Source organism: Cricetulus griseus, chromosome 3 (assembly GCF_003668045.3).
Source record: "Cricetulus griseus strain 17A/GY chromosome 3, alternate assembly CriGri-PICRH-1.0, whole genome shotgun sequence".
NCBI lineage: Eukaryota > Metazoa > Chordata > Mammalia > Rodentia > Cricetidae > Cricetulus > Cricetulus griseus.
The window spans coordinates 227,781,775-227,853,863 of NC_048596.1; the positions used below are offsets into that span (position 1 = coordinate 227,781,775).

Here is a 72,089-nt window from a genome sequence, read left to right on the forward strand (position 1 = left end):
AGCACGAGGCAGCCATCATCTTGTACCCATTCCTAAGAAGCAAAGAGAGATGAATAATGGTCTTTAGCTTACATTCTTCTTCTAATTCCATCTGAAACCCAGCCCTCAGAATGCTACTGTTTACATTTAAGGTGGGTCTTGCTATACCAGATAACCTACCTTAGATAATTCCTTATAGTCATGTTCAAAGATTTGTTTCTGTGATGAGTCTAAGCCCTGTCAGGTTGATGGTCAAGAATAACAATCACAGGAGGCTGGAGAGATGGCTCGGAGGTTAAGAGCACTGGCTGTTCTTCCCGAGGTCCTGAGTTCAATTCTCAGCAACTACTTGGTGACTCACAACTATCTATAATGAGATCTGGTGCCCTCTTCTGGCATGCAGGAATACACAGAGGCAGAATGTTGTATACATAATAAATAAACCTTTTTTTAAAAAAATAACAATCACATATACACTAGGCATTCATTCATTCAATCACTCATTTACATGATTATGGCCCATTGTTCTGAGGGATGGCCATACTGGACTTGAGGTCTAGCTCAATCCAGAAGGGCCATCTTTAATAAATTTACCTGTGATGCCTGTATTTCCAATGCTCACATTTCCAAAGCAATCTTAAAGCAGGGTTTCAACTTAAGGATTTTGAGGGTCACATAGTCTACAACAATAGGGGAAATACCTTAGATATGGCTATTTTGTGGAGGATTCTGAACTTGCCTCCCATTGAGTAATTTTGGTGAGATTTCCATTTTAATCCACAGAATCACAGTTTTCATGTTTATAAGAAAGACAGAGCACTAATGTTTGCCACTGATGGAGTCTTTTAGATATATGTGAAATATTTGATAGTTTATTTTTCTAATCTTAATTGTATCTTTGCATTTTCTTTAGAAAATGGGAGAGGATTCAACATGGATGATTTTTTCTTCCTCTGGATCAAGATAAACTGATATATATATATATATATATATATATATATATATATATATTCACTAATTCTGCCACCATGATAAGGAAATATGTAGCCACACAACCATACTCATTTCCCCATAAAATAAAATGCAGTGTCCATGTTGAGCTTTGGTACAACAGATGCCATGCAGCAAGGTGTCCTATTCTGCTCATGAAGTTTTATTGTGGTGATATTTTGTTTGTGGTCTAACAAATAAAGCTTGCCTGAAGATCAGAGTGCAGAGCTAGCTAGCCATAGATGCCAGACAATGGGGGTACACACCTCTAATCCCAGCATGAGGGAGGCAAAGGCCGGAAGATCTCTGTGAGTTCAAGGTCACCCTGGGCTACATGAGATTGATCTAGGCTAAAAGAGAAGCAGAGCCAAGTAGTGGTGGCTCACACCTTTAATCCCAGCACTAGCGAGGTAGAGACAAGAGTGATATGGCTGAGTGGAAAGAGGAATGTAAAATGGAAAGAGACAGGAGCTCATTGAATTCAGCCTGAGGTTTCATAGAGACAGCATTCAGTCTGAGAATTCATAGAGACAGGATTGCTCCCTTTGGTCTGAGGATTCAGTAGAGATAAGAGGTCTCTCTTGTGGCTCACTCCATTACTTCTCTGACCTTTCAACATTTATCCAGGTATCTGACTCCAGGTTTTTATTATTTTTGTTTGGTTGGGTTTTGTTTATTTATTTGTTTGTTTGTTTGTTTTTTCAAGACAGGGTTTCTCTGTATTGCTTTGGAGCCTGTCCTGGAACTTGCTTTGTAGACCAGGCTGACCTTGAACTCACAGAGATCCACCTGCCTCTGCCTCCCAAGTACTGGGATTAAAGGTGTGTGCCACCAACTCCTGGCCCAGGTTTTTATTATTAAGACCTATTAGAACATGCTACATTTTATCTTCTTTTAAATAAAATGAGATGTGATAAGACAAAACAAAAATGAAATCATTGGAATAAGATAAAACAGAAAGGAGCCCAAGAAAAGGCAAACAAAACAGACACTAACACAGAGACCCACTTGTTTGCACACTCGGGAATCCGTAAAAACACTAAACTGACTGCATGATACATACACAAAGGGCTTAGTTTCTGCCTCCTCTTCCACAGAACTCGCTGAGCCCTAAGGGGAGCGATGTGATGGAGAGTCCCATTCTGGGCTGAATGTTACAATGTCTCTCATTCTCTGCATAGCGTCTGTCTGTGAGTCTCTGTGTTTGTTCCCGTCTGCTGCAGGAGGAGGCTTCTCTGATGATTACTGAGTAGAATGTCATTAAGAGTCATTTTATTTCTACTTTTTTAGTGAACAGTAATATTTAGTTTTACCCTAGGTCTCTCGACTATCCAGGCTTAGGTTCTTGCCACCCAGGCAGTGTAGGACATGGATTCAATCTGCAGTGGGTCTTAAGTCAAATCAGATATTGATTGGCTACTGTTACAAGCTTTGTGCCACCATTGCACTAACGTATCTTCCAGTACTGTAGATCAAAAAGATTGTGACAGGGTTGGTGTTTGTGTTTCTCTTTTCATTGTGTGCAGAGTACCTTCTTGTACCAAAGACATTAGAACATAGGGATAAAGGCTCTATGTAGACACCAGCTCAACTTCCCCATGTTCACAAGGATGTATAGGTAACTTTAGCCATAGGGTTTTTACTATCTGTTGAGTGCAACCTGTTATTGTAATTTAAGAAAAGCAGCGTGGAAGAGAAAGATGCCATGAGACAGGGTTCAAGCAGAGGCAATTTTTATTAGGGAAAGGGACCATGAAAGGGGGAAGGGGAGGGAAGAGACCATCCTCTGGGGATAGGAGCAGCAGGAGAGAGGAAAAGGGGGGAGAGAGATGAAAGAGGTGGAAACAGACAGAGAGAGGAAGAGAAAGAAAAAGAGAGGAGGAGGAGGAGGAGGGGAGGTGGGCAGAGCCCTTTTAAAAGGGAACATAGCGAGTATGCACAGGTGGTGCTCTTAGTGGCTGCAGCTGAGGGCGTATCCTGTCAGAACCCCAAGGACGGGCCAATACAGATGCCTGAATACTAACACCTAGAGCCTTGGCAATAGCCTGAGTTGTCTGGGGTTCCTATATGACACCTTTGATTCTATGTTTATAAAGGGAAGAGAAATGTCTTATAATTTCTGAATAAGAAAAGAATAAAATAGCCAAACAATGCACTCAAGTGTTCTTATGAACAGAATGGCATTCTCCTCCCAGACATAATTAGGTAAAAAAACACATACTCATCTGATTTCTTTGAATCGTTACTGCAATAAAAATGAATCATCCAAGTTGAAGCTCTTTAAACCTAAACTTGTTTATCATATTAATTTTCTATTTTTTTCAGTGTTAAAAATTATGCCCATTTCATCCAAAGATGGAATCCCAAGCTTTGCAGGAAATATAATCCATAAAACTTTGAGTGACTGAGTGCTCTCTATAGCCTGAAAGAGACCCTGGCAAAAATGAAAGCTAGTAAGACTGTGTGAGTGGTCTGCCTGGGAATTAGCATGTATCTCCGCATTAGAGTCAGAACATGATATGGCATTTATTAGTGAATCAAAATAGAAATCCCAAAGACTGAGACTACACTACGGTGGAAAGCATTATCTAATCTTCCTTAGGAGAATGCAAAAGCAATTCTTCTGTTCAGTTACAAGTATTTAAAGACCTGAAATGAAAACACCACATGATTGTGTTATACTGAAAGCTAAAGCAGAGGGGATTTTTATTAGGGAAAGGGATCATAAGAAGGGGAAAGGGGACGGAAGAGACCAGCCTCTGGGGACAGGAGCATCAGGAGAGAGGATAACTTTCTACTTTCTACTTCATCAGAACCCCAAAGAACATGTAACCCGATTTCCTTTATTTCAGAAGTGAAGTTTCAGAGTAGTACATTGACATCACATTAATCTCAACTTAAGCCTAAATCACACAGTATAGCAGGCATCCATTGCTACATAAAAATAACAACAAATACAAAACAACAACAAAAACAACAACATAACAAATAAACAACAACAAAACTAGCTGATAAGAAACAACAGGATTTTGTTACTGAATAAAAATATTTTTAAATGGCACAAGAGGAACGGATTTTTCTGCTAATGTTTTTCATTGTAAGTTGTTTATGGTAAGATAATTTACAAACATCTTGCTGTCTTTTTAACTCAGTGGACCAGATTTCTCCCAACAAGGACAGCAGTCATTTGAAATCAGCCTGATTTTTTCCTTCTTATATGAGGCTAGAACTTGATTTTCATTCATCCAAAGCCATGACCCCAGATACTGTTTTAATCACCTGCTTCATGGTGATAGCCTGATGGATATGATTGAACATCAGCGTCAATTTGTCAATAATCTCAGAAGCCATAATCCTGGCCCTCTGCTCACTGGTGGCAGACTCCTTCATGGAGTAGTAGATAATGTTGGCCAGACTTTACTCCAGGTAATTCTGTAGCGAATCAGCATCAGTGTCATCATAAATGCTCATGCTCTTAGCAGTTGTAACGGTATTGAGAGAGCAGATGGGCTTCTCTTGCGTCTTATGGGAGATGATGGACTTAAACTGATTAAAAATGATAGAGCCTTCATCAAACTCATATCCAGAATTTAACAGTTCAAGAGCAATAATTGGCATATCTCCAAAAAGTGAGGGGCTTTCTTCCCATGTCGTTGAATGACACCAAAACCTTGTCAGAGTGAGTCCTACAAAATATGCTCCTAATTTTTCACCAATTCTACTTTAACTAGTTTAACTTCTTTTCCAGTTACTTTAAGGGTTGCCACCCAGTTTTTCATCTGTTTAACTACTGAGGAATGAATAACACCACAAAGTCCTCCATCTGAGGACAACCAATAAGGGGATGTTTCTTTTCCTCAAATTCATACCAGCCTTCTCACATAAAGTCAAGAAGCCTGTTCCCACTCAGACAGAGCATACTTTACAGCTATCACTATCTTCTAGACTTGGCAATTTCTGGGTGTTTTCGGTTGACTTCAGTCCCCTGAAAATGTCTCAAAATTAGAACATTTTGAACTTGGATTCATTGTGTCTGCACAGTTTAGATCCACAGCCAGGCAACTCTCCCCACAAGAAAGTGGTGGAATCTTTAAGGACAGGCATGATTCAGCTGGGACAATGCAAATGTTGGAGTTACTCAGTCTTCTAGCACCCGAATCATCTGGGAGGCAAAGATTTCTTCACTACTGTGTCTGTCCCCTGATCTGGGAAGGTCCCAGGCTGGTGTGAGCTGGGTCAACGGATGAAACTACTTAACTATGGTTTTTGTATGTAACTTGGACTTCCTCAAGCCGTAATGACCTTGGACTATTGAACAGGTGGATTTCTTGCATGTTGTCCCATAGCCCTTTGTCATTAATTTTTATTCTTATTTTTCCTTTTGCTTGATTGGGTTTAGAATGCCTAAGGGATTTGAAAATCATACTTCTGGATGTGTCTATGAGGACATTTATTTTCTAAGATGATTAAATGATGAGAATCCTGTCTTAGCCAACACTTCCATCCATGATGGATTCAAAGTTTTATGAAAGCATGGATTGGGTTGCTAGTGTGTGCCTATGAGGGTCCGTCTGGCCCTGGCTCCTTCCTGTTGTTCTTTGCCTTGTGTCTGCCAAGAGGTCCTTCATGCCCCTCTTCCACAATGCTTCTGCTTTACATAATAGAATAGACAATGGAGCCAGTGAGCACAGATTGATGCCTCAGAAACTATGAGCCCAAATAAGTCTTTTCTCTTTTAAATTGTTTTTGGGAGAAAATCATGGCTAATAGTTTGGAGAAACAATGTTCTACAAGCTACATAATTCCCCCTAGTCTATCCTGGATACCAGACAAAGTCACTTCTGCACCATGTGTAGGTTACAAATTTATCACTGAGGCTGAGACTGGACTCTGTCCTCAAAAGGAAGAGTAGCAACAGCATCAAAAACCCGACTTGTTTATCTAAATGGTTACCTTTTCTCACTCATTCAGGCCTCAGTGGATGACTGAGGAGAATATTAAAATGGTTTCACTTTTCTAGGATGATATCATCCAGTTATTCTTCACTATGAATTAATGTTCCCACGGCACTTAAATAGGATTTTTTTAAATATGGTACCTGAGCCAGTAAGCAGGGTCAGGAGTTGTTAGAAGAATCAATTAATAAAATCATATTTTTCTCTTCAAATTAATAAGAAAGTATTTTCCAGAAAGTCCCGTTTCAGTCTTAAAGTACATACCAAACAGACAAGTTTTATGCTGTACCCATATGTGCTTCAGCAAAAGCCAAATAAGCTCTCCTCTCAAGAGATTCTCCAAGAACTATTGAGCATCCTGGAACTTCCTGACATTTCAGGTTTCTTTCTCTAGTCCTGTTTTACTACTTCCAGTTTTTCCCTTCTGTAGTAGACATTGTTTTCCTCTTTTGTTGAAAAAAAATAACTTTTCAGTTTTCTATGATAAATTTCAGTAAGAATTTGGTATCAAAGCAAAATAACATACAAAACACATTTATACCATACAATGAGCCCCTATCATTCCAGGCTGAGTGAGAGCAAAGTAAGTTATAAACCATAGAAAACAATCCTTTGAAATAGTTCTTTAAAACTCCCTTAAAAGGAGTAGCTTTTTCCAGAATTCACTTTCAGAATAAAAACTTTGACTTTGTTCAAAAATGTTTGAATTCATTTTAAAATAAAGGGTACATTTTCCAAGATGGTGCCATAGTTTGAAGTAGAGAAGCTGTATATATGTTGTCTGTTCAGTTGCAATTCTCATTACTGTCAGTTGAATTAAATTAACATTTTATAAGGAAGAGAGAGAGAGAGATTTGGAGGAAATATCAAAATGATGGACCTTCTTTTGACTTGTAAATTAGATAGCCTTCATTTTAAAATTATTTAAAGCTTGAAGACTGTATTAAATCCAACATATATGTAATTGTTTTCCATTTCTTATTTCATTTAAAATGAGTCTTTGCTGTATTTGAATGATGGAAGTAATAATGCCACAGAGATGCAGAGAGATAGAAATATATACATATTAGAGGGGAATATATTTTCCTGAAGCAAGGAGACTTGTTGTTACTTCTGTGTTTTCAATGGCTCTAAATATCTTTGTAGACTTAACTCTGAAAAATGTTCTATGCCATGAGGAAATATCCATAGATGGTCAGTGCTCCTCTTAGCAAATACAGTATCTTCCCACAGCTCCTAAGTGCCAAGACAAGGTGGTCCAAGGAGTAAGAGAAACTTGTCCCAGTATTTGCAGTCCCCATTGTCACCTTCTCCAATATCACTTCACCCTCTCCCTGCTGAAGGGCACAAGTTTTTGCTATATTTAGCACACAACCTCCCTCTTCTCTCTTGTATATACCAAAGCAAACCTGATTTCAGTAATAGATTGAATTTTTGAAATCATACTTGTTTGTATTTACAAAAAAAAAAAATTGCTGTCAGTTGCAGACCGCTATACCAGCACTGCCATCAATCTTGGACAGAGGCTTCTTTCCATAGTGAAGATTGGTTAATACAGAGAGATACTCATGGCTGTTCAAAATTCTGAGAATAAATGGCTGTTGAGTGCTGATCACTAAATAAGACATCTATGTTACCCATTCTAAGACCCTGGGAAGGAGCATCACAAAAACAAGACATGAAGACATAGTAAGAGACGGAGGATATGGTGGAGTCTTACAAAATGCTGTGTTCCAGATATAACATGGCCAACACAATCATGAACACATGGCAGCTGTGGCTACCTGTATACAACGCACGCGCGCATGCGCGCGCGCACACACACACACACACACACACACACACACACACACACACACACACACCACATGAAAGGAGAAAGAGGGATACTTGGCAAAAAGAAGGAGATTGGCAGGAGTAGAAGAGAGATAAGAGAGTAACAAGGGTGAATACTTTCACAATTCAGTATACACACATGGAATTGTCAGAAATTAAATAAATGGGAAGTTGTTGTAAAAATGAATTAAATTATTCATGAGCAATCTGCACAACTGAATGCTATAGTCGAAGTAACAGTTAAGCCTTTGCATTGATCACTACAAAGATACAGCAAACTGTGATTTGTATCAGTTCTTTTGTAGGAAATTAGAATCCACACATACATATTGAAAAAAAAGAGATTCATATACATACATAAATGAGAGAATAAAAAGACTGTCATTAAAATTATTTGCAGATCCATCACCTAGCTAGGTGACTCCTATCTGCCTAGTGGTATGTGTCCCATTTGGTTTGTTTTGGCAATAGTAACTGGAATAACATCCTATTTTACATTGTTTCATAACTTGCATTTTCTTCTTATATAAAAAAAATCCGTACTCATTTTCCAATGGCTATTCAGCATGTCCTTGTATTGAAGTAGTCTGATTTATTTAACTGATGTCCTCTTTCCAAATATTTAGATGCGCCTTAGTCATCTTTGTTGTTTTTTGTGACCTAAAAATCTCTAATAAACATTCCTGAAGCCATATTCTTTCATACAATAATGGTTTGATCACTGTGCTTGTTCGGTTATTCTAAGTTTAAAAAGTCAGAGCGGACATTGAAGAAACACAGTTTGAGGGTTATTTCCATATGACAAGAACAGAAGACATTATTAAAGGCTATGAGGATTGAATACTGAGTGTTTGTTTGTTTTACTGGCATGAAGGTTATCCTAGCATCCTTGAGAAACACATTGAGTACTGAAACCAATCTATTCCAACGACTCATATGGCCAGGCTTGGCAGGAAGAATACATCTTTGGAAGAAGCTACAACTGGGGAATACAGTGATCTCAGGAGGCTATGCAGAAGCTGAGTTCCCGTCTGCCTTCTTTGGCAATAAAATCAAATTCTAGCTGCCGCCATCATTAACTCACACCTGATATGTCTTCTACGTCCAGTCCTCTGTGCACATCTGTCAGACTTTTCCTTTTTACACACTTGCGGATGTTATGTAATTTGTGAGTATATACCCATATGTTTCATATTTTAAATGTAAATTTCATAATTGGGTCAAAAATTCTTCAATCTTTCTGAACCAAACAAAACACATTTATCTGATTAACATAATCACAAAATTATGTTCCGTTTGCAGAAACATCCATGGATACACTCAAATGAATTTGGTTTCTTTTTCTTCTGTTGATGGTATCTTTCTAATGAAGAATGTTCAAGGAAGCAAACAGCAGAATTGGCAAATGCACATTAATTATATTATTCCACCAGAAACTGAGTATATTCTAGAGATGCTCTGAGGTTCTCAGGCTTCAGACACCAGCACCTGCAGATCATCATTCTCTGGACCATGTCTACTTCCTGTTTCTCTTGATGCAATAGTGGTTTCATCTAATGGTTGGCTGTATTTCACAGTTGGCAAAACACTGCGACACATAAAGGTCTCTCAACCGTCATTAAATTGAAAACCTGAAAACTTGAACTTTACTAACTCACTGAGGTCCACCCCCACCTTCCCACCCCACACCGTGAGTGTGACTGTCAGTAAAACTATGAACACTTGGGAGAACAGAACAATTTTGAACATCAGCTTTTGAAAGTATATCATGCTTCCTTGTTTCTTCTCGTTTTCTTTTTAAATTCAGAGGGGTGGGGGAAGCCCACAAAATACAAGGATAATATTCTCTTTGGATAAAGAAAACACAACTGATTAGAAGTTGGCATGCACTGTAGTAATGCTTTGAAACTGTGCTGTGACTGCAGCTTCTTAAGAGAAAACTGTAGTTCCAAATCAAGTATTCATTATAGTTAAAATACATAAATGTATATATCTCTGCCAGTACCAAAATCAAGATTAATTGTAAAACAAGTTGATTTAGGCCTGTAACAAGCTGGGAAGAGAGCTCAGCTGGTGAAGTACCTGCCATACAAGTATGGGGAACTGGATTTGATCCCCAGAGTCCATGTTAAAAAGCCAGGCATGGTGACACCAGCTCTGAGAATGCCAGCTCTGAGAAGACAGACACAGGCAGAACCTGGGTGTCATTGACCAGCCAGCTTAGTTGGTGAGTTCCAGGGCAGTAAGAGAATTTGTCTCAAAAACAAACACGGACAGCATCTTGAGGAACTACATATGAAGCTGATCTCTGGTCCCCACATACACTCACACATGCATACACATTCACACTCATGCACACGCATATGAACCTGCACACATATGTATTAACATGTGTATTAATACACATACACACACAAAGTAGTTTTTCAACTTGTGGATTGCTGCTTTCCTTCCAACCCATTTACCACTGTTTTCTGTAGCCTTCCTTATTATTAAATAAAGTTTCCTGTTTTAGGAAAGGGGAATAATAGAGTACCCTCAAGCAATAGCCAGAAAAACAGCCAAGTTAAGAGCACTGGGTTGGTATCTTTAAGAAACAGCTTGTGGAGCTGGAGAGACAACTCAGTGGTTAAAAGCCCTGACTGTTGTTCCAGAGGTCCTGGGTTCATTTCCCAGAGTCCACATGGCAGCTCACAAAGGGATGCAATTATAGTCCCATGGGATCTGATGACCTCCTCTGATATGCAGGCATACATGCATGTTGCTGGATTTTCTTGTCCTGCCAGCTCTTGACCCTTCGGCCCCAAATAAATACACAGAGATGCTATATTAATTATAAAACTATTGGCCGATGGCTAGGGCTTCTTACTGGCTAGCTCTGTCTTAATTATTAATCCATAACTAATAATCCATGTATTTCTACATGGCCTTATCTTACCAGAGAATGCCTGGTGCATTCTATCCTCCTGGTCCCTCCATGGTGTCTCTCTCTGGTGCTTCTCTGCCTACCTTTCCCAGAAATCTCCTCGTCTCCTAGCCCCGCCTATCTTCCTTCCTCTATCAGGCAAACACTGTTTTATTCATCAACCAATAAGAAAAACATATATACGGAAGGACATCCCCCCATTACATGCAGATGAAATACCCATATACATAAAATACATAAACAGACTTAGGAAGGAAGGAAGGAAGGAAGGAAGGAAGGAAGGAAGGAAGGAAGGAAGGAAGGAAGGAAAATCGAGCAAAGCAGCCAAGAATGCCTAAAACAGATTGGGCTCCTGTGTGTCTTAAAAGACTAGACTTGGAGACACTTCTAACCCTAATCTGGATGAGATGAGGAAACTATGGAGCATGCAGAGCAGGTGGATGCAGAGCACGATAGACGTGAACCTTCCCATTCACAGGCACCTGTCTAAGGAGAATGTGATGATTACTATTGATTTTTCAACTTGATGTGATCTTGAATCACCACCAACAGAAGCCTATGAGCCAGTCTGTGGGGGATTTTCTAGACAAGATCCGTTGAAGTGGGAAGACTCACTTTAAAAGTGGATGCCACTTTTCCATTGGCTGGAGTCATAGGCTGAATAAAAAGGACAATGTAATCTGATCGTGATAATTCCTCTCTTTGCTTCCCAACTGAAGATGTAACATACCAGCTGTATATGGGCTTTATTTTCCAGAGCCAGCCCCAAAATAATAACATGGAGAGTTTTTATTAATGATGAAAGCTTGGCCTTTAGCGTAGGCTTGTCTCAACTAGCTTTTTTAACTTAAAATAACCCATTTATATTAATCTACATTCTGTAACTTGGTGTTACCTATCTTTCATCTTACACTACCTGTTTCCTCTCCTTCCGGTTAGTGACTCTGGCCTTTTTCTTCCCAGAGACCTCTGTCCCCGGAAGTCCCACCTAACCTCTTTCTAGCTATTGGCTATTCAACTTTTATTACACCAATCACAACAATACATTTTCCCACAGTGTACAAATCTCCTACAATAAGCAGCCTTCTCATGGCTTTGCTACCATGCCACTCACCAGCAAGATGAACTGTACATTCAAACTGCTCCAAAGTAATCCTTACCTTAGTTAACTTGCTTTTGTAGGGTATTTTGTCATAACAAAGAGAAAAATAGCTAATAAAGGGATAATGAGGCACTTTTCCAGTTGGAGTTGTTTGTTTTATAGATTAGCTCATTAATCTTTGGGACTAAAACTAAAATCATTTAACTGGAAAACCATTCTCATTTTCTGCTTGATTTCTATTTTACAAAAGAGTTGGATTTATTCTGTTTATAATCTCTCTCTCTCTCTCTCTCTCTCTCTCTCTCTCTCTCTCTCTCTCTGTGTGTGTGTGTGTGTGTGTGTGTGTGTGTGTGTGTGTGTGTGTGTGTGGTTTATGAGCACATATGTAGATGAGTACATGTGCTAGTGTCTGCACATTTGTAGAGTCCAGTGGAGGAGGATGTCTCCTGCTCAATTATGCTGCCTTTTAGTTTAACTCTGATGATTTTATACAGTGTGTTTTGATTATGTTCAGGCACCCCAGATCCTCCGACTCTCTGACCTAGACTTTTCAGAAAGGGTCTCTCACCCAGTCCGAAGCTACACTGGCACTCAAAAGCTAAGTTGTCCTCCTATCTGCATCTACTGGGGTTACAGGTAGCCTGCTTACCTGGCCACACTTGGTGTTTGAAGTGGGTACTGAGATCTGACCCCTCAGGTCCTCATGACGGCACAGCAAGAGTTCTTACCCACTGAGCCAACTAGCCACTAGATTCAGAATCTGAGAAATTGACACAAATGCTAAACTGGCCCTAGATTCAGAAATTTTATGGTTATTTCAAGAACTGACAGACCTTGCAGATGGCCTTGTGAACAGCTTTATAGTGGACTAGTTTCATAGTCTGATCTTCTAAACAGCTGGGTCATCTATGGCAGTGCTGACCCTGGATGTGCAGCATGGTAGCAGAACAGGTTTTAGACCGAAAAATAAATCCTGCTTGGACTTTTTAACATGCAGCCAGCAGCACTTAGGAAGCACTTGCCCAGGATTCTGGCTCCACCCCAGCTCCGTGCCCCTTCTTTCCTTTTTTCACCGTGAAGAAGGAAGCCTAATCATCTTTTACCAAATGTTTTCCATAGCCAGAGGATTCATTGATGGGAAATGATAAATCCCTAGCAATGTAGGCTTCGAACAGATGGCAGTGAAAGGGTCTGAAAATATTTCAGAACCTGTCTCATTTCCATTCCCCAAATGTTCTCCTGCAAAGGCCCTCCACTCTCCCTACAGCAGCTTCTTTCATTGTTTCCAATGGTCCCATTTAGCTATAATTTATACTTCCTTCTGCTCCAAGACCAGATCCAAATTAGCCATGGAACAGGAGCAAGTCCGGAAAGGGAACTTGATTTCAAATGTGTTCCTTTATCCTATTGGCTGGAGAAGAGAAAGAGAAATGACAAGCTTTCTCTGGGCTCTGTTCTCCTTGAGACTAGAGCTGCTTGCTTATGTTGGAAGGGACAGGCTCACCTCACTCAGATGAAAGAGGACTTGGTTTTTTCAGGCAATTAAAAAAACCCAAACCACTACAGGAATCCTTACCATATAATGAATGGTTTGCAGAATATGTTTGGTCCATTAAGTACTATTTAAGTGATCTTCAATCTCATAATAGAAGTATAATTTTAAACATATATAACATATAAAGTGTATATGATATGTTTTATGTATTATAAAATTTATATCTGTTTTACCTCTACTTTCTCCTTAAAGCCAACAATAGCATTTTATTGGCAACCCATTTTTACAGGTGTGGCAACTTAGAAGGAGAGACATCTTAGGAGAGAGGCATCTGGTCCTCCCATTCAATATCACATACCTGGAGCTGATGCTTAGGGAAGAAACCTTTGAGTCTAACAAACATTCATCTTCCTTGTGATAACATCTGTTTTGGATTAAAAATAAGTACCCATTTGTAGTTTAAAATACTTAGGAAATACAAAATAATGCAGAGAAGAAATGAGAAGGCTTAGTTAACTCTTCCACTCAGAGGAAAACTCTGGCACTTTGCTTTAAGCATGTGTCAATTATTTCTTACCACAGTCCTGGCATCACACAATTATGTGACGAACCTTTTCCTCTTTGTGTTTACATAACAATCTACCAAAGCCAGTTCAACCATAAGTAATTTAACCAGTCCCCCTTGGTGTACTGGTTTTCTCCTGTCATGAACATGGTTGTCGTAAGTTAGAGCATGGATACTGAAGAAGTATAAACTCTGATCCTTTCTATATGATTCATTCCTAGACGTGAACTTCCAAGGCTGAAAGACACCAACAATTCTGAGACTTCAAACACGCATCAGCAAGACAGGTGTCTCACAAAGGTTCTTCCTCCAGCTGCTGCAGTGGCAGCATTCCCTGCTCCAGCCCAAGTGCTTTTTGCCGTGGAGTTGGCACTCTTTATTAACTTGTTTTACCTTGAAGTGGAAGACACAATGAGAAGATAAATATAGAGTCCATCTGGTCACACTGCTCTGTAATGCCCAAGGCTAGAGAGAATCCATTAGGGCCACTGGAATGACTAAGGTTGGATGTTATCCACAATTTGTCCTTGGCAAAACAACACAGGCAAATTTTCAATTCTCTGAGCATCATGGAGGCCAAGAAGCTGACATCCAAGTCCAGGGTATGTACTGTGAGCATTCAAATCTTTAACTATTTGGGTTCCAAGATTTCTGTCACAGGTTTTGGCCTTAGAAAACTGGTGAAGAGGTATGGGAGATAGCTCAGTTGGAAAAGTGTTTACCATATAAACACAAGGATCTGAGTCCAAATCTCAGAGCCTATGTAAAAAGTGAAGCATGGTGGTTCACATTTATAATCCCAGAGATGGGGAGGCTGAGACAGGAGGATTCCTGGGACTCAAGGGCTATTGAGTCTGGACTAATTGAACCAGCCTCTTTGCCATTGAGAGTCGTGTCTCCAAAAACAAGGAGAACAGCACCTAAGGAATAATATCCCAAATTTCCATTTGACCTCTATGCAATGCCTATATAGGTGTACACACACACACACACACACACACACACACACACACACACACACACGACTGGTAAGTGTCACTTTGATGATTTTCCTTGGCAAAAAGTGAGGCTAACTCCCATGTACTCTGCCAGGAGGATAACCACTGACCAGGTCATTGTGACATTCTTCCCTGCCAACCAAGCAGGCAGCTGGCACACAATGGCTATCCCTGCCCCAGAGATCACAAGGCAAATATGGAGAACCCTATTCCATGTCAACCAAAAGAGTAAATACTCTCCCATGAAGGCTAATACTCCTGAAAGTAATTTGACAAGATAACATCTCCAAATAATTCTCTGATAAAACCTGCAATTTTGCAATGTAGAGTGTGTTGGCTTGAAAGGGAATGGTCCTCACAGGCTCATATGTTTGAATGCTTAGTCACCATGGAGTAGAACTGTTCAAAAAGGATTAGAAGGATTGGAGTTATGGCCTTGTTGGGGGAAGTGTGTCATTGGGGATATAGACTTTGAAGTTTCAAAAGCCCATGTCAGATTCAATCTCGCTCTCCCCCTTCTGTCTCTGTCTCTGTGTCTCTGTCTCTGTCTCTCTCTGTCTCTCTGTCTCTCTCTCTCTCTCTCTCTCTCTCTCTCTCTCTCTCTCTCTCTCTCTCTCCTCCCTCCTTTTCTCTCTCCCTCCCTCTTCCTCTCAGGATGTAGCTCTTAGCTACTGCACAGTGCCAAAAGTGCCTGTATGCTACCTCCTTGCCCTGCCATGAAGATAATAGACTAGCCCTCTGAAACCCAATTAAATGCTTTCTTTTATGAGTTGCCTTGCTCATGGTGTCTCTTCGCAGCAACAGGACAGTGACTAAGACAATAAATTAATGAGTGGACTGACTCAAAATGGAATAAATGAGTGTTGTGCTCAGGGCAAGAACCTACCTAGCTAAGCTTCGATTTGTGAAGAGGAATTAAAGGAAAGCAGAAGCAGCAAAGTAACCCTGCAATGACTGAAAGCTTAGGAAATGCAATTCAAAGAGGGGCACTGTTTTCATCCCAACCAGGTAGCAGAATTTGGTAGTTTGGCCTAATAGTTCTGGCTTTAAAGTCAAGAAGGGAAAGGGTTACTGAATCTTTCTCCGTGGTTAAGGAAAGACCAAGTACTTGGCAGGGCAGTCCCTACATGGAAGCTCAGAAAGGCCATTGCAGGAAGCTGTGAAAGTGAAGCTTGGGTTGCATAGGAGACTCCAAGATATTGGAAATGTCAGAGTCATGAAGTATCTATCTGTTAATGGGGTAGGAACCAGTCCAAGAGAGAAAAGTGTGCTGTAGTTAACAAAGCTGAAAGGAGTTGTGTTGTTTAACTTTGGCTATCTACTGCTGTCTCATCCAGCAATTGCAACTCTGCAGTTACTGCTTCTCTAGGAGCATCCTGGCCACTCAGGCTGCAGCCTGGCAAGAATTCTGCTCCCACAAGCACCAGCCCCATCAATATCACTAAAGGTATCTTTAACAAAATCTCTGTCATTCTAATTGTGAGTAAGACTTTCAATTCAAAGGCTGGGGTGGAAACCTGTAAGCTCAGAGAGGCTGGATAGCAACTAGCTAACCCTCTCTCCTTGCTGGAGTCCACAGTAGCTCCATACTCCTGCTTTGCCACTGTACCACTCCAAAGTCCACCTTACTACTTCCTGATCTCTCTATCTCCCCCAGGTGCCCTCCGAAGCTCTATGATTACTTTCTGTCAATTAATTGCTACCGTCGTCTCCTGACCCAAGGTTAATTTTATTTAATTAATGCAAATGCAAACTCGGGCATTCACAGTATGATTGAATATCCCCCAACAGATTTGATGGAGATCAGATGAATCCTTTGACATCAATCACAGAGATGTAGAGTTTGGAGTTTGCCCTCCTGGATCTCAGGTTTGCTTTGGTCCAGTATTTCCTCACTATGCTCCTTTTCCTCCCTTTTGAAATGATAATGTATATTCTGTGCCAATGTAGGTTGGAAGTATGTGATCTACGTTTTTGATTTTGACTTTACAGGGGTTCACAGTTAAGAAATTGCCTTGAGTCTAAGAAGAGACTTTGAACTTTGGACATCTAATGGTGTTGAGACTGTGAAAGACTACGGAGGCTTTTGAAGTTGGATTAAATGCATTTTGCATTATTATTTGGCTACAAACCTTTGGGGACCAGGGAGTGCAGTAGTTTGAATAAGAGTGGCCCCTCATAGGTTAATATTTTTGAATACTTAGTCACCAGGAAGTGGTGAGTAAGCATTTGAGAAAAATTAAAAGATTAGGATCTTTGGGCTTTTTTGGAGTAGATGTGGCTTGTTAGTGGAAGCTTTGGGGTTTCAAAAGCCCATGCTAGGCCCAGTCTTTCTCTCTTTCATATATATATATATATATATGGGTGTGTGTGTGTGTGTGTGTGTGTGTGTGTGTTTATGCCTGCTTCCTACAGAACAAGATGTCTCCATTACTTCTCTTGCCTGCTCCCTACCATGATGGTTATAGACAATAAACTGACCCCCTGAAAACATAAGCAAGACCCTAATCAAATGTTGACTTTCATAAGAGTTGCCTTGGTCATCATGGTGTCTCTTCACAGCAGTAGAACAGTGGTTAAGATATGGAGATTCTATCTAGCTGTTCTCTCTCATATGCAGATTGCAGCTTTTTTGTTTGTTTGTTTGTTCAAATCCTGCAAGTGTGTGTGTGTGTGTGTGTGTGTGTGTGTGTGTGTGTGTGTAAGTCAGAAGTCAATGTCATTGTCATACTCAACTTCTCTGTCACTGAACCTGAAGAAAGCAATTTTGCTGTGCTGGCTGGAATGAGCCTTGGGGATCTACCTGTCTCTACCTCCCCAGTGCTAGGATTACAGGAACACACTGCCTCATTTGGTATTTTATGTCACTGATGGTGATCTGAACTTAGGTCCTTAAGCTCATGAGGCAAGCTCTTTACCAACTATTTTTATCTGCTTAGTTTTGATGAATGTCTGGAGAGTGTGTGTGTGTGTGTGTGTGTGTGTGTGTGTGTGTGTGTGTGTGTGTGTGTTTGGGTATACATGTATGTGGATGTAGAGGCCAGAGGACAACCTTGGGACAACTCCTCAAGTGCCCACCTTTCTCTTTTTCGACAAGATCTCTCACTCACCTAAGGGCTCACCATCAATGAGATTCTCTTATCAGGTGATTTTAGATTATGTGAAGTTGACAAAACTATCACACATGGATGTCAGCTCCTTAGGGACCACTGTGCTCATTTCACAAGTCATATGATAGGGAAGGAAGTGTAACACCCCGTGACAGTGGAGAACATGTACTTCCATGTTTAAAAGATGAGGATATGCATTCCAGCTCTCTGCCACTTTCTATCTACGTGACTTTGGGCAAGCTTCCTAAATTCACCAAACCTCCACCTCCTGCCTGTGGAATGCAGAGCACCACGGCCACTTTGAAATCTTTATGAGGATTAAATGAATGTAAAGTAAGGCAAAGTACTCAATAAATGTGATCTCTTATTACAATCTAATGACAATTATATTACTATTAATTAAATCATAATTTAATTCATGGCAGACAGTGCTTCTGTGACATATTCAAGGTCAGATAATCAGACAATGGCAAGAACCATACTTAAAAATATCTCCTTCAATCCTGGAACAATGCCTACTTGTGTGGAGGATGTGAATTCTTTTCCACTACAACTCTAGCCAAATTCAGATTTCCTTATCAAATATAATTTTCTTCCTAATTCAGACTGGACCAGTCTTCTGGACCTAAACCAAATCACTCCTCTAAATTCAGTTGCTCTTGGTAGTATATTCATTGCCCATTTTCCTTTTTGATGGACGAGCTTGGAGAATTTCCCTAAATCATAATCCTACCAGAAAACATGTTCAGTGTTCCAGTTTCTCTACATAAACCCTGTATTCTTTAGTGTATTGGGATTCCCTAGAGAAACAGAGCCTAAAGAATGACCCCCCATATATATTTTTCTGGGATCCTTTGGTTTGATTGCTTCTATAATTATGTCCTCCTGTCCCACTACACCCCTGCCCTTCCAGAAATGTTCCTTGTATGGGGTTATTGGGACTCCCCCTGTTTGTGTTTGTGTTTGTGCCTCTTTCCCCAGACACTTCAGATGAGCAGCCATCCACCATGTACTTCTATCTCTATGCACAGTGATAGGCTCAAAACAATGTGTCTGAGGGAACACAGTCTAAAACCTTTGAAACCCATGAGCCAAAAATTAACCTTTACTCCTTGTCAGTTGTCCTCTCAAGTAATCTGCTGACTTGACACATATCAAGTGTTATGTCCTTTGGACATGTTAAGGCTCACTTGAAAAATGTGTCCCTGGTGTTTCTGTGACATACACCTGTGGTTCATCTGCCTGCAGATTCTACTAGTACAGATTTCAGGAACCTCGGAGGAGCTATGACCTCTTTGAAGTGTGCACATACATGGTGATCACCCACAGTACTCACAGATGAAAGATTTAGTTTGGGCTTCTGAAGGGATGGAAATCCCAGAGGGTTTGTGAGCCAGTGACAAAACCAAACAATTCTGTCTGGGACCCTTTGGTTTAATTGCTTCTATAAATTATGTTCCCTCCTGTCCCACCACACCCCTGCCCCTCCAGAAATGTCCTTTCCCACTGAATCTCTAATTCCACGCTGAAAATTCGTCCCATGTGTTTCTCATGAATTTATACTTAACTCCTAAGAAACTGATGTAAGTTCCACTGAAGCCTAAGCAGTCTTCCGGACCTCCCCTTCTCTCATAGTCTCCCTGGCCACTTAAGAGAGAAAGTTCATTGATTGCCAAGACTGTATTAAAGACCAGCCCTACAGTTTCCAAGTGACCCTCTAGTCCAAATGTACTATCTCCATCCCATACGAGTTTTGCTTCCTCTCTGAGAAATGAAAGACTTGGTATAAGGCAGCTCCTGCATCTGTTCATTCCCAGCAGCCCCAGGAAGGGTGCCATTAATCCACAGGCTCTTGGGAGGAAGTGGATGCATTTGTTGTCCGCTGTTTCTCCCTCCAACTTCTCTGCCGGTGCCATACAGCTGTGTTTCTGTGAAAACAAGGGTGCCAGAAAAGGAGAAAAACACTGTTTATGAGACTGCATAGATTGGTGAGTCATAGCATCTCAATAGCCCTGAGATGTGTGCAGCTGACTACTTATGCAAATTTCAGAATTGTGTGTGAGCAAAAGGTTACACAGTAACATAACCTGGAGCTTTTCTGACTAATGAGGCAGTCATTTCCATTTGAGCAAGAAGGGTTTGGGTTTTTTTTTTTTTACTTCTTCTTTTTATGGCTCTCATAATTGTCCCTAATAATACAAAAATAATTCAGACTCTTTATCACCAGGAGGTGTAGGCATCAGGTAAATTTTCTGTCATCTCCATGGCTGGAAGTATGTAACATCTTTCTGGCTTTTTCTTGATAGTATAGTTTGAAGACATGAAGCCCTGGGTGCCTTTTTGGAAAAGAAATTCTATTAAATTTGCACACCTCTGAGTGTTTACTATTCTACTGGCATGTTTTTAAACCTAATAGACATAACAAAAAAATAAAGGAATATGATTTTTAAAAGCCATTTTTGGTTTTTGTATCAATTAGGTAAGGCAAACATGGCATAAATTAACACTGCTTTCTGTCTGCGGGAGATGTTTTGCTTTGCTCCAATACAGAAATTCAGAATGAGGGGAGGAAGAATTTCTCAACATGGTCTGTATTCCTATAGGCTGTCTGTTGTGTGGTAGGAAATTTTGTTTTAAGGAAGAAAAGAAAATTTGTATGTAAATATAAATATAGATAACTTAAGAGGCCAATGAAAACTTGAGTTAATAGCAGCGCACATGCGCGCGCGCGCGCGCGCACACACACACACACACACACACACACACACACACACACACACACACGATTGTACTTATTTGAATTAGCCATCATCAAAGATTCTGATGTGACAGATCTTATTTGAAGTGGAATTTAGTACCAAATCTTGCCTTTTCTCTTTAAAATTTCAATTTAGGAAGTATTTAGGAAGTATTTTTAAATCATGTGTTTATTACTCTGAAAGATGTCTGGGGAGACACAGCAATTTGTAAACAACTTGTGTTGCAAGCATGAAGACCTAAGTTCAGTACTCAGTAGATCTATAATCTCGGTGCTCGGCAGGCAGATACAGGAGGAACCTTGGAGTTCATTGGAAAACCAGTCTAGCCAAATTGGTGAGTCCCAGGTTCAATGAGAAACTTTATCTCAAAGAAGATGGGAAGCATTTGAAGGAGATACCTGACCTGGAACTGCACCTGCATGCATACTGTACATACATGTAAATAAGCACTCACATACACCATACATAACACAGACCAACAGACAGACAGAGGTGGAAAGAAAGAAAGAGAGAGAGAGAGAGAGAGAGAGAGAGAGAGAGAGAGAGAGAAAGAAAGAAAGAAAGAAAGAAAGAAAGAAAGAAAGAAAGAAAGAAAGAAGGGTGGGTGAGGAAGGAAGAAAGGAAAAGAAAGAGAGAAAAAAAAAAGTTAACCTGTTGCCATTGCCATTAACTAGCCATTGAGTGTGTGAGTTGCTATGGGGACATGCAGGAGATTTTGTCTCCCACTAAGGACAAGGATGCAGTAGATATAAGCATAGTAGCAAAAAGACTTTTTTTCAGTAATATACCTCAAATGCATAGGCTTCTTCCTCTCCAGCCAGGTAACCCCAAGTCATCTACTTTTCTTCTCAGCAGCCCCTATCAACACTGATGAAGATTCTGACTTAAAATTTTATAATACTCCAGCATCTTCCACTTAGATTTTATACCAAAACATGTTCCAGTAGCCTGGGAACAAATAAGAAGAGGCCCGGGCCTCTGATTTGTCACTTAGACATGGTTCTGTGGTTGTTCATTTTTCAGGTCTATTTGGACAAATAAGATGTCCTATCTTCTTATCAATATTGTTGTGCCAACTTGGACCAGCGTTATTTTGGATTTGTCTGTGAGAATATTTGGAGTGAAATTAAGTTTCACATTAGTAGACAGAGCAAAGTGGATTCCCTCCCTACTGTGGGACAGCCTCATCCAACCTACAGAAGAGCCCAATAGACTAAAATACTAAGAAAGAACTGTCCCTCAATGGACAGTGGTGGCACATGCCTTTAATCCCAACCAGTCAAGAGGCAGAGGCAGTAGGATCTCTGTGAGTTTGAGGCCAGCCTGATCTACACAGTGAGTTCTAGGACAGCCAAGGCTACACTGAGAAACCCTGTCTTGAAAAAGAAAAAAAAAAAAAGACCCCCCCCTCTAACTACTTGTGATCTGGAACAGTGGCTTTTTCAAGGTCTTCTCATGTCTTCATTTTTCTGGACTGTAGAAAGGAGAACAGACTACCCACCAAGGACACACTGGGTCTCCAGATTATCCGCTGCAGACCTTGGAACTCATTGATTTCCATGATCATGAGAGTCAATTCCTCCTAATAGGCACTTTTCATTATTATTCTCTCACATTTTATTATATGTATTACCTACACAAAACAATGGAGTTCACTGTGACACTTTTACAGGTGTGTGTGTGTGTGTGTGTGTATTTTACCTTTTTCTCATATTCACCCCGTCACCTTTTCTTGTCCCCTGTCTCCTCCCACTGGTGCTCCTCTAGCCCCAAATTGCCCCCATTTGGTTTTGTGTCTTAAAAAAGAACCTGAATTCTATATATGACAGAAAACATACATTTGAATCTTTGAGTTTGCCTATGTAGATGACTTTCTTTTATATTTTGTTTATTTTGGGTGACTTTCTACATGTATATAATACATTTTAATCGCATTCTCTTTCATTACCCCTTCTTCTTACCCTCCCTCTCTCACTGACTCCCTTCTTCCTAAAGGCTCCTGCTTTTTTTTTTCCTGTGACCTCCTAGGTTTAATCATTGCTGCAGGAATGAACATGGCTGGGGGCTTATCTACTAGCGCATAGGTGACCTAAAAGCACCTACACTGCTGGTCAGCATAAATTCCCATCCCCAAGAAACCATTACTTTTTTTCTTTAAACACAGACACAGACACAGGTTCCTGAATTTGAATGCAACACATCATATATGTACCTTATTGCTTTCCAGGCCCTGTATTAGCAGAGTTTTCCAGAAAAACAGAATCAATCAATAGTACACATGGGTGGATGTGAGTATATTGGTTTCTTATAGAAAATGAGTTCTTCTCCAGCCTATTGGATTAGACAGTTCCCACATGAAAAGGAAGAACCAGGTCTACAGAAACCTGACACCCTGGAAAGGGTTTGGAGAACAATGCCACATTTCCCTCTCAGAAGATCCTCCAAGGAGGAGTCTCCTCCTCTAAGCCTTTCACACTCTGTCACCTTCATGTCCCTGAGCAAGTGGGATAATGGAAACAGGCAGTCATCTTCCTGAGGACAGCAACTCCTGCAGCAGCCCTGGCCCACTAAAAGCCCCTCCTCTGGATGAACCTGGCTTTGCCGGGTGACAGGCTATCAGGGAGGGCTTGCTTTTCTATTCCTTTTCCTAAAAGAAATCTGTTAAGACAAGTGCCAACGTAACTGTGCAAACTACTAGAAGCTATCAGGGACTGACATGATTTTTAGAAAGGAGTAAGCAAAGAAAGAAAGAGGAAGAATTAAAGGGAAAGAAGGAAGTGTGTGGAGGGAAAGAGGGAAGAATTAAAAGGTAGGAAGAAAATATGAGAAGGGCAGGAGGGAAGAAAGAAAGGAAGGCAGAGAAAGAAGGAGGAAGAAAAGGGATAGGAGGGGTAGAGAAAGAGGAAGGAAATGAAGAAGAGGGAAAGGAAAAGGCAGAAAAGGAGGAGGATGATGGGAAGGAGGAAATAAGGAGATGGAAAGGAAAGAGGAAGGAGGGAGGGAAGGGAAGAGAAGGAATAAGAAGGGAAAAGACAACAAGAAAGATGGAGAGAAGGAAGAAGAGGTGGAGGGAGAACAGATTTGTTTATAAATACAAAGGCCCAGTAGCCTAACCTGGTGGGACTGGCTTGCAACTCCTGCTACTGGAGATACAGGAACATGAGGATCCCAAATTGAAGTTCAGCATGGATTACAAAGTGAGTTTGAATCCAGCCTGGGAAACTTAGTAAGAATCTGACTCCAAATAAAAAGTGAAAAAAGACAGTTCAACGGCAGAGTGTTTTCTCAGTATGTGTGAAATTCTAGGATCAGTTCCTCGGTGTCAATAAATAAACACATGCACCAGCACATACCAATCCATCACATATTCTTAAAATGCATTCATTTCTCAAAGATTAGCTAAAATAGGAAACAGTCTGTTGTCCTTAGCTAAATATGTCACACATTTATTTGCACCAGCATGGGAATGGCAGTTACCAGGGAAGTGATTATTAATTAATTTATTAATTACATACTCTTCAAAATATGAATTTTTTTAATCCAGCATAGCAATATCACTTTAGGAACAAAAGGGAGCAGGCCATGTGGTACGAAGTAGGGTTGGCAGATATGGAGTCATTAACAGTCCTTCCCTGGCTTGCATAACTCTGCTTCTAAGTAGAATTAAGAGCACACACTTTACACTGAGGATGTAGCTCAGTTAGTAGAAAGCTTGCCTAGATGCATGAAGCCTTGTTTCCATCCCCACTGCCACATAAAACAGACACAGTGGCATACATTTATAATTCCTGGCTCTCAGGACATGGAAGCATGAGGAGCAATAGTTCATGGTCATTCTCAGCTACACAGCAAGTTTGAGGCTGACTGCACTACATGAGGGCATGGCATACCTAGAAAGAAGAAAGAAAGAAAGAAAGAAAGAAAGAAAGAAAGAAAGAAAGAAAGAAAGAAAGAAAGAAAGAAAGAAAGAGGGAGGGAGGGAAAGAAGGAGGGAGGGAAGGAGGGAGGGGGGAGGGAGGGAGGGATCCCTTTCTCCCAGTGTAGCCCCTCTACAGTCCCTCACTCCATTCTATGCCTTTAGCCCAAAGAAAGACATCCCCATATCGATAGCATAAAGCTACCTCCCACTGTCTTATGCTAAGCTTATCAATAGGATATCCAGTAGCTACCAGCTTGAGATCTCAGCTGTGAGAAAGCCAACTATTTCTAGCATTGTTCAGTCACTCATCTTTCCCATAATACTGCAAACACATGTCTGTGCTACCTATGACTGAAAAACATGCTGCAGGGAGAAAAATGACATAAAACATAACATCTTTGGCCATTCTATGTAAACCCCCTATTTTATAGTGAGAGAAACTATAAGCAGAAAGATGGTGAGATTATTTTCTGGGAACTTTCTGTTGGCAAGTGTCAAAGTGAAGACTCGAACCAGTGTTTTGGCTTACCACACTCTGATTTCTCTACAATATCGTGTGTGTGTGTGTGTGTGTGTGTGTGTGTGTGTGTGTGTGTGTGTGTGTGTAACCAGGATTCTCCCAAGGAAGTAGGCTGTGGCTGTGGGTCAAATGCACAGAGTATTATTGCTGAGGCTAGTGTTTTTAAAACTTGGGAGATTTAATTTTCAGGATGAGAGTGAAGTTCTGCGAATGAAGAACTGAAATATTAGGACACGGGCATGTCTCTTTGTAAGGAGTTTGGGTAAGGCAAGGTCTAGCCTCAGGAAACAATCTACCCCTAGACAACAGGTCAAATGACCCTTGGACTCCAGCATTTAGCTCACTGCAAGGTTTCCAATATATGAAGCCAGCTTACAAGAAATGAGTTTGTGACTGTCAAGAAAATTTAATAACAGCCTTCCCTCCCCACTGCTCTTTTATTGGGGTTTCATAAGGATTTGTGCTGGTGAAGAGAGGATGATATTCTGCCCTCCTACTGAGAACCAGACCAGGAAGACAATGTAGAGATGAGGAGAAGGGGGCCAATTAGTGAAATGGTCTTGAACATCGACATTGCAATAATCCCTTTGTTTTGCTTCCTTAGGCCTTGGCGATTGATTCTCAGTGAATATTTCCTTAAATTGACAGAGACAATTCCACTAATCAGACAAAATACACATCCAACCTACTTCTTCCTCCACACACACACACACACACACACACACACACACACACACACACGGCTTGAAACTGAAAATGGCTTCCCTAAGGCTGGTGGGCAAGTGGACACAAGAGTTTCTCTAAATGACAGATAGGGACTTATCTACTTCACCTTGTTTGTCCAGGCTTCTCCACATTTATTTAAGGATACATTTCATCAAGAGTTTAAGTTTAACTTTATAAAGAACTTTTTCCCTGGAACTTTTCTTTCTGTGTTCTTTTGTTGAACATTGTTTGGCTTTTTCTTTAAGACAGACAAACTACAAGGTGATTGTTAGGGCATAGGGTGAAGTCGTATACCAAGGATAGTTTTAGTGTGAGTGAAGAGCCAACACTGGCCCAGATGCCCCACTACCGGGACATCTTTAAGTTCAGTTGTTTGATGGAACCTTCATGCAACCTTCATCCTCCATTTCTCTAATAGAAACAGATTCCACGAGGCTCCTGCCTAGGTTCCCAAATAGAGGAGAGAGATGCCTAGGATTCTTATACTCCATCTTTTCATCCCCCAAACAAGCAGCCAGGTGGCTGGGGCATGGGGAGTGTGGCTCTGTTGCTGAGACTGCTCTGTGCAATGGGAGTGCACCCTTTAGCACACTCACTTAAGCAGGTTCAAAGGTTGAGGGAGTGCTGTGGGTATACTTACTGCAAGCAGGAAGCTTAGCTCTAATCCACAGCTCATTTTACTCCCATTTATTCACAGAAGCAGACAACTCCTCCTATTGCCTGCTTCCTGCCCAGATCCCAGTCAGGACCTTACTCATTCTGTTTTTGTGCCATTTTTGGTTTAGCAAGATGTGTTCTTACTGACAGGCCAGGCAATCTGTTCAGGCTTTATTTTTTTTCATCTTTAAATTGTATTTGTTTTTGCAATCAGAAAGAGCACACCCAAGTCTATACCACTTTCCCATAACTCTGAAATTTGTTTCTGTCTCTCACTATAGACTATAACTTGAAGCAATGAGTGTTTCTTTTATTACCTTACTCCCTAACACAAGGCATAGAGGAACAGTGTTTACAGATGAGTGTCTGGAAGGGTGGGGAGCCACTGATGGGGAAAAAATTTGGCCAGATCCAAAGTAAGGAGAGCAAGTTCAATCTGGTCTATGTCTCTGAGGTGATCAAGCTTCATCTCAATGGACAAGAAGGATTTGTATAGGCTATTGTGGGTATGAGCCCAGAAATGGAGTAAGGAGCTAGAAGAGGACAACATAGGAACTAATAGAATACCAGACATCTTAGGGTTTTGGTTGCTGTGAAGAGACACCATGACCATGGCAATGCTTATAAAACAGAACATTTAATTGTGATGGCTTGAGTACAGGTCAGTGGGTTAATCCATTTTTATCATGGCAGGAAGCAAGGCAACATGCAGGCAGGCATGGTGCTAAGAAGGAGCTGAGAGTTTTCACATCTTGACTCACAGGCAACAGGAAGTGGTCTGAGACACTGGGTGAGACTTGATCATATGTGAGACCACAAAGCCCACCTCCACAGTGATACACTTCCTCTCACAAGTACACCCACTCCAAAAAAGCCACACCTCATAATAGTGCCACTCCCTTTGGGAGGCATCTTCTTTCAAACCTCCACATTATCCAGTTTTTAAAAATAAGGAAACCCCAACACCCACTGCAACATCCATGCAGCTTTAGGATGTTAGGCTATAATAAATAAGTTAATCACCAAAAGGCAGATACCACATGATTTCTCTTATATCAAGTAGGTGGAATAATCAAATTCATGGAGACCATAAGTAAAACGGTGCTTGTTCTGAGTTGGGAGAAGAGAAATGAGGAGCTACTGTTTGGTATATTTGGAATTTCTGTTTGGGAGGATGCAAGAGTTATGGAAGTGGATGATGGTGATGGGCCCACAGCAATATGGATATTCTAAATGTCTCTGAAATGCAGTTTTCAAGATAGTTAAAAATCACATAAGTGTGTATTTTATCATAATAAAAAAGATAAAAGGAGAGGGAAGGGGAGGGGTGGGGAAAGGCTCGACATGGGGTAAAAGCTTATACTTCTTTCCGTTTCCCCGGGAATAACTTGCTTCTAACACACCTAGTCTTATTTATTTATTTATTTATTTATTTATTTATTTATTCTTTCACAATTTTGCACACACACACACACACACACACACACACACACTGGTTTAAATAAGAGATGTCCCTCTGAGGTTCAGGCTCATGTCCTGAAACGCTTGGTCCTCTGTGGGTGGTGCTGCTTGAGGAGGTCATGGGACATCTTGGACATGGGGTTGTGTTGAAGGCAGTATATCACTGGGTAAAGGCTTTGAGGGTTTGTAGCCTAGCCTCACTTAAAGTTTCCTCTCTCTGCTTCATGCATACAAAAGGAGATGTGATATTTCAGCTTCTGACTCCAGCTGCCTGATGCCTCCCAGCCACTATGGACTCTCTGTCTGCAACCATAAACCAAAAGAAACTCTCTTTTCTATAAGTTGCTTTGGGTCAGGATATTTTGTCACAACAATGAAAAGGTTACTAATACACTGTGTTATATATTTCATATATGAAAGGTATTTTGATCATATTCACCCTCTATTATCCTCTCTTGTTTATCTCCTCTCCCTCCTACCAAACCTCTTCTTCTTTCCAACAAGTTCAGTCCCCCTCTTACTTTCATTGTCTGTCTCTGTCTCTCTGTCTCTCTGTCTCTCTGTCTCTCTCTCTCCCCCGTGTGTGTGTGTGTGTGTGTGTGTGTGTGTGTGTGTGTGTGTGTACGTGCATTTATCTAAGGCTGCCTACATGAGCATGGTGTTGGGTTAATTTACTTGAGTAAGAGCAAATTAGCAGTGGCTATACCACTCAAGAATTTAGTTCTCCTTCCCTCAGTAACCAACAACTACTTACAACTCCTTAGAGAGGAGCAGGGTCTCATCAGCCCTGCCTCCACTTCTAATCTCTCTTAAGGAGGGGAGCAATGGAGAATACAGAAGTAGAATGGACGTGGACACAGATTTGATCCTGAAGAAACACTGGTTTATTCTTCCTTTCGAACTTTTATCCTAGTGCCTACACTCCTTTCAAGATATCTTCCAGAAGTTGGAAGTCCATAGCATTTTATTCCAAGATGAGCTCCACTACAGAACAAATAGCACAAGACTAGAAGTAAATGTACTGCCATCTGAAAATTGTTCTTTATTGATCTGTGCTCCCTACATTTTATCCAGAGAGAAGCTTAATCAGCCGAGTTGCTTCTCTCTTGGGCACTAGTGATAGATTACACTGGGCAAAAGGCAAATGACTAAAAGCAAGAGGCAGAGAAGCAAATGCTTATTGATCAAGGCATTAAAACTCACAGATGATTCCCTGCTAACAGGAGTGAGCATTCCTTATGGTTTAGTGTGTGCCTCCTGATACTCTCTATAGAGTTTCATATTTAATAACCAGGACAGCTCCGCCTAGAGGAATAATTCTCATACCCTTTGCAAAGGCAAAGAAAGACTGGAAAATAAGAAACATGCAGAAGTCAGTAGCTAATGAACAAAGATCTGGCTAGAGTGTGAACCTTGGAACCTGCAGGGTGTACTGACTGCTTCTGAAAAATTTAGTTTATGCTTTGAACCATGTTCACCATGTAAATGCTTTTAAAATGTGCTAGGTGGTAATGCACAGATTAGTAGATTTTTCAAAAGGGTTTTCGAGTATGAGCATCATATTTTGCTTGAGTTTGAGACTTGAGTGTGCAGAAGCATATAAAGAATTGAGCTTCATGATGCAACCTGAACCAGGGATCTTTATCCCTTGGAGTCATATCTAACTATAACAGTGCCATGAAACTTAACCCACATCTCTAGAGCATGACAATTTCTACCTGTCTCTTTCTCAGCACTTCCCAAGAAGGTCCCACTACAGTCTGTTAGGACATATGTGAAAGATGGTAGCCATCCTTTAGCTCATGGTTAAGAACTTTTCCTACCAGCATCATGCCCAAGCCTTAGAATTGCGTAAGAGTTCTTCCTTTTCTTCTTCTCTACATCCTTACACATTTTGAGTTAAAACACAAAGGGTGTGGCCTGGAGAGATGACTCAGCTCTTCCAGAGGTTCAATTTCCAGCAAGTACTGGTGGTTCACAACCATCTATAATTCAAATCTCAAGGGATCCAAATCCCCATTTTGGCCTCTGAGGGCAACAGGCAACAGACACAACTTGGTACACAGACATACATGTAGGTGAACATCCATACACACCAAACTTTAAAAGGTGGGAGTGTGGGTAGTAAGTCAGATAACAAGAACTAATTCTTATATACAGAGGGGATTCTTGTCTCTCCAGTATCTCATTTCCCACTCTGAGAACTAGAATTTTAGCATAAATTGTATTAATTCAGCATCTAACCAAGTGGAAAATTCATTAACAAAAAGTTTTTTTGTTGTTGTTTTTTTACAACAGGAATGAGGAAGAGCAATCAGCCATAAGAAGACCAATGTTTGGGTGTTGAAAACAAAATCATGCTTTCCTGTTTTTATACTGTTTAACACTAAACAAAGAGAACACTGCTTTCTTCAACAGGACCAGTATAGAGCCTTGAGCTTTATGTGACATTGAAGAAAAAAAAGAAGGAAGGGAGAAAAATGAAGAGAGGAAGTCTCAAGAAAAATGCAAGTACTAACAGAAAGAAGAAAGTCAAAAGTACTGGTCTACAGAAGAATATGAAAGGAGATGAGATAGGAATGAAGAAACTAAAGACATAAGAATCAATAATGATAATAATACAAATGTTGGATAGGCAGACACAGGCTTGATAATATATTATAAACATCACATGCGATGAGCAATGACAAGTAGAGACAACTTAAATGGGAATCATTAATTCTAAATGAACATAAATAGCAGTGTACATCTCCTAAGGAGGACCTGGGACAACTCTGATGAAAGGAGTGCTGATGTTTCATCCCTGATTCAAGGATCAAGATCTCTACCAGAAGGTTCCTTGCTGGGCTGTCATTTCAATGTGGTCATTGATGATAAAAATGTGTTTGATATTGCAGACCAGGACTTGAGCCCAACTCCATCTCTTCTCAGCTGTGTGATCTTGAACAAGCCACTTAACTTCAGGTCAGTGACTTTGCTTTTAAATAGCCATAACAATGCCTACTTTGTTGGAATTGAGAACACCAAATTAAACAAAATATATGGAAAAATATTACACCAAGGGCACTCAGAGAATGTCAGCTCCATCAGGCTAATGGCTTCCATGTGCCTAAATTAGGTGCTGCCCAACAGTGTTCAATACACATGGCCTTTAGTTAGTGTCTCTGGTCTTTGACGTAGCAAAAGATTTACACTAGTGAGGCCACTGCCTGCTTTTCCATGTGTGCTTTATGAAGCACCATATTTTAAAACTGGAACAAGTGTATTGCATGCAAGATCCATCCCGTGACGAAAATATTTAGACTAGGAACTGTAGAGAAAGCTTGTGAAGTTTTTAGCAATGTAATTGAAAAACATGGCCCAATTCCAAAGCAATTTGAAATGCAGATTTAAAGCAGTATGTTTTGACGATACTGAAATCCAGGCAAAGAATTCTTCATGAATGTGATGCTTTCTCTTCATGCTGCAGACTTCATAAAATAAAACTGTCAGGGTGTGAAAGGGTAAGTGCCCTGGGACTCTGCAGTAACCGTGAACCTGGTACTTGCAAAAGTCAAGTGAACTGTAAATAGCTATGTGAAAATTTGCATGAAGTAGAGTGAAAATTTGCTGGAATGATCAGTATTAAATGTTTTTTCCACCTCACTACGTGGTATCAATTTGTATCACTGACTCTATCTCTGTACTTAAATATTACTAAAATTATGAGATTTTAGGATTATACAAAATACAGCAGGGAAGTTGTTTGCCAAGATGTTTGTTTTTCCTGGTTTAGCACAGAACAGGTGATTTTAAATATTTTTAAATCTGGAAAGGAAACCAGAAATAATTTAGTATTATTTTGCTCAAAATGCATTCCAGTAAAGAAGCAGAACACAGCTATGTCTTTAAGAAATGATTTCTTTCGTGTGGTGGGGGTGGGGGTGTGGTGGGTGGGTGGGGGGTGGGTGTGGGTGTGGGTGGGTGTGGGTGTGGTGTGGGTGTGTGGATGTGTGTGCACTCCAGTGTGTGCGTAAGCATATGCTTGCTTAAGGGTGTTCACTAGGAGCCACTGCAGTGAGCTTTTTACATGCTTGCTAGGAATCTAAGTCAGCCCCTTAGGCATGTATGGCACTTTACAAATTCAGCTCTCTCTCCAGCCCCAAGGGATAGGACTTTTAATTGAACAAATTCTGGGAATCATGGTTTTCTTTTCTCTGAGCAATCAACACAATTACAAGGTAATTTCCTATAGTAACATGCTATCTTGAAAATACATTGCATTCACTCTACACTAAGCAAGGCTAAGGTAGGTGACGCTATGAGCTTTATCCAAGACATGTTTCCTTGGGATGCTCACTTGCCAGCTGATGATGAAACTAACTCCCACAGCCTTCACTAGAATTCTGATGCCTAATTCACATGTAGGAAATCTCCCATGTGGAAAATGTATTGCTTTGAAAATATAGTATGATATGGACTTCATTAAATGGTGCCAGGTGGCCCTTGAAGTAGACTAAGAAATGTGTTTTTCTAATTGAACTTGATGATTCAGAGATATGCTTATCCTCCTGACCTGAAAATACATTCTCATTAGACATGGGAATTTATAATGAAAACATGGAAAATGAAATTCCTTTCATTATTTATCATTTACATTTATTAAACAATGGGGAAATAGACACTGAACTTAACAAATCTTTGGGATAATTATAATTCCTAATTATGAGATCTTTGAGTTTTGAACTTGTTGCATGAGAATGTTTAAGAACTACTCCTGTTTAGAACCAGGATTATTGTATTGGTTGTATTCTTTTCATATTGAATTGATTGTTTTGGATTGGGTTAGATTGTTTTGGTTTTGTTTTGTTTTGAGACAGTGTATTAGGTAATCCAGGATAGCTTCAAACTCACTATGTCATCCAGGCTGGTCTCCCAAGTGTGGGGATGACAGGCATAGGCCAAAAGATAATGGGATTTGTATTTGATAATAAGCTACACTGAGGGATTCCTGGAAAGTTTTCATTTGCATATCTTTTTTTTTCCTTGTCCGTCCTCCAAGGTGTCTTGTTTGACCCCATCCCCACTTTGTCTCCCCTTGTCTGGATTACTGGTTCAAAAAGACACGGGTGCTCTCCTTATATGCAGATTGTCTGGGTAGCGTGGAAGAAAATACTAGCAATCATATCTCATGCAGGCAAAAGTCATGATCATCTTAAGACAGAAAGCCAAGTGAGCAATGGAAGCCAATGGAAGAAAACTCTGTGGCTAAACCAAGCTGAACCAAATTAGTTGCAGAGCCTTAGTGTGAATTAATTCTAGGAACAAAATGTCAATATTCCTACAGAAACTTCTTACACATTCCATGCTGCATTCATCAGACTGTGCTGTGCTTTTTAAGGAGCCAGGTTAGTACACTGTTAGTTTTATCAGGATTCAGGATCTTCCATGCAGCCAGGGTAATGTGTTCCATCAACAATGAGGAAACAGATTGAGCCTTTGACATTGACCTAGCCTTTTATGCTATAGTTTTTATAGTTTCCTCTATGAGAGTTTTGGATTGCTAATCTTACTTCTGGAGATTGCTGAGCCTTTGACATTGACCTGGGCTTTTATGCTGTCTTATATGAAGTTTCATTTCTGGGAGCTTTGGATTGATAATCATAGTTCTGGAAGACAGTATAGCAGAGTGGAGCCAGAACAGGTTCTGGTTTGTATGTCTCTCATACTGCTCAGTATTCAAGCTCTATTTTCTTCATCTAAGAGGACAATGACCTCCCTTGGTCCTGCCCAGACCTCACCCCTCTGGTATGAAAGGGAACTTTCCCTTACTGCATCCAGCCTGGGTCTGGAGACCAGCCCAATACAAAGGCAGAGAGGCAGAGGGACACACAGGCCCTGCTGTTTGGCTTCACTTCAGCAAATTCTTCCTGGAACAGCTTAGCTTCAAACAAAAGAAGGGGGAAGTGGAAACGTTTTAAGACATAACTAAAGATATGAAAGGATTGTTAGAATTGAAAGCTAGATGTCTGATTCGGTGAGAGGGATTGAGAAAAAAAATATAATTAAAAACAGTGGTGTTGGAGCTAAAAATGAGAGGAGAAAAGATGATCCAATTCAAAATACTTCTGCCTATGGACGAAAAATCACTAAGGACCAATGACGTGCATGACATGGGCAGTAGGATTTAGAAATGATTTGGGAAAATTAGCATTAACCTGATCCTTACTGAGGTAGTTTGGAAGTCAAAGCTGGTGAGTCTCTCCCCTGGGGTTTTCCTTAATCAGTGCCCTTAGAGTACCTTGGCCCCACCCCCTCTCCCACCCAGGCATCTGGGACCACAGAAGGTTATTTATGTAGGCTAAATGAAGGTGCTGACTCCAGACTGTAGACCACAGCTAGGGTAAGGGGCTGCACTGCTGACAGGTTTATGGGCCACAGTAAATGCCAGGGGTCCTCACCTCCTTTCTTTGTGTTGTTTGTATGTTAGGGTCTTAGACGATGAGAAGCAGCTGTTCTGTGGCCCGGTAGATGAGGATCACTGAAGGAACTGCCCAAATGAATTAAAAATAGCCTGGAAAGCAATTGCTACCATGTATTTGATAGCATCAGGGTCACTTTCACATCAGCATAGAAGGATCATGTTCAAATAAAGGAGAATAGAGTAGTGTTTCTGGGGCTGTTTTCTTCCCTTCAAATGTCATTGACCAAAAAAAAAAAAAAAAAAAAAACCAGTGATCCAATTGTGCAGTAATGGGAACATAGATGAAGGTGCTATGTGAAATTTTGGAAAAGAAGAAATAATTCTTGTTTTTGCTCACATTCTAGTTAAAATAAATACAGGAAGTGTGTCTGTATGAATATGCATGCATGTATGGATACATCCATGGCCTGAATAATTCTATCATCACATGAAAATCACTGAACATGTGGAAATCCATTCTGCTGCTTGGGCACGCACAGGTCACTGTGTCATATTGAACTTGTAAAATCTAAAACTGCAGAATCCATCAGTGCATACCTGTCTATCTTGAAGCAGTCAGGACTTGATAGATACGGGGACCTGCGGGGCCCTTTGCTAGGCATGGAGTTGCCAGCACAAGAGGGAAGAGAACCCGATCTGTGCCAGGTGTGGCACTATGCACCGTGTCAGCACTATCCCCCTGCATCAGCGTGCAGAAGCCCATATGCTTCAGTGCGTAGGCACTTTTATTTTCTTTTGCAATGAAGACTGCAAAGACAGTTTTCATCATGGCTAAATGCTAATAAGCTACAGAAGTCAACTTGACCTCATACTGTGGCACTCAGACATTATAGGGATCTGTTAGCTACTGCCGCAAAGATACCACGTGGAGAAGTGCCCAAACACATTGGTTTGAATCAAACATGATTTACTATCACAAATATGTGAGTTGGCTGGGCTCAGATGGTCACAGCTGAGCACAGTTGGAGGTGGCTCTGCTCCGTGTCGTGCTCTGTGACATCCATCTTTTTCCTAGGACCAGCAAACTGGCAGAGTGAGTTCTGCTGATTATAATGGCAGATGTGCAAATCTGTGTGAGGAAACACATATGGCCTTGCTCTTTTAGTATGAGAACAGGCACAACGTGGCTACCTCCTCATTCCATTAAGCCATAAACATAGGACTAGGACATAGCCAAGCTCAGCAGGAAGAAATGGGAAAGTACCCTTTTGCCCCTTGGATAGGTGGAGCAACAAAGTCACTAGAGCCATGGCATGGATAGGTAAGGGTCCTACGTAATGAACGTCTTTCATACCCAATCTAGGCACTGTTGCTTAGAATTATTCCTGGAAGTTTGAGCACTTCTGAGAGCTTTAGGATTTATTCTATCTCGTACAAGTCAATGTGAGGAGAAACATTGGCTAGGAACACTGATGCTGGCTTTAATATCAGACAACCACATTCACAAATCCCACTGCCAGCCACATAAGAACAGGGTCTTGCAATGGGGGAAAGCTGGCAGGATGATCAGTCCAGCTGACACCCAGGCCCATGCCCAGGGCTGTGAGTTTGCCCATCCCAACATTCACCTCATCTATGAATTGTTAGAGCATGAGAAGGGCATGAGCCTACAGGTCCAAAACTGCAGGATATACATGACACAGGACAACAGCAGGAAGTCAAGAGGGATTCATGTGAGAGGCCATTGTCGATGGTGTGACAGAGGACAGAGGCCTCAAATCAGACCAAAATCAGAGTAATCCCTCAAGGCAATGAACACATGCAAATGAAGATGAGAGGCCCAAAGGGTGAAACGTGTGTGTGACTCACCCACCACACCACCGCTTCCACAGCGAGATTCTTTTTTCCTCTCCTTTCTTGTCCTGCTTTGTTTGTTTGTTTGTTTGGTTGGTTGGTTGGTTGGTTGGTTTGATTTTTGGTTTTTATTTTAAATTTTGTTTTGCTTTGGCAGGGAGGTTGCAAGGGTTGAGGTTTGATGGGGGTGGGGAAATGGGGAGATGGGCAGGATCAGAATGCATGATGTGAAGTCCACAGAGAATCAATAAAAGTTGACAATTTTTTTAAAAAGATATATTTAAAAAAAAAATGGGATCTTGGCTATTTAATTCCTGAAACCTTGCATTCTCCTATATGGTGAGTACTATGTGTTTAGCATCACAAAGTCAGTGATTTTTGTTGTTTTAGTTTTGTTTTGTTGCCACCGTAGGCCTTACAACTCATTAGGAGGCCAATTTCGTAGAGTCCTTAATAGCTCTCTAGCTATATCATGGGGGCTTAGTGTCTGAAAGGCCAAGCTAACCATGAGCTGCCAGTTTGGCAGAATGCTTACTTACCCTTATTTCCACTACTATGCAGAGGTAATAACCACTTGGTATTACTGCCTTCTCTGATTGTAAAGCATCACAGTGAAGTGTGCTTCCATCATTGGAGATATGGGCCTGTTTCTGCATGTCAATATACTAGATGGATCTCCGAGATACACTGTGTCCATTGTGGACACCTGAGCTAGACTGGGGCCCCTTTGCTCTGCAGACATACCATTGTAAGCTGGCTAGGAGAGCCAGAAAAAGAAAGAACAGTTGAGCTGATCAATTCTTCGCTAGTCTTTTGCTGTTGTTGTTTTTAAATGTATTTATCTATTGTACGTGTGTGCACATTCGCATCCATGTGTCTACACACTTGCACATGTGATGTTAGAGAACAGCTTCAGGAATCGGTTCGCTCCTTGAATCATGTGGGTTCCAGGGATTAAACTCTTCATTCAGCTTGACAGATAGCACCTTTATCCCCTGGACCACATCATCGACCCATTAGTCTTATTGGTGATAAAACTCAGATCTAGAACCTAGAACTGATGGACAAAATAATCTTGCAGGAAAGTACACAGATTCTGTGTCCAGAAGACCTAGGATCCTTCCAAGCTCTACTGTTAACAATGTAACCAAGAAAAAAAAACTGTTCATGCTTCAATTTGTTCATCAATGAAATGCAGAAAGCACCGGTTAAGTCATTCTCCCTGTGTAGAGCACACCCTAACCATGCCTCCTCGGAGCTGGCTACAGGTGTGCCTGACCATGCATGAGAGGGCATGGTCAGGGTGATGTGGGGGAAGATTTAAGAGTGAGGGGCATGCACATGGTAGCCCTTTCTTCCCTTTCTTCATCAGCTTGCTCTACTTACTTAGTTCCGTGCCGGCTGGCTAGGTTGCTCTGAGTAAGTAAGGCTCTCCCTAATAAATATCCTAGTATCTTTACCTGACTCCATATTGGTAATTCACCCTTTATTTATTGACTTCAATCAACACAAGGACTTCAATCAAGTTAAGGACTTCAACCTAGATCTTCAATCAAGCAAATCCCATCAAACACGGACAGGATACAATCCACTCAAGACTTTCACTGTACTAACATTTTCTGCCTACAAGGCCCCATGAGGCTATCACTGTCTCATTTCAGCAGGAAGTAACTTGTAGAATACTATGCCCTCTTGCCTCCATTGTTGGCACTAAGGACAATGTACACCTAGTTAGGGATAGTTTTCTATTGTTTAGGGGTGGAATTGGAAGGAGGTGTTCAGTCTTGGACACCTCTTTCAGATGACTTTAGGGTTTAGTTAAAATATACATAGTTAGGATGTGACATAAGCAGATTATTGTATCTTCTTGTGTTTCACCCTTATGACTGTTAATTATGGATACTTTACACTGTTAAGTTTTAATCCTCTTTTAGTCTAAAAGGGGGATTGTAGGGCACACCCTACACTATCATCCATCTCTCTCTGCTTTCAAACTCTAGATGGAATGTGACAAGCTGCCTCACACTCCCTCAGCATTTCTTACTTGACATAAAGAATTGTATCCAGTCAGAGTGGGAGCCAAAATACCCCCCCCCCATTTTAGTTGCTTCTTATTGGCTGTTTGACCACAACAAACAAGTAAATAACATAGATAGTAAGGACAGCACATGTTCAGTTCTGGGAGCTAAAGCACAGTGGAAGCTTAGATGAACTGGTAGAATAGGATGCACTGTTGTTTGGAGATCTTCATTCTAAATCCAGGCCTTCATCAACAACTCAGAGTGCTAGTATTCTCAAGTGAGTCCCATGGTAATATTGACTTTTAATAAAGGACAGAATCCTAAATTCTGTCATTTGTAACAACACAGATGGACCTGGAGAACACTATGCTGAGCCAGGCACAAGAAGGAGAAATACTACCCAGTCTTACCTATATGGAAGATCTAAAAGTGTGCAAAATCACAAAAACACATCACAGAATGATAACCAAAGACAAGGGAAAGGGGACTATGATGGAGAGAGACTGATCAGAGGGTACAAAGTTCAACATAAGAAGGGTAATTTCTTAAGGTCTGTGGTACAACAGGGTGATCAGAGTTAATAAAAATAGTAATTTAATATTGCTAAAAGAGTGAATTTTAAATGATAGCACTCCAAAGGGCAGAGGGATATGCTAAATCATGTGGTAGATACAATGTTATAATTGCATCATACCATATTCACAAATATATACACAAGTGTCTGTCAGTGGAAAAGAGCACTTAGGAAGCACAAAACCCTGGGAAGGCCACTGTTTAAGGACAGAGAAGGGATATCTTATCAATGTCCTGCCTCTAATGCCTCTCTGCTCCATGTAGATGGGGCCAGAGATGGCATCAATGAGGTGTCAGCAGTCTTAATGACAGCCCTCCCCCAAACAGATACCCAGGCACTCAAAGGCAAGATGCTGTTGTTCACTGTTGGTCTGAGAAAGAAAGCAAACCTTTACCAACATCTGGGAATGAGTGATTCCGGACACATAAGCTCAGATGTTATCATGAGTTGCCCTTGTATGTTCAACTGAAATGAAATAATCTAAAACCACCCACGCCGGCTGAGTCACACTCAGTACCATGCTTCCCCTTCTTTTGCTCATTGCTACATCTTTCAAAATCTCAGCTTAGTCTTTGTCCTGCCTCACCTGATCTCCCAGATTTATGGAGATACTTGACCCTAGTCACTTAGCAATACTCAGCCTACAACAATGTTCTGATTCCTTAGCTCCTTCTCAAATGAAACAACCAAAGCCCACATCCCACACAAGGTTCTTTTAGCATCTTCTTATCCCCAAACTCCTCACACTCCCCATGATCTATGCACTCTCACTGCTCTAGCAATAAATTCAATATGCCCTGACTCCAGAGGTGTCCTAGTGGCCTTCGGCTGCAGGCTAAGTCCTCACTAAGAGCTGAGTTCATTCTGGAAGTTTGTTGATTATCTGTTTTGCTGCCTGCCTGCCACAAGTTGCTGTCTTTAACAAGAAACCTGACATGTCTCTGTCCATATGTCCATATGTCCATATGCCACTGAAAAGACTATATTCTTTGCACATCCAATTGATTCTATGTCCTGTCATTCACCCATAGTAAAAGCAATCTGTATAACACTGGTCAGGAATCCCAAATTGTGGAGTATATATTTACTGAGTGTGGTGGTTTGAAAGAAAATGGCCCCCAAAGGCCCATAGGGAATGGCACTACTGGGCGGTGTGACCTTGTTGGAATAGGTGTGGAATTGTTGGAGGAAGTATGTCTCTGTGCGGGCAGGCTTTGAGATCTCATATGCTCAAGCTACACACAGTATGGCTCACAGTCTCCTTCTTCTGCCTGTGAATCAAGATGTGGAACTCTCATCTCATTCTCCAGCACCATGTCTGCCTACATGCCACCATGATTCTTGCCATGATGATAATGGACTAAACCTCTGAAACTTTAAGCCAGCCCCAATTAAATGTTTTCCCTTATAAGAGTTGCCATGCTCATAGTGTCTCTTCACAGCAATAGAAATAATAGCTAAGACACTGAGCATCTACAAGAAATGCACTGGTCTCAAGCTCATAGGGAAACATTTTCCCTAAGTATATATTGATCAACCTGCAAGTATTTTCTTTGATGTGGACACAGATTGCTCTTATGAGGCCCCTGAAAGCTCTCATATGTAAAGGAACAGGAAACAAGTACATTCTAATAAATCTAAAGCTAAAAAAAACAACCCTGTCACCTACCATCTCATTCTTATCTGGGCATTGGCAAGAGGCATTAACAAAATGGTAATTATTTATTAATGGTTACTCAAAAACCTGGGCTTTCTCCATGTGATTTTAGAATACACAGGGCCATTGTTTTCAAGTGATGTCCAGACTTCGATAGATTGACTATCCTTTCATGTTGGCAAAGGCATAAATGAAGGGATACTAACTAAAATAACTATAGAAACTATCCCATTCTACTACTCCACCCTGGTACAGCCTTCAAACATCTCAGAATAATCAACCACCAAGGGAAACATCAAGGGGATAGAAAACCATCTGGTCTCTATGGCTAGAACACTTAAACAGCTTGTAAAGGGGAAAAGCTAAACCTCTCAACAAAACCTGGCAGGTGATAAACACAAGATTTATAAGTTGTAGCAACCAATTGCTGTAGACCAACAAGATCAAGATCAAGCCACTAGAAGACACTGATGGAACCCAGAGCCCCAGGCTGGAACAAAAAGACAAGCAGAAAAAAAATCCTGCAAAGTAATAAAACTAATTACAGCTGTACTATCATAAATGCTACTCACAAGAAAATTATTTATTCTCTTTACAAAGGATAGGAAATCCAAATAGGATAAAATTACACAGAATGTTGCCCACATAAAGCATTTGTTGGGCATTCCAACTCAGCTGTGAGCAGATTTTAGAATAGCCCCATGAGAAATGTCTATTCTATAATTATCTAAGTCAGTCATTTTTGGAGATTAGAAGGTACCATCTAATCCAAAGAAGACTTCAACCTAAATCCTGTGAGACAATAAGCAGTTTCCAAACAACCCAGGTCTTCCAGCCTGATATGTCTCTTTGAAAATTTCTGCTTGCTCTGCCTCTTCATTTCCTCTTTGGTAGCCTCAGGCATTTCTTAGCTCATGGATTCATTCAACAAATGCAACTTTCTGAGCCAAACGAGACACAAGTCTCATTTGTGTGTGAGTCGCTCCACACTTGATCACCCAGGTGACCGGAAACGTCTGAGAACTGAGCCTGACTCTTCAGGAAGGACTTGCTCATTGCGCTATCAAAGCACTGCTTCATGCCATTTCCATCTGTCTCTCTAAAGCCACCACCAGGAGGGTAGGAAACTTCAAACTAAGAACTGGATGAAGGCAGTTCCCATTGTTCAAACCCTCTAATGTCCTCTTAATTTGGAGTGTGGTTTCCGCACAAAAATGCCTTTGCTCTATAAACAAAGCCGCTCCCTTCACTAATTTGCCTTTTAATCCCAGCATGCTACAGTGATTACTGCTGTCATTTTGTATGACACATCACACAGAAAAATAATTTTTAAAAGAAAGTTGTATCCTATCAGTCACCATTTTCTGAAACTTTCAGTCTCATTATTAAATTAAATCAAATATTTGTAGCTCGGTTTTTGCAGGTATACTTTCTTCTTATAGCAGGTCTCCTAGAATTCTACTGACGGGCGCACCTGACTTCTAAATGGATGATGTCTATACAAGGTTTCATGTATACAACGAAAATACTTTAATCGATAATTTACTGAGCAATCTCTCCAAGCTGACACTTACTTTTTAATACCCTCTTATTGTGACATACTACAAATTGTCCCCTCTTATCTACCTTTAATCCAATAATGTGGTGATATTCATAATGCCCAATTGACGTGCTGTTATTCCTTTACTATTACTCTTCCCTAAGCCCCATGGGCGATGGGATAAAATAAACACTTCCCAAAATTGGAGTTCTTCTCAACATTGAAACTCTCAAGGTCCCTTGCTTTCTTTTTCAGCCTCCTATTCTGCCTTTTCCCATCTCATGCCCCCATGGTCCAGGCAGTAATGGAAACAACACTTGCTATTACTTTCCATTTTGTCCTTGGGCCTCTGCACCTGCCATGCCCTGAACACTGGCCAGTTTTTGATGTCTTCATATTCTCCACAAAATCCCCTGAGACTCCAGCTTTATGTGGACTCTGTCTTAATATTTCTTCCTCTGAGAAGCCTTTCCTTTTCTCTTCTTCCCTTTCTAGTCCAGGTTAGGCCACTCCTCCACTCTCCTATCATTTGATAAGCCCCTTATCATTTATCATACACACACACACACACACACACACACACACACACACACACACACACATTTGTATGTTGTGCCTTGTGCACTCACCCTGACACAGGCCACTCTTGGAAAACACTTTCAATGTGACACACAATTCTACATGTTTCTCCTTCAGGGGGGAATAACAGACTGTATTATCCTCACAGATATAAGCTAACACCTGTCTTATGGCAGTGCACAATAAGACTGTCTCCTAGGAAACATCTCTGATTACTTGAATAGCATGTTTCATTCTTCTTGGTGTGATTGTTTGTAATGCTGCTGTTCAAGAAATGTCGACAAGTCAGAACTACGTAAAGCAGTGAATGAGTGTCAAGTTACAGTGTCTATGATAAGTGATAACAATCTGGACCAGAGAGTCACCCAAGTGGCCCTATTGAAATGACACCACCATCCAGCAGTCCAAACCAGTTCTGGAGTATGGACTAGTTGAACCAAAACTAATTAAGTATAATACATAAAACATGGTACAAGGCTGCATGTAGAGTGGTCAAGCTGGTCAGAAGGGAACTATGACAAGATACATAGGCTGCTGGATGCTTTCAGGCTTAAGTCTGCACCTCAGTGACCTCAGCTAAAATCATACAGCTGGGATGGCCTCAGAATAAACAAAAATCTATCTATAATTCAAGGATCTATCTGCCTTGCATGTCATAAGTCTCTACCATCTTGCAAAGTGTACATATGGCAGGTGCTTAAAAATTTGTGATGACAATTTCAATTTTATGTGTAACCTAGAAATGATGAACTTATGGAAACAGAGAGCAGAATTGTGGCTATTAGGCTTCAATTGGGGGTCTTTTAACAATGGGGAAACGATTGGTTTAAGGATATAAAACTGCAGTTGGACAAGAGGCATGGACTCTGTGAAGTCTTGAGGTCTACTGAGAGCATGATAAATATGGTTGATAACAATATGCTATATTTTAAAAGTTGTGAGATAGTATACTTTAAGTGTTCTCAAAACAAAAATGATGAATATGTGTGACATAACATGTTAATTGGTTTAATTTAGCCATGCCATTGTGAACATACTGTATTATGTATCATAATTGTGCATGACTTTATTTATGAGCTAAATAAATGAATGGAAAAAATTTATGATGGGATGGAGGAAGAAATGAATAAAAATGAGGGACCATGAAAATTGTCCATGAAACAGTTGCCCCCTGACCTTTTATCATAAATGACAAAATAGCTGTTCACTATGCTAAAGTCTTTAGGATCGTGTCTAATATGCCAGAAAGCGGGGGTGGGGGATTGTGCAGTGGTCGACAGTACACAATGGAAAGGAACAGAGCAGAGATCAGCAGAAGTGGCATTGAGGGTCTTCCCTGAGATTTGGAGGGTGCATGTCACCTTGATTCAATAAAACGGCTTCGGGAATGGATTTCTCCAAGCTTCACTGTGAGAAAACAAATGAGGAAAATCACAGCATGATGGTTGTCATCCAGATGCAAAGACACTGTGTTTGGATGACTGGTTAAGATGGGAGTGCTATGTTGTTAGCCAGATGTTCTCATATTTGATTCAGATATATATTCCTTTTTGCATCCTAGGCAATAATGCCTCACACTCTAGGAAGCACAGCCATGGCTGCCAGCTCAGCCTCTGGATTTGGGAGGCCTCAGACCCAAGTTGCTGTCATGTGTCTTTTCTTACACTTTCTGGGGAAGCTAGAAAGAGCCAACTAAATAAAGAGTTGGATCCGTGTTTCCTGTGTTATGATTTCCAGAGCATCAGTGCCTTGAGGTACTCTAGGAAAATAATGGTCCCCTGTTCAGATGACTAAGGAAATACTGAGGATCCTGCTTCTCTCTTTGGAAAGAAATCATGTGCATTAAAAACTCATTAACCCCTTTCCAAGAAAGGAAGTTATGACACACAGTACCACATGGATGAACTTGGAGAATGGCATGCTAAGTTAACTAAGCCAAAGGAGAACAAATACAGTGGGATCTCACTTGCATGAGGTCCCTACAACAGCCAAATTACCAGAGAATGGAAGTAGAATAGTGGTTGTTAGGGGCTGGTGGGGAGGTGTTAAGGTCTTTAATGGGAACAGAGTGTCAATTTAGAATAATGCCAAAGTTTGCAGAAGGGTGATGATGGCTGCACAGCCATGTAGTTGTCCTTCATGCTACTGAGCTGTATGTACAATTGAAAAAGTTAAGATGGTAAAACTTATGCTATGTCTTTCTACCACAATTGAAAACTGTTTTTACTGTCTGATAAGAGCCATTCTAAATTTTCATTCATGGGACACTTTTGTCGTGTAGCCTATAGCTCGGAAATAGAATTCTGAACTTATGGTCTGAGGGTGAGAAGATTGAACATAGAGACTAATGACCACGACCAGCCACTTTCAGGGTCTTTGGAACTGAGGTAAGATTAAACACATGCACTGCAGTGCCTGTCTACTGCCCACATACAATAGCTTGGATGGTCTCTCTAAAACTCATGTTGCAATTTAATTCACATTGTGAGGTATGAAGAGGTGAGAGCTTTAACAGTGATTGGGTCATCGAAACTCACAGGTGATTGGTATCCCTTGAGAATGGGTCATTTATAATAGCTGCCAACTGTGGTTCTTTCTCTTGCACATAGCCCTCTCACCACACAATGCCCTTGGCATCCTCGGGACTTGTTTTGGTTATTTTTCTTCTTGCTTTGACAAAACACTTGAGCAAAGCAACTTGAAGAAGGAGAGACTTACTTTGGCTCCCAGTTTGGAAGTGCAGTCCAGCATGGCAGGAAAGGTGTGGTGCCAGGAAGATGAAGCAGCTTGTCATAGTTGATCTGCTGTCAGGAAGCAGAGAGGGTCATGAAAATTGGTGCTTGCTCAATTTCTTGATCTTACTCAGCCATAGAACCCTAGCCTAGGGAATGGCACCACCCACACTGGAAGCACGCTACCTCACTTCTAATCATGACATATAGAAAATCCCTCACAGACATGCCCAGAATTTTGTCTATTAAGTGTTTCTAGATCCAGTTCAATTGACAGTCAATGTCATCAGCCATAAGACTCTTGAGAGTGTCCTACCAGAAAGAAGTCCTGTACCAGATGGGACTCCTCAGCCCTGAGTCTCCCAGGCTCCAGAAATCCAAGGGGACCGCTTTATTCTTCATAAAATTATTCAGTGTAGCAACAACAAATGAAATAAGACACCAGACTTGCCCTGGGTTTGAGAAGTCCACAGGGCAGCAGCTGCCTGAACACAAAGAGGGTCTATGACTATGCTGAAAACTCCGGAGGCTTGATACCAGGCACCTGTGGGGTTTCTGCATTCTGTTTTTTCTCCTAACCTGATTCCTACCTCAGGGAGGAAAAGATTGTTCTGTTTGTTCTTTATTACTGTGTCATTGATCAAGTTGTCTTGTTTAAAGGGGTCATAAAGAATAAACAAAACAACCCATGACTACATCAAGACTAATTTCTACCAATTTCGTTGCATCCTATGAATTTGTTAAATTTGATCACTGATCTACAGAAATATCATTTCAAATAATTTCATCTAAATGCTTGTTTGATGGAGGAAACTAAATCCTGGAGCACATTGTTTCTTTCAGTTCAGATGTTCTCTATATCTCCAGTCATGACTGTCGTTAACTCCACTAGCCTCCCTCCATGTTTCCATGCCCTTCTCTCCCAATCCTATCTACCTCCCACAGAGATCATTCAGAATTTAAATGAAGTACAGGACAATCAAGTGCAGGTCCCCTAAGCTCCATAGTGGCCCTTGTCCCAGTGAACCATGTATACTTTCTCATGGGAGCTGAGTCTATAGTGAAAACTAGTCTCTGGTCTCAAAGGATTTTTATTCTTCATTTTTCTCTTCCTTTAGTACACTTAGTATTAAATGAGCATGTGAATTTAATTCACCTGTTAATACTGTCCTTTGCCTTTGTTCCTATGCTCTGTTCTTCTCCTTTTCCTTCCTACTCCACCTGGATATGTCTGCACAAAGCTTCCCCTATCATGTCTAGTACACAATTTATAAGCTCTTTTTATTTGAAACCTCTTCCTCTAATCTGAATCCAGCTTGAAAGGTTGTAATCCAAGCCACCTTGGCTGAAGCTTTTTCCAAAATGCCCTAATGTTGCTTCCTGCATTAGTAACATCTCATTTGTACCCATGAATGGAAGTGGCTATTTATTGCCAAAGCATCCTATATTAAGCATGGATTTTTGTTCTTAGGAAATTCCTTTAGACACATTTATTTTATGTATTTACTCATCCATTTGATTTTTCTACTGCACTCTAAAAGGCTTTAAAGCAACAAGCACAAATACATACATAAACACACACACATATATATATATATAAACCAAATATTAAAATAGCTCAGCAATACAACATGAATCAATAAGGTGACCGTGCAAGAAATGGTCTGAAAATTGTTAGTCTAGAATTCCATTTTTCTCCTTGGATAGATGATGAAATACCAATTTAGGTGGATGGGATGATGGAAAAGCAATGCAACCACTCAATTTCTAGTCATGATGATGGGCATAACAATTTCAAACCAGCAGAAGTAAATTCAGCCAAGTTTATTTGCTTATTGCTTGTGTCCTTATGCCTGCCATGGGCAAGGTAGCTTTCCAGGCTGGTTCCCCTCCAAACAGTGATCCTGGAATCTCTTTTCCTGTCACTTTCAATTCATGATCTCCATGGGGACTCATAGTGTGTACCACTTCTGTCCCTGCTCCACTGACCAGAAATAAGTCCTGACTTAACCACTAGAAGGTGAGCATTTTTCTTTTTTATTTATTTTTCTTTCATGTATTACATCCCAGCCATAGTTTCCCTTCCCTCCTCTTTTTCCAGCACCACCCTCTTCTGCAGACCCACTCCTCCTCCTTCCCTTCAGAAAAGGGCAGGCCTTCCAGAGAGATATTAACCAAACACAGCATAACAAGTTATAATCAGACTAGGAACATCCTCTCATATTAAGGGTGGATGAAGCAACCGAGTAGAAAGGAAAGGGTCCCAAAAGCAGACAAAAGAGATCTTGTGGAGTGCCACAAGAAGACCACAAGCTACACAAGTATAACATATTCAGAGGACCTCCGTCAGACTCATACAGGCTCCCTGATTGTCAGTTCAGTCTCTGTGAGCCATTATGAATGCAGGAATCATTTTGTTGACTTTTTTTTTTCTCTTTTTGATGGCCATGTTTGGTTCTATCTTAGGTATCTAGGCAATCCAAACTCTGGTTCCTGACCCTCCAGGCAACGTCAGGCATGGGCTCCCTCTGGTGGCATGGGTCTCAAGTTCCACCAGCCATTGTTTGGCTACTCCCACAAGTTCTTGACACCTTTAAGGCAGCCTATCTTGCAGACAGGACAATTAGAGGTCAAAAGTTTCATGGCTGGGTTGAAACTTCTGATAACCTGGGAGAAGCAGTAGAGTCAGTGAGCATTCAACCGCATTCAGACTCAACCCAGAAACTCAGAAATCTGGTGTGGACTCAGTCACATGGAGGTTCATTCTCAAGGTTCAGGACTTACAAGAGAGCTTTGAAATTGTTAAACCCAAAAGAGGTTTATGTCCATTTAGGATCTGCACAAAGACAGCAATTAGTTTTCAACTAAAGTTATCTTTCCAAACCTTAGTTACTCTGTACCTTAGTCCTTCGGAGATGCAATAAAAAATATCCCAAGCTGGATAATATCAGACATTTATTTTTAATGCATATTTTTATTTATTCTTGGAGAATTTCATACACACATGCAATGTACTTTGGTAATATACTCCTCCTGCTCTCCACTCCAACTACTCCCAGAAACCCCCCTTGCCCCACTACCCTGACCTTCCAACTTGATTTTCTTAAGAAAAAATACCTTGAGTCCAATTAGTACAGTCTATGTGGTCATGGTCGTGGGCGTAAGGCCACTGGAGGGTGGGCCCAATGGAGGGAGGGTAAACCCTTTTTGTTGTTGTTGTTTTGTTTGTTTTTGGTTGTTTTTTTTTTTTTTACCATTATAGAAGCTGGTAAAATCCAAAGTCCAAGTTATCATAGATTTAGTGTTTGTATGGTTCTGCTTCTTTCCTAGACAGATGTCTTTTTACTCTAACTACTTAGGCAGAGGGCACCACACACCTCAATCTTTCCTCCTCTCATCCTAACCAAGAAGGAAAAAACTTTTAATAGCTCACATTTGACAGGTTCTCTGAAACTACAAAATCTGAAGCCTTCATCTGCCTTAGCTTCTCATTTGTGCCAGTTTCACAAATACTGCACCAAATTTTACATTGCTAACTCATATATGTATGTGTGTGATATTTGTGTGTATGTGAATGTATACATGTGTGTGCTTCTGTGTGTATGTTTGTGTGCATATGTATTTATGCATGTGTGTTTGTGAATGTATTCATGTGTGTGGTTGTGTGTATGCGTGCGTGTGTGTGTGTGTGTGTGTGTGTGTGTGTGTGTGTGTGTGTGTGTGTGTGTGTGTACATGTCAGGTGTCCTTCCTCACATGTCAGATACCTTGTTTTTTTGAGACAGGGCTCTCTGGCCACTCACCAAATAGATGAGACTGGCTGGCCAGTGAACTCCAGAGCTGTCTGCCTCTGCCTCTGCCTCCCCGGTGCTAGGATGGGATTACCAACACACACCACCACACCCAGCTTTTAAAGTGTTGTTTCTTGGGCACTAACTCAAATCTTTGTGGTTGCAAGGCAAGTACTTTATCAACTGAACTATCACCACAGCCAGATTTTTCTTAAGGAGAACCCCATAGATTCTGAAACTCTGAGCTTCACAAATTTGGACCCTCCTTGCTAAATCTTAAACTACAGCTGATGCGCTGTTCCCTCTCCTGGGGCTGCTTCTACCACACACTTTTCTGTCCCCTTTGACAATTCCCTGACGGACTCTGCAGACCAGCAGAGTGCTATTCTCCCCAGGCAGATCCCATGTGGTTCCTTCCTTCCTCTTCCCTTCCCACACTTCAGACCTCTTGGTCTGTTCATCTCCTAGAGGCCTTGACCCTCTTTCCTTTCTCTAACACTGGCCAACTTAGTATTCCTGGCAGAATTCAGGTGCATCCTGCAGATGCTCTTCCAAGTCCGTGATAAAGACTGTTAATAAACTCAGCGCTCACAGTCACTCCTGGGACATTCTGCTAAACACCTCCCTGCAGCCAGAGCTGTGGCCACTGAGTCATTGATTCCATTGCCTTCAGTTTATAGCTTTGGAGCCAGTTTTCAATCTGCATCAGAGTTTTCCTATCCCAGCCAATTTGAATGAATTTTGCAAGTAACATTTCATGGGATAATTTTATCAAGTGTTGTGCTAAAGTCCAAATATGTAACATCTGCAGTGTTCCTCTTATACCCATTCATGCAGTAGACTGTGTACGTGTGTGTGTGTGTGTGTGTGTGTGTGTGTGTGTGTGTGTGTGTGTGTGTGTGTTCACAGTTCTTTTCAAGAAGCAAACTGCTACATTTTTCTGGTGCATTTGGTCCCTAACCTATGCTGCTTTGGTCCTGGATTGAATTATCCTCTGGTTTGGTTCTCGTTAATTTTCATGGGTGAGCATTCTTTTTCTCTCCTAATATTTTTCTTGTACTATAAACAATTATGTTAGCTAAACAGCAAAACAGAGCTTATAGTGCTATATTTCACAGACTTGCCTTATCCCCTATTGAAGGCTTTGGGGGTTTGCACTCTTCTCCCAGCTGCTTCTAATCAAAGCTAATTCCTTCTCTCAGTGTCCCCCTCCTTCCTACTCTGAGTGTGGACACCAATCTTCCCATTAAACAAGATGACTCAGGGAGCTTGGGAGGCAGAATCTCATTTCCTCTCCTTTCCCACAGCTAGCTGCTGGCCTCCCTGTGTTCAATTTACCTGTTTTACATGCTCCTCAGGCTCTCCCCGGCCCTCCTCCCTTCCAGTGTGAGCATTTTGCAGAGTAGGACTGCTTCCCTACCTGTTCCCTAACCTTTAGATGAAGAGAGAAAGATGGAGTAAATCCAGGGTGTGACCATGAGGTGGATCCATATCTGAGGCAAACTGTAGGGCATGCATTCTGTCTTTCAAAATCAAGTCAGGTCCTGAGGAATTACAGGCAGTTGAGGTTTGTCAGAAGAGTGTGCTCACAAGTCTAACTCTCTCTGAATATCTATATACAGTTAGCAGTTGTTGGAGAAGGATGGACATTTTCTTCAATAGTGTAACCACTGCTGTGGTGACAGTGCTCCTGTACATAACTCCTTACCCATGTTCCTGTAAGCAACTGCAATGAAGCTAATTATGTTAGCAAACAAACAAAAGGTACATGAATGTGTAAAGGGCACTAGTTGGGAAGAGGATAGGGATCAGTGAGGGGGACGGATAAGAAAAAGCAATGGGGAATTTTCCTTGTTAGGGTTTCTATTGCTGTGAGAAGACGTCATGACCACAGCAACTCTTATAAAGGAAAACATTTAATTGGGTGACTTACAGTTCAGAGGTTCAATCCATTTTCAATTTGGTGGGACATGGTGGCATGCAGGCAGACATGATGCTAGAGAGGTAGCTGAAAGTTCTATATCTTGTACAGGTACCAGGAAGTGGTCTGTCTCACTGTACATTGCTTGAGCATATCTGAGATCTCAAATCCCTCCTCCAGAGTGGCATACTTCCTCCAGCAAAGCCACACCTACTCCAACAAGGCCACACCTCCTAATACTTCCACTCCCTTTGGGGACCATTTTGTTTCAAACCACCACAGGTATTCATGATCAAAACACATTATATACAGATATGAAAATGTCATAATGAAACCCATTGTCATGGATATATACATGTTAATAATTTTAAGTCAAGGCAGAAAATAAACATCATGATTTTCCAAGAACCAGGTCATTCTTGGGTTCTAATATGTTACCTGCTACCTCTGCAGTGACTGTCATTGCTCAGAGCTCACATTTGACACCTACAATGTGCTTGGTACTTTACTTAAAATAACAACTCCTCCTAATACTATCAGATGGAGTAACCAGTTTCTCAGTGATCAGGATTCCTATGAAAAACAATGCTAAGAATATTCCATGAATCCATTAGAATTTCATTCCAGTTTCCTGGTTAAATGTTAAAGTTAGCATCATGAATTTCTTTGTGAGAATCCAACAATACTAGAGAATTACAATCACCCTGTGCTTTGTTGGAGATTCTCCACAGTTATTCAAATCCCACCAATCCATTTATTTGGCATGTTCTGACCAAGTTGAGAGAACTTACCAGATGGTGAACTAAGCTGCAAGGAAGCCTTCCCAGTTTACTTCCTGCTTTCACTTCAGCTCTCCATTAACCTTGTTCTGCTTTGTCACCTTTCAGTCTGCCACCCTCACCTTCTTGTTGAAAAAGTGAAAAGTAACTCAGACCAAAGAAGGGAAAATGTTGCCTGATCAGTCAGCAGACCAAAAACAATGGGCACAGAAAAAGCTATCTGCAAAGCTCCTAAGGTGACAGCATTTCACCATGGACATAACATGACTCTAATGAGTCTAGTGATGATCTGAGAGACTGTACTAGGAACAGTCAGTGGTGGTGGCAAATTTCTTCCCCTGCCAAGTGAATATAGAGGCATTAGAGGATCTGAAGTGTGGCAGAAGTTCTCTGAAGGTGGAAAATGTAAAGCCGCTTTCTCTCAATTCATCCTGAACTCTTTGAGTCTTGGGGACCAAGAGAAGTCCATGACCACTCAGAGACAGAAGGGAGTTCAAGAACTCAAAGCAGAAGTTTCTGTATTCACTTCCTGCATTTTCTTCCAGGTCGGACATGGAAACTAACTGGAGTGAAGGGCTCCCGAACCTTTTGTATTTGACATGTCGGTAGAAGGAATACAACCTCTACCTTTGCCTAGAAGACCTGGTCACTTTTTTACAGAAATAAGCTTCAATGTATAACTCAGATGCAGAGTTTGAGGTAAGAGGCTTTCATATCTACATTGGCTGCTCCTATTAAAACCAGACCCTGAGTCCATATTTATAGTCCAGATCAAATACTGACCCCTTTATAATACTCAGCTAGGCTTTGAACATTTCAAATCACTGCTTTATCCAAATCTCGCCTATCTCTGCCCTTCTCCAAAGTGCTAGGATACCAGTGCATTTTCCTTGCTTTCTGAAATGACCTCTAGGATACCACTTCCATCATTGCCTTGGATCCATAAACTCAAATGCATCAGCATATTGTTGTGTTCCTGGTGATCTTAGAAGCCTGGGTGTTCAGCATTTATTTTGCTGCATGTGAATTGACAAGAGAGCAGCAAGAATTTTCTCCTGTGCTTGGTTAGACACAGTTCTGTATCTGTTTTCTTCAAAGCATTGAAAAGATGGAGCTTTTACTTTTATTGAGGATGCTCGAGCATGAACCAGAATATTTTATGCATATTTACTTTGTAGTTAAGGAGCCAAAATCATCCAAAGCTTCCATGTCAACTTGGAAATTAGCTCTTTGAGATCAGGAATAGTCAAAACATCTAATAAGGGAGGTATATCATGGATATTAGATACCTGATCACAAGACACATCTATTGCAGCACACAGTATCCATAAATAATGTGGAAACGGTTGAATATAGCTGTGATCCAACACAGCTTTTTTTTGTTTACCTTTTCCTTACCAAATCAATTGGGCTAAAGGACTATGACCTAGATCATTGCAGTAAAATAGAATCAGTGTTCATGAGATGGATAATTGTCTTCTCAACATGGATGTATACTTAATACTATTTGAGTACTGGAGACACATCATGCTTAATCTTGAATTTCAACTTGAGCAAGTGGTTAGTAAAGCATATCTCTGGCCATTTCCAGAGTGGATCAGATTATGAAAGCTCTGACACAATTAAAGTTTTAAATTCATTGATGGATTAAAAATTTGAATAGACTAATAGGAGCTGGTAAGACTATGGAAGGTGGAGCCTAGTTAGAAGAAATGGCTTGCAGGCTGGTGCCTTTGAAACATATATACCTGGCCTGTTCCTTTCGTGTTGTTTATCTGTTCTTCCTGGCTGTATAGGCTGTGCAGCTTTCTTCTATCATGCCAATCCATGGCTTAAAAATCAGTGGAGTCAAAATACACAAAGACTCAAGAAGGTAGTCTCCAAAACACTAAACAATCTAATTAAAAAGTGGGGTACAGAACTAAATAGACAATTCTCAATAGAGGAGCCTAAAATGGCTGATAGACACATAAGAAAGTGTTCAACATCCTTAGCCATCAGGGAAATGCAAATCAAAACAACTCTGAAATACCATCTTACTCCTGTTAGAATGGCTAAAATCAAAAATACCAATGATAGTTTATGCTGGAGAGGATGTGGAAAAGAGGGGAACTCTTCTCCACTGCTGGTGGGAGTGCCAACTTGAACAGCCACTTTGGAAATCAGTATGGCGGTTGCTCAGAAAAATGGGAATCAGTCTAACTCAAGACCCAGCAATTCCACTCCTATGTATATACCCAAAAGAAGCACATTCATACAACAAGGAAATCTGTTCAACGATGTTCATAGCAACACTATTTGTAATAGCCAGAAACTGGAAGCAGCCTAGATGCCTCTCTAAGAATGGATAGAGAAAATGTGGTACATTTATACAATGGAGTACTACTCAGCAGAAAAAACAATGGAATCTTGAAATTTGCAGGAAAATGGATGGAACTAGAAGAAACCATTCTGAGCAAGGTAACCCAATCACAAAAAGACAAACATGATATGTAGTCACTCATATGTGGATTTTAGACATGGAGTAAAGGATTACCAGCCTACAATCCACACTGCCAGAGAAACTATTAAACAAGGAGGACCCAAAAAGAGACCAACATTGTCCCCTGGAGAAGGGGAAAGGTTCAAGATCCCCTGAGCAAATAGAGAGCATGGGAATGGGGGGGTGAGCTAGGAGAACGAGAAGGGAAGAAGAGGAGGGATGCAGAGGAAATGAGGGAGCAGAAAGGTTGAGTCAGGGGAAGAATAGAAGATAACAAGAATGAAGATACCGTAATAGAGGGAGATATTTTAGGTTTACAGAGAAATCAGGCACTAGGGAAATGTCTGGAGATCTACACAGATGACACCAGCTAACAATCTAAGCAACACAGGAGAGGCTACCTTAAATGACCTCTCCTGATAATGAGATTGATGACTGACTTATATGCCACCCGATAGCCCTCATCCAGCAGCTGGTGGAAGTAGAAGCCGACACCCACAACTAATCACTGAACTGATCTGGAATCCAGTTGCAGGGAAGAATGAGTGATGGGCAAAGGGGTCCATCTGGTGAAACCCACAGAAACAGCTGACCTGAACATCGGGGAGCTCTTGGTCCCCAGATTGATAGCTGAGATGCCAGCATGGGACTGATTCAGACCCCAGGAACATGGGTTTCAGTGAGGAAACCTAGGAAATCTATAGGACCTCCTGTAGTAGTTCAGTACTTATCCCTAGCATAGGTGTGGACTTTGGGAGCCCAATCCACATACAGGGATACTCTCTGAACCAAGACACATGGGGGATGGGCCTAGGCCCTATCCCAAAGGATATGACAGACTCTGATGACTCCCTATGAAAGGCCTCACCCTCCCTGGGGAGCAGTATGTGATAGGTAGGGTGTTAGTTGGGGAGGTGGTGGTATCGCAGGAGGGGAGGGAGTGGGAACTGGGATTGACATGTAAAACAATCTTGTTTCTAATTCAAATAAAAAAAATCAGTAGAGTCAGCTATTCATGGGTTGAACCCTCTGAAACTGTGAACCAAAATGTCTTTCCTCTTTAAAGTTGGTTTTTTTCTCTCATATCTGTCAGTGAAAAGCTAATTCAAGAGGAAAGGTAGAAACTGACAAACTTCAAGTATTCCCTAAACAAGACAAGCTACTCATTCATGGTGATGACAAAATACAATGAAATTTAATCACGGTAGTGTAGTATATCTAGCTTTAAGAGACAAATGATAATGGGCCTTCTTTTGCATAATAAATGGACACTAACCATTTTAGGAAATGTTTAAAACCAAACATATTCAGAGGATAAACTCTCTATCATTACCATATTATCATGTTATATCTTAATGGCATTTTGTTTTCACTGTAAGGGAGAGAGCAAAGAAGAATGCCTAACTCACTTGGACAGTAACTGAATTTCAGCTTGCAGTTGGTGGAACTCTGGAAATAAGCCTCACAATATAATTAAGGTAATGAATAGCTAAGATAGTCTAGCCAGAGTTTAAAGGTAGATTGTCCTTGGTCTAATTACTCTAAGAGCATTTCATGTGAGCTGACAATTGCTGTGTTCTGGCCAGTTCCATAGGCTATTGCTGATTATCTGTACATGAATATCATTACTCTCTAGCACTCCAGACAGACAAGAGAGCAATACTGTCTCATAGAGGCGAAGCAAGTGAAAATTGTCACAGAATTCCCAGAACTTGTTCATAATTAAAACTCTAGTATCTTAATTAGTAGATATGTCTTGGATCCCATATATGTCTGACTATTCTGTCTAAGTTCGGTCAGGAAACCATCTAGTCAAGTGACCATTTTGTTCAAACCAAACACTGGACATCTTTTTCTCTTATGACATGCTAAAAATAAGTGGCCAGACAGACAAAATGATTCGTCCTAGCTGAACACCAGAGAACACATCAGACAGGAGATGGGGGAATTCAAAAAGCCACATTTCACAGTAAATTAACACCAAACCAATACATTCCATCAATGGATGTGAGATAGGTACATGAGTTTTCATATCAGTAAATGAATACCATGCCTTAATGCCTATCAGACCATTTTAAGAACAAATGTGGTATATAGATAGACCATGAGACTATATTCACAGCTAAGGTATCATTAGAGCCTTATTCTTTCTAGTCAAACTGGTGATTTCAAGGGCCAAGGAACCAGGAGGTCGAAGGCATTTGTTATCAGTATACCTCATTGGCAAGTCTTTTCCAAGATTTAGTCCAGAACTTTCTCTAGATGCTCTCTGTGGAGTTGGAGGCCTCAAGACCTTTCTGGCAAGCACACAAAGCCAAATACTATAGAATTTTTTGCAAACTATTAATGCCTCTGCCCCTGTCTGCCTGATTATGGAGATACAGCTGGTAACACGTGCCTTGAAGTGTTAAGTGGAGAATGAATGGTAGAGTTTGGTACATAAAGAACATTTCTTAAACACATTTTCATTTGTGTAAGGAAGATAAGGAATACGGGACAACTCTGTCATAGCTTCTACTATGGAAAAAAGTCATTTACATGTATACTGTGTGTGTGTGTGTGTGTGTGTGTGTGTGTGTGTGTACCCAGACCAGGGAGCCTTCCCCAGATCTAATGGATCAACACTTCCAATAAAGTGAGACAACCCTTCTTTTTGTATTTGCTTTTCTCTGTTCATTATCAAATCTATCTGAACTCAGAGGACACCTCTAAGTCCATGCTCTGTGGTATGTCTAAGCTCTAGGATGGAGTCCACAGTAGCTTCTCTTCCCCTGAAATTTCAACAGAGCCTCAAAAAATTGTGGCCGTATTCATTCACTGGAGAAGCCTTTCTGGAGGCTATCTAGAGTAAAAAGGAGGAGACTACATATTCAAGAATAGAAATATGCATGGGACAACTAGAGAGGATAGGCCCTGGAGATGCTTCAAATTTAATTCCCTTTATTGAATACAATAAACTTATCCTAAGCCTAGAATGATAGTGCTTATCATATTAACTGTCCTAGAGGTAGGTATCATAGAATCACTGCCAATGAATGAAGAAATAGTGATTTGTTCGTAATAAACAAACACCTTCAGATGGGAAAGGACCTCCATGGAACTTCTAATTAAAAAGCCAGTCTTCAGGGGGTAAAAAACACAAAAGTTACCAGGAGTAAAAAGTGTAGGGAGAAAACAATGCATTCCTGGTGTCCAGCTCTGGTCTCCTTATGGCCATTTGTGGAGAGGGGAATTCTCCTTCAAGCAGAGACTTCAAGCAGAGAATCGGATTTCTGCTCCTTAAGGTGTAACTTGGGACTCAGAAGTCTGTGTATTTAACTTTATTCCTTGTCTATCCCTGGGGATTTAAATGAAATTAACGCCTAAACAGCAATGCAGAGCTGGACTTCGATGATAGCTGTGCCCTCCTCTCCTTCCTGCAATTGCAGCAGCTAGAGCTATCAGGGGCCAGTGAGCACTGCGGAGTCCTGCAGAACACAAACCCCAGCCTGCTGCCCGCCTGTTGTAATTAATCTCTTCTTTCCACGGGAGCCATCTTCTGCAGAGCTCAGCAATTGCCTGGGACTCTCTGGCTTTTTCTTTTAGCGTCACCACTGTCTTTGTTTTTGGAAAGGAAGAGAAATGGCATTGCAGCATAGGAACCTTGTATGGGAGGGCACATAAGCTTTGAATAAGCAAACATGCATGTAAAATGCATGTGGCCTTCATCAACCCAAACATCATTTCTTTCCCCAAATAACTCAGAAAAGCAATGCCAGCCTGTATTCCTTTCTGAAGATAGTCCCAATATTCCTACCCATTAATAATGCAATAACTCTTTAGTGAGTGCAATCCTTTCTTTTAAGCTACCATAAACATCATGTGAATGTAGACAATCTAGTTATGTATTGGGGGGAGAAAAAAGCAGTATTTTTAACTCTTTTACTCTTCACTGATGCAGTTTCCATGGAAACCATAACATTAATCCAAGCAGTTACTTCGACATTACATAATACTGTCTAATGGTTAGTTACTCCTGAATAAGCGTGTTTATCCAGTAGCTTTTCGTACATGTAATCAACCATATCTACCCTGATTAGATTAAATAGGGACCAGAGTCATGAAATCGTTTATTGCAATGTGATTTGTGCCTGTTACTCATCTGGAAAATGACAGGCTGTGTTTGCCAAAGAAGAGGTGCCTGTGGAGTGTGCCTGTAAACTCAGGGAAGAGTCTAGAGCTGGTGAGACACACTGATTGTGGATTTGATACATTTAGATGAAGGGGATATGACATTGAAGACCAGAGCAGAGCCATTCGTGATACAACTGCAAGCATTTTGGTCTTCTGCTTCATTTTAGCAAGAATGGGAGAGGGTTGGCTCAGACTCTCAGAGAACCTGTGCACTCGAATAAAGCACTCGGGGGAAAAAACAGGACAAAGGATACATGCTATGGAAACTCTCATTACATTTAGGACCAAGAGTTTTCCCTACATCAACACTGGGGTTTGTTGCATGCTTACTGTTGATTGAAAAATTGGAGAATGTAACAGGCCACCAATTCCTGTGACTCTGTGCTTTTTGTTTGATTTCTTTTTATTTACTTCATGAGACACTCCTTTGAGACCTTCTATGACTCCTTTCTCATACACAACTTTCAAAAAAGACACTTGTTATCCCCAACTTTGCAGAGGTATCACAATTGAAAATTGTGTATGTTTAAGCGGATGACAAATTAATGATTTGATGCATTTTATACTGTGGATTAGCCTGCTTAGCTGACCTTGTTAGCGTATCTATCCACAAGCTTGAATGATTGCCTTTGTCTTAGGGCACCTGGAATGTTTTATTCATTGTTTTCATTTACTGAAAAACATACGAATTTTAGCTGTTTTCAATGAAGTAAAATAGTGTTCACCATAATTAATTCTTGGAGACAATGTTCTTTACACTATATAGACACTTGATTTCCTCATGGATGATAGGCATGGGCTAGAGGAAATTAATTTTCCCTCTTCTGTTCCCTCTCTTTCCTCTTTCCTCTATCTTTTGACAATAATTAGTGAATTAGACATTGAAAGGGTCTGTTGGTAAATGAATGGAATCCAAAGAGTAGCTTTTTAAAGTCACTTAAATATTTCTATAGATATATAACCAATTTAATGAAGTTTTTGTCTACTCTTCTTTATATTATTATTGAAAATACAGTGATGATGTATATAGTTATTTTAGAAAGAATATAGATAAACTAAGACTCCATTAGAGTCTCTCAAAATCCTCCTACTACAAACAATGAATTTCCCCCTTTTTTGAGGGGTGGGGTACAAAAGGTTAGGACAAACTGCTAGTTACCAAAGGAAGACCCTTTGTTCTAGGCCTGCAGCTCCTTTCTGGTAGCCTTTGATTCTCTCTTCCTCTACAAGCACAACAGTTTCTCATGGCAGTGTCCTTCTTTTGTTCTTTCTTGTAGTCCATGCACAGAGAAAAGTAGGAAATTCACTTTTCGCAGGTTTCTAGTGGTTTCCTTTTCCCTGTCCTCTTTTCTCTTCTGCTAGTGTAGACTGGTTTAGCATACCTTCCCCCTTTCTATTGTATTCTAGGCATCATGCCTTCCAACCCTACTCTTCTTCAGAAGAGCCAGATCTTCTAAGATACCAAACCATAAAATAGTTCCCACAGAATGCACCTTTCTCACCTCCACCCAACGCAAGGGAACTTCCCCTCTTCCTCACACGGGAAAATCTAGGCTGTATGATTCAGCTATGCTACTCATAAAAGATGACATCATTAATTGCTGGCAAGTGTCCCTTTGCTTATTGAACTAATGTTTATAGGTTCCCTATCCTGCCAAACCAGGGCAAGTCGACAGAGGTGAACAAGGCCAATAAGACCCAGTTTGTAAACTTTCCCTTCCTCTGTCTTGAATATCTTTACATCCTCAGAACATAGCAAAATCTCAGACTCACTGTTCACATTTACTTTGTCAATTTGATTTTCCAAACTTGCAGTTTTATTGCATGGATTATTGAAATCGTTGGAAAATAAAAGCACATAAACTAGCAGAGAGATAATACAAAGCAATTCACCTCTAGTGGTATTAAGCAGAAATTAACACAGTCCCATTTAAGGTATGTGTAGGTTAGACAGTAATACAAATCATCTTAACATAGGATCCTGTGTTGGGGAGATGGCTCAGTCAATGAAGCCATTGCTACAAAGCCTGAGGATTTGAATTCTGATCCCCAGTACCCACAGTAAAGAGTTAGGTTTGATCCCACCAGGGGGAGGCAGAGACTTGTATCGCTTGAACCTGCTGGCTAACTAACCTAGCCAAATCAATGAATTCTAGATTCATTCGGTGAGAGTCTCTGTCTCAAATATAAGGTGGAGAGTATCTGAAGAAAAACCCAAAATGTTGACTTCTGACTTCCAATATGGATACACACACACACACACACACACACACACACACACACACAAAGAGAGAGTGAGAGAGAGAGAGAGAGAGAGAGAGAGAGAGAGAGAGAGGATCATAGGACATATGAGGTTTGTATTCAGATGATCTACAAGAATCACCATCAGCATCTGAATGACTTAATCTCATACCTCAATGAAACAATGAAAGCTTGTGAATGAGGAGACACATATACACCTGAATGAGGAGATACATATATCCTTGTGAATGAGGAGACACACATATGCACCACTAACTTGGGACAATCCTCGCCTTGGAGGTACCATTGTGTTTTTCTTAGAATTGTATCAATAGTTAAGTTTAGCTAATGTCTCTTATCTGGATTCAAGAGCATAAATGGATACAGGGTGTTGATTCCCCAATGACCAGAGAACCGCAGGTACCTGTGGTGCTCTTAGGACTGTGGAAGATCCTTGCTGTGCACACCACTGTTTAAATAACCACTACAGACAGCAGAGTTTCTTGGGTTGTGAGTGGGGAACTCACACATTTGAATAATGAAAACTATTCCCAACTTTTGAGTGTGCTTCTTTCATAACCATTAGCCTCTTTCCACAACAATGATGAATTATTGCCCCTACTACTACTATTGATGGCCTATCCTGAGCATGATGAATTAATTTCTTATTGGAACATAAAAGATCCTAAGCAACCTATAATCTGATTAAGACTACAGGGATATTAAAAAGATGTTATCCTAGGAAGGCAAACAAAACACAGTGCCTTAAGTTCAGAAAGGAGCTTTCTGTGATCCTTTCTCTTAATCCTGGGAAAGTATTTGATAAAATTCAAGGAAAGGCATTTGCTAAAATTCAGATCTATTCATGATGAAACGTTCATTGTCCCAGTTACTATCCTCACTGATCAGACAAAATCCTGACAATTGCAACTTAAGGAAGGGCAGGTTTATTTTGGCTCATGGTTTGAGTGCACAGTACATAATGATGGGGAAGGTGTGACCATGGGAACTTAAAGCAGCTGCTCATATGTCATGTGTGGTCAGGAAGCAGAGAAAGATCAATGCTGGGGCTCAGTTCTCTCTCTACTTTCTATTCTGCCCAGGACCCCACCCTATGGTATGGTGCTGTCCACATTCATGGTGCAACTTCTCTCTTCATATAACTCTATCTGGAATCATTCTCAAAGATTTTTCCCATGGGGAGTCTACGTCCCATCAAGTTGACAATCAAAATTATCTACCACATTCAGTAAGCTAGGAATAAAAGGAAACCTTGCCATGATACTCAAAAGTGAAATATTAGGGCTGGAGAAATGACCAGGCAGTTAAGAGTGTTGTCCTCCAGTTGCTACAGGTTCAATTCCCAGCACCCACATGGTGGCTCTCAACCTGTAACTCTTGCCCCAGGTGGATCCAATGCTCTCTTCTGGCATTTGTGGCCATCAGATACCCACATCGTGCACAGACTTTCATGCAAGCAAAATACCCAAACACACAAAATAAAAGTGAAAACAAAATCAGTAAAATATTAGAAATACATATCCCCATCATAATTTATTTCATTTTTGCAGCAGTGGGATTGAAGGGTCTTATGTTATAAACATTATGTCTTTTGTGATACAGATTCCATTAATTTGCCCTAACTGAATAATAATAACAACAACAAAATACTACAAAGGAACAGACTAAACAGATTTCTATTCCTCACAGTTATCTACCCTAATTAATGTGTCAAATTTACCATTCTCAGAACAATTTTGGGATGAGTGTCAATAATATTCTTACTTATGCAAGGTTTCAGAGCTAGGAAAATCCATAGCTAAGATCTGACCTCAGACAATCTGACATCAGGTCCCTGTATTTTATTTCAGTATTCGTTACTTTTCTATTGCTATGATAATGTATCACTGCCAAAAGCAACTTCAGGAAGAAAGGGATTATTTTAGCTTCTGGTTTCAGAGGGATAAAATCGGTACAGAGGGAGAGGCATGCCAGCAGAAAGCAGACAGATCACATTTTCATCTACATCAGGAATGGGGGAGCACAGGAAGTGGGGGGGCACACCAGAAGTAAGAAGCCCAGGAAGTGGGCAGTAGAGGAAACAAAGGAAATGGAGTGAGGCTTAGACTCTTAAAGCCAGTACACAATGACACTTTTCCTCCTAGTAAATTTTTTACAACAGCCCCAAACCATACCGCCACTCAAATAAAATGAGCTCACACAGGGGACACCTCTCATTCAAATCTCCACAGTCCCCATCTGATAACTCCTTTATATAGAGCCAAAATTAAACTAAAGATGACTGATAATGATCATAACTATGAAAGTAGGCTGACAAGCTTCCTAGCCATTTAGCCTTCAATGTTTAAAAGCAAGCAAACGAGAGTGAGAGGCTTCCTTCCTTCCTTCCTTCCTTCCTTCCTTCCTTTCTTTCTTTCTTCCTTTCTTTCTTTCTTTCTTTTTTGAGAGGCTTTCTTAAACATCAGCTTTCCCCCTGATTTAACAAAAATAAAAACAGAAACATCCTCCATTAAAATAGGAAAACTTCTGAGAGCCACAGAAGAATGTGAGCCCTCTCCAATGGCTCCTAATTATGAAATTCAGACAAGGGATATGCCTGTATCATTTTCTCATTGCATGAGACTTTGTGGGTCAGTTAAAGCCTTGCTTTTCTGGTGAAAACTGCAATTCATTTGAGCCTCAGGAACTCGTATACCTAAAGTGTCCTGTGCTTTTCCTTCAACGTCACAAAATTCAAACTGGTCAGCAGGATTGTGAATATGGGAGAAAAGTAACCCTTCCACATCAAAACAAAATCACTAGAACAATTTTTTACCCACAAAAGGATTCAGACCAGTAAACATAACAAATATGGGAGTCCTGTGACAAGCTAGCACAATAGTATTGTAGAGAAGAAAATTTTGTAGCAAACATCTAATGTCACTAAATATCAAGAATCATAACACAAAGAGAAATGCCTTGAATTTCTTGAATGTGAGACAACCCTCAGTAGGGTTGTCTTAGAATTATATCTTAGAATACATACAGAGCAAAAATCCTATGTATGTATGCAATGTGAGATGAAGTTATGCTCTAAGCAGAATTGCTACTCACCAGAGCAATGACACTTGAGAGAAACTGTGAATGGAATGATGGTGGAAATTCTTTAAAAAAAAAAAAAAACTAAATACATTTTAATAGAAAACAAAATACAAAATAACTCTTTTCAGAAAACAGAAATATTTAATCCCTTTTCACACATTAGAATTTCTTTTGTCCTTAGAGCATGGTTTGATATTCTCTGGGTGTGCACTCATGATTCATTCCTCTGTTCACTATATTGGTACTGCAGTGAGGGGTGGAAGCAGATCACTGAGGCAGAAAAAGACACCAAAAAGCCACATCTCAGAATAAACAGTCATCTGGAAAGATGGTGGAAATTCTTATTTCTGAAAGACACAACTCATCAGCTACCAAGCTACTCACACAAGTGACAAACTATATGAATATAAAGTATGTGGAGACAGTTTCCACCATAAATCATCCTTTACTATACTTGAAATCATGTAAAGCCAGGCATGTACTAACACACACACACACACACACACACACACACACACACACACACACACACACACACACGAATGAAGTTTGTTGGACTGAGATTAGGACTTAGTAAGAATGTCTGCTCTGAAATTTTGAGGCCTTGAGTTTGAATCCCCATCACCCATGTAAAGAGTCAAGCATGGCTCCGTTTGTGTGTCTGCAACTCCAGCATTAGGAAGCAGAGAACTGACTGGCTTGCCAGCTAGCTGGCCTAAACAAGAGTTTTCAGTTTGGTGAGAGACCATATGCCAAGGCAATAAGGCAGACAGCAATAGGTACCTGATGTACTGCATGTGCACACATGGACATATGTACCACATATTAATGAGCATGCACAACAACAACACATACACACATGAACTCACATACACAAACGCTCCCTCACAACGAACAGGGGTTTCCAGAGAAATGAAATCAGGGTAGGAAAGCCTGGTGGTCATGCAATCTGACATAGTAGACACAAATTCACCCCACCTATTTTTCTGCTTTTCCTTTTTCTTTTATTCTATTATAAACATATCTTCTCATACAAAACATTCTGATTAAGTTTCCACTACCCCTCTCTTTCCCAATTCCTCCCCACTCCCCCTCTCATCCAGATCAATGCTCTTTGTGTCTCTTCTTAGGGGAAAAAACAGGCATCTCAGGAATAATAATATAATAAAATAGGATACAATAAGATAAAAAACCAAACAAATTGAAATATTGCAACGAAAACAAACAGAAGAGAAAAAGAAAAACCCCGAGAAACACAAATAGATGCAGAGACACACACACATTTGTACAGGAATCCTGTAAAAATACAAAACCAGAAGCCATAATATATACACAAAGGACTTTGAAGATTAAAAACAAACAACAACAAAAAAACCTGACACAATATTATGAGACAGAAAGCCTCCAAAGGAGGCTGTTGAGTTTTTGTGTTGGCCATATAGGGCTGTTAGAATAATCATTTTGTACACTGTGAAAATGTGTCACTCTGATTGTTCAATAAAAAGCTGAACAACCAATAGCTAGGCAGGATTTCCAGGCACAAAGGTTGCTGGAAAGAAGGGCAGAGATGTCAAGAGACTCAGAGCAAGCAGGATGAGGAACATGGAGAAGTAATAAAGCCACAAGGCAGAAAGTAAATTAATAGAAATGGGTTAATTTAAGTTGTAAGAGCTAGTTAGAAACAAGCCTAAGAAACCAGCTGAGCTTTCATAATTAATAATAAGTCTCCATGTCATTATTTGGGAGCTGGCTGGTGGGACAGGGAAGGACTGGTTACATATGACCTACCCTTAAGAGTAGTTTATTTCCCCAGAGAGACTCCCTTGGAGATAACTAAGCCTTTATTTGCAAATGGTTATCAATTGGAGATAGCATCTGGATTAGGGATGGGTATGCACCCACTTCTTTCAGCTCTTGAACCCTACCTAGTGCAGAACCGTGCAGTCCCTATACTCCAATGTCATACAAATCTTTCACTTGCTTGGTTAGAATTATCCCAGCATATTTTATATTATTTGAGGCTATTGTGAAAAATACTGTTTCCTTAATTTCTTTCTCATCCCATTTCTCATTCATGTATAGAAGGACTACTGATTTCTGTGAGTTAATTTTGTATCCTGCTAATTTGCTGAAAGTGATCATTTGCTGTAGGATTTCTCTGGTGGAATTTTTAGGGTCACTTTAGTATACTATCATACTATCTGCAAATAATAAAGATACTTTGACTTCTTCCTTTCCAATGTGTATCACCTTGATCTCCTTCAGGTATCTTATTGCTCTAAATTAAAACTTCAAGTTGACTTGGTAAAGAAAGAGTGGGAAAGCCAGGCGTTGGTGGCGCACGTCTTTAATCCCAGCACTCGGGAGGGAGAGGCAGGCAGATCTCTGTGAGTTCGAGGCCAGCCTGGTCTCTAGAGTGAGTGCCAGGATAGGCTCCAAAGCTACACAGGGAAACCCTGTCTCAGAAGAAAGAAAGAAAGAAAGAAAGAAAGAAAGAAAGAAAGAAAGAAAGAAAGAAAGAGTGGGAAACCTTGTCTTATTACGATTTTAGTGGAATTGCTTTGACTTTCTTTCCATTTAAGTTGATCTTGGATATGGGTCTTTATTATGTGTAAGTGTGCCCCTTGTATCCCTAGTCTCTCCAGGACTTTTTATCATGAAGTGGCATTGGGTTTTCTCAAAGGCCTTTTCTACATCTAATGAAACAGTCATGTGGTTTTTGTCTTTCAGTCTGTTTATATGATGAATTATTATTTCACATATGTTGAACCATTCCTGCATGTCTGGAATGAAGACTACTTGATCATGGTTGATGATTCCTAAAAATGTTCTTGGAATTGATTTGCAAACATTTTACTGAAAAATTTTCACTTATGTTCATAAGGGAAATTGGTCTGTGATTCTCTTTCTTTGCTGGGTCGCTATAATGGTTTCAAAATCAGAGTAACTGTGGCATCATAAAAAGAATTGAGCAATATTCCTTATGTTTATATGTCGTGGAATAATTTAGGGAGAAGTGAAGTTCTTTGAAAATATGGTAGAATTCTGATCTAATACCATCTGGGCCTGGTATATTTTGGTAGGCAGACTTATTATTGTTTCTATTACACTAGAGGTTATAGGTCTGTATAAATTGCTTTTCTTAATTTTAGTAGGTAGCATATATTGAGAAAATTATCCATTTCTTTTATATTTTCCAATTTGGTGGGATATAGGTTTTTTAATTATGTTCTTATGATTCTTTCATATATTGTTACATCTCCTTTCCATCTCCAATTTTGTTAATTTGGATTGTCTCTCTCTGAGTTTTAGTTAATTTAAATAAGTATTTGTCAATCTTATTAATTTTCTCAAAGAACCAACTCTTGGTTTCATTGATTCTTTCTTTGTGCTGTTTATGTTGTTGTTTCTATTCTATTAATTTCAGCCCTGAGTGTGATTATTTCTTGACATCTACTCTGTTTGTATATGACTCCTTCTTCCTGGTCTAGAGTTTTCAGGTGTGCTGTTAAATTTTAATATGAGATATCTCCATGTAGGCAATTAGTGATATGAACTTGCCTTCATTATGTTCCGTAAGTTTGAATATGTTTTGTTTTCATTTTCATTCAATTATAGAAAGTGTTTGAATTCTTTCTTATTATCTGTCTTGACCCCTTTACATTCAGTAGAGAGTTGTTCTGTTTCCATGAGTTTGTAAACTTCCTTCAGTTTCTCTTGTTGTTGAATTGCACCTTTAATATGTGGTGGTCTGATAGGATGCAAGATGTTATGTTATATCAATTTTCCTGTATCTGTTGAGACTTGCTTTGTGTCTGAGTATGCAGTCAGTTTGGGAGAAAGTTCCGTGCAGTGCTGAGAAGAAGGTGTATTATTTTGTGTTGATGTGAAATGTTTTGTAAATAACAGTTAGGCCCATTTATTTTGTGATGTCAGTTAGCTCTTCATTTCTTTGTTTAGTTTTTGTCTGAATGACCTGTCTATTAGCAAGAGTGAGGTACTGAAGTCACCCACTACCACTGTGTGATAGTCAATACATAATTTAAGCTGTAGCATTCTTTCTTTTATGAACTTGGGTGCCCTTGTGTTTGGTGCATAGATGTCAACAATTACAGTATTCTCCTGGTGGATTTTTGCCTTGATGAATATATAGTTCCCTTCCCTATCTCTTCTGATTAGTTTTGGTTTGAAGTCAATTTTGTCTGACATTAAAATGGCTACAGTGGCTTGTGTCTAAGTCCATTTGCTTAGAATATCTTTTCCCATTCTTTTACCCTGTATCCATCACCCACATAAAAATCCTGGTGTAATGGCATATGTCTGTAATCCTAACTTTAAGGGAGGCAGAGGCAGGAGAACCCATGGGTCTTGCTGGCCAGCCTATATAGCCCACTTTGTGAGCTCCAGGTTCAGTAAGAGATCCTGTTTCAAAAAGACAAACATAAAACCAAATAAATAAAATAGAGGGAGAAAGACACCCAAAGTCAACCTCTGGCTCTATACATATATACAAATGCACCTGTACACACACACACACAACACACACACACACACACACACACACACACACACACACACACACGCATATATATATATATATATATATATATAATATATATATGAACATGTACACCTGTACACACACACAACACACACACACACACACACACACACACACACACACACACACGCATATATATATATATGAACATGTACACATGCATATAATTTGTCAATTTCTCAAATTATACAGGCAAGTATATAACTTTCATCTTTGTTTTTCTCATGGAAAAATTGCCAGTTGCTCTTTGTTTTACCATATCAAAATTTATTCTAGATCTGGTCCTGAAATTCAAGAAATACCTAGTCATCCAGGGTATGGCAGTACCCTCTTATAATCCCAGAACTTGGGAGGCTAACAGAAGTTCCTAAGTGTGAGATCAAGCCTGGACTACATAGCAAGATGATGTCTCGAGCAGAGTGACTCATGCATGTAACCCCAGCTTTTGGGACTCTGGAGCTGGAGGATTAGCATGAGTTTGGGGACAGGCTTGGCTTCATATGAGTTCTAGACTAGCCTAGACTATAGAGTGAGACCCTATCTCAAAAAAGGGGGAAAAAAAGATATAATAACCGAGCATCCATGTCTTTGGGCTAGATCTATAGTCTCACTTAATTAAATAAGACTTCACTAATTTGAAGTAAACAACAGCTAAAATGGGAAGTTACTAAGGTTTTCTCAGGTGCCACTCAAGGTTAAAATGGCTTACCAATTAAGTTAACAGTGCCAATGAGATTGTAAGGACCAACTACTGACATGTTCCTTAGAACCTACAGCCATAAATTAAGGTAGATACTGTTTAAATGGATCATGTGACAGTCTTGGGCAGATATGGGGGTGGACAATTCCAGCAGCTCTCCTTGGTAGCCAAATGACCTTGCACCATGTACTTCACTTTGGCAAGCCCCAGTCTTCTCAAAAGTTAAAATGAAAATGTGTCAAAATAGCTATACCGAAGCCAGATGGATCGTGAGTATCCATGAGACCTCACTGTCTTTCTTCTGCAAATTCCTCTTATTCCAAAAGATTCAAAGAACTTTTCCACCCAGAAGAGAGGCATTTGCTTAGTCCAAAATAGGGGACTCTGCCTGAAAGTAATAAAAACTGTTTTTTGCAGAGTGGCTGTGAAGTTCAATTGGTGAGGGATGGCTGTGTTTCAAAACTAAGTGATAATATCTAAAAACATGACATTATATTTGGGTTAAGATATGGACCCATGAGTAAAGTGCTATCTATGTAAGCCTGAGGACTTAAGTTCTAATCCCCAGCACCCATTAAAAGCCGGGCATATGACAACACATCTCAGGGTTTCCAGCCAGTCAGTCTAGCCAAAATGGTATAGCCCCAGGTTCAGTGAGAGTCCTGTATCAAAAAAATTTAATAATAATAATGATAATGAAGAGTAATTGAAGAAGATAGTATCAGCCTCTATATTTTACACACACACAAAAGATGAAAGTTATATTTCATCCTTCTAATGTGAGCTTCCCACAAGCATTTTTTAAGTTGGCCCAAATTAGTTTTTAGAAAGAAAAAAATACCTGATTTTTATTAGAAATATATTTCAGAATACATAACCTTAGGAAAGGTATACCACTGTTATTTTCACACACATACACAAAAATGGTCTCTGCATAAAGCTAGCTCAAAAACAAATACATAAACCATAAGAGATGTGTGCTTATCTCTGGATACTAGCTAGTGAGCTGTGAAGAGCAGAGCCAACTGTGCCCTGGGGGCCTGCCTCAGACACCACATTAATGATTCCTGCATACACAAATTCATTACTTGTTTAATTAAGTTAAATCAAGAATTGAATTTGTTTAATCATTAATTAAGAAACAAGTAGAGCTGTGCTGAAATTTAGCAGCTCAGGAAAAAAAAAAACATGGAAAGAAATAATTATAGGGTTTTTGTTTTTGTACTCTCTACCTATTCGGTACTTTACGACTCTGCCCTCCCACACTACACACACACACACACACACACACACACACACACACACACACACACACACGGGGTGGGGGTGGAGGATGGAGAGATGACAGCTACATGGATAGATGATAGATAGATAATAGGTATTCAAACTTGTATAATAAAATAAAAATTAAAAAATGAAAGTCATTTGTTTATACAATAGGCATTTGAGTTTTGTTCATTCCTTACTTAGAAAGAAAAATAGGATCAGGGAGGTGCTTTTTCAGTACAGTGACTCCGGTACAATCAGGGGAACCTATATTTAGATCTCCAGAACACACATAAAAGGCCAGGGGAAGAGATGCACTACTATAACCCAGGGTTGTGGAGGTGGGAGAATCCCAAGAGTTTGCTGGACAGCTAATCTGTGAGCTCCGGGTTAAGTGATAGATCCTGTCTCAAAACATAAAGGTGAAGAGGAATGGAAGAAAGAGCCTCAGAGTTGACTCTTGGTTTCCACATGCTTTCCAGCAGGAATAAAATGCACACACCCATACTAATAGGAATGCACATCATACATACACAACTCCAGGGCTCATAAGGAGATAAGAATGTAGACATTTTCTCTGAGAATATAAGCAGCTCCCCAAAATATAATACTGGGCCTGGCCTGAGTCCCCCTGAGCCCTGCAATGAGTTCATGGCTTGACATGCTCTACTAGTGTACCTGAACATTTGATTCTGGTTGCTAATATTCAACAACTATGTCTTTCATGGAATCTTTTACCTGTGTTTCCCTCACACAGGATGGGAATTCCAACCTGCTTGATTTAGATTTTGTGCTATAAAAAGGGGAGGGGGAACTACAGTTGATGACATGATTCAAGAATGTGCAGCTGAGAATCCCTGCTTTGGCATAATTGTCCATGTCCTGGACTGGTTGTCATAGTAACGAGCATCCAAATTATTGACCTGATTTTTTCCTTCTGGCTCTTCGGGTAAAGAAATGTGAAGTGAGGGAAACACTTCCTCCAAGTTGCTCCCAGCCAGCATGGGTGAGTTTTCCTGAAAGTTGATTTTCAAAAATCCTGTCATCCAAGTGATAGCCTGGTAATCAGAAGACATATACACTCAAACTACGTGTAACTCTATGAATCAGTATATCCCATGTTGAGTAATACATGGAGCTCCTTGTATTTGTCGTGGAAAGTGGAATTCTTTCTGGGTTGAAGTTAATATGAAAATTTAGTGTAAAGGGAAGTTTCAGATAGAAAAAGGAATTTACTGAATGAGAACAGAGTACAGACAGATTCCTTTGAATGATCTAGAAAAATATGAACATTTTTAGAGCCATCCACAAAACATATATATATATATATATAATTATTTGTACAGTTAATTATATAAACCTCTAAATATCTAATTTTAATAAACATGATTTGGGCTTATTGTTAATTTTTACGGTTTAGTACAATCTACAGATCTGTGGGCATTTGCACATTTGGTACAGTTATGAAAGAAAAAACAACAGACAGCTTCCCTACAGAGAGTCAAAGGATGCTGGTGACTAGAACTCAAAGCCCAACAGCAAGCCCATCAAAGAGAAACATACAAAGCAAGGAAAAGGACATGATGGTTTACACCTGCAGTCTCGACACTCCAGAGGATGAGGCAGCCTGGACCACATAGTAAATTCCAGGCTATCCTGGACTATAGAGTGAACACTAGGCTACCACCCCCTACAAAAAAATCCACAAAATGCTAC

The 72,089-nt window shown here is 40.4% G+C and overlaps 1 pseudogene; it reads right to left on the bottom strand.

Annotated features, from left to right (window-relative positions):
- Window positions 1–4,206: 4,206 nt before the first annotated feature.
- On the bottom strand, window positions 4,207–35,230 carry LOC100755035 (annotated as a pseudogene).
- Between the last annotated feature and the right edge of the window lie 36,859 nt (window positions 35,231–72,089).